Here is a 72,089-nt window from a genome sequence, read left to right as displayed (position 1 = left end):
TATTTTAAAAGGAATAGAGGAATCTAAAGAGCAGGAAGAACCCAAAATGAACAGCTCACTCTTCTGCAAATTCAATTTATGTCCTGAAAATTGCCTGATTTGTTAAAGAAGTGGCAAAATAGATGGAATGGATCGGTCAGGATTTGATATATACAAAATATCATCTGCACATTGAGACACCTTATAAACATTTCCTGCTCTTGTGATTCTTGCGATATCAGCCAATTGCCAAAAAGCCACTATGAGAGGTTCTAAACCCAAATTAAATAATAATGGTCTTAAAGGACATCCCTGTCTGGTTCCACAATACCATTTAAAAGGTCTGGATTTGATTGAGTTAGAAAAGATTTAAGCTGTAAGAGATAAATATATCAGTTTAATCCAATTTATAAATTTGAGGCCAAAATTAAATTTCTCTAACATTCTGAATAAGTATTCCCATTCTACTCTATCAAAGGCTTTTTTGGCATCTAAAGAAATAATACATTTAGAGGATGAAACTGTAGGACAATAAAGAATGTCTAACAACCAATGGATATGAAATTATAAATAACATTCCATAATAAACCCAGTATGATCCTCAGAAATGAGTAAAGGCATAGCATTCCCTAACCCATGAGTTAAAATCTTAGACAGTAACTTAGTGTCAATATTTAAAAGGGAAGTTGGTTGGTAGGAGGAAGATTTTCATGGGTCCTTATTCTTTGAGGCAATAAGAATACTTGAGGCTTCATAAGAAATTTCTGGCAACTTCCAACTAACTAAGGATTAAGTAAAGACAGAATCCAAATGGGGTATCAGTAAATGGGAAAATTATTTATAAAACTCTGCCGAGAAGCCATCATGACCAGGGACATTGCCAGACTGCAAAGAGTTAATAGCTGCTGCAATCTCTGTTCAGAGATAGGCTTTAATTTATTCTCTGAAGAAACTGTAGGAATGGTAAAACTATCCAGGAATTACTATAAAGAATTTTGATCTTTGATCCAATCAGAGCTGTACCACTCAGAACAGAACTGAGAGAAAGTGTCATTTATTTAAATATGATGATGACATCGTCTCTATGAATCTCAGTAATAAGCTATTTAGTTGTACATTTTAAAAATTTAACTAGCTAAAGGTTTTCCTGCATTTTCACCATACACATAAAACAGATTTACTCTTTAAAAGTTGTGTTTGTATAGGGTAAGTAAGAAGCAAGTCGTATTTAGTTTTAAGTTTAGCCCTTCTTTTAAAAAGCTCAGGTTTTGGAGTTAAAGCTTATTGCTGGTCAATACACTTCAGCTGATTGGCCAAATCATCTCTCCCAGAATTAGCCTTCTTTTTATTGTTAGCCATAAAAATAAATTATTTGACCTCTGATATAAGCCTTAAAAGCATCCCAATTACTAAAACAGAAAACTGATGAGGAGTTTTCACTAAAAAAAGGTAATTTGATCTTTTATGAATTTCAAAAAAATCAAGGTCCAAGAATAAAAGGGTATTCAACCCCGACTGTTTAATAATTCTAGATAAATTGGAACATTACTAGACAAAAATCACTGGAGAGTGGTTAGAAATTAGTATGCATTCATAAGAACAATAGTCAACAGAAGAAATTAATTGTTGGTCCATATGAAATTAATCAATGCAAGAATATGCATGGTGGACCTTTGGAAATAAAAAGGAGAATTCTTTGTCAACAGGATGAAGAAATTTCCATACATCAATAACCCACAATTGTAACATAAAAGAATTATGAGTATAGCTGACTTATTTAAATTAGTGATTTTATGAGATACGCAGTCAAGTATTGGATCAAGCCAACAGTTTAAGTCACCGCCTACTATCAAAGAATACGTATTCAATTTCGGCAAAAGAGAAAGAGGCATTCAAAAAAATTCCAGTCATCAGTATTAGGACCATAAATGTTAACAAAAACCTAAAGTTTACCAGTCAATATAAGTAAATGACCATTAGTATCAACGATAACCTCATGTTTAATAAATGGCATTGATTGATTGATCAAGATTAAAACACCCCTAGATTTAGCCAAAGAGTGGAATTGCTCTCCCTTCCAAAAATTCAAAAATCGCAAGGTGTCAGTAGATGAAAATATGTTTCTTGTAAGAAAATAATCTCAGGTTTGAAGTTCCTAATATGAGAAATGACCTCACGACATTTAACCAGATGGTTCAACCCTACAATATTCCACAACAAAATACCTTTGGCCATCTGAAAAATTAGAAATCAATAAAGCATTTTTTTTTAAACTGATGGTGTGCCCAATAAAGAATAGCCAATATAGCCTTTCAAAAAATCCCTTACGAAATTAACAAACCTTCTCCGCATCCTGTGAATCCCAACAGCACGTAGCAGCAACTCACAATCGAAACAATGTCCCCAAAACTTGCTGCTCACAGATATCCCAGAAATATAAAAGATAAGGAAGCTCACAGAACTGCAAAACTATTATGTCTATTTAAAATAAAATATCAAATTCCCATGGATTCAGTAATTATTAACCAAAAACATTAATCACCATTTAAGGGAAAAGAAATGAGAGGTAAACCTCTCTTTCTTTATAAGAAATATACACCAAGACACAAGAGAAACTTGTCCGTGAACTACTCTTTGCAGATGATGCCGCTTTAGTTGCCCATTCAGAGCCAGCTCTTCAGCGCTTGACGTCCTGCTTTGCGGAAACTGCCAAAATGTTTGGCCTGGAAGTCAGCCTGAAGAAAACTGAGGTCCTCCATCAGCCAGCTCCTCACCATGACTACCAGCCCCCCCACATCTCCATCGGGCATACAAAACTCAAAACGGTCAACCAGTTTACCTATCTCGGCTGCACCATTTCATCAGATGCAAGGATCGACAATGAGATAGACAACAGACTCGCCAAGGCAAATAGCGCCTTTGGAAGACTACACAAAAGAGTCTGGAAAAACAACCAACTGAAAAACCTCACAAAGATAAGCGTATACAGAGCCGTTGTCATACCCACACTCCTGTTCGGCTCCGAATCATGGGTCCTCTACTGGCACCACCTACGGCTCCTAGAACGCTTCCACCAGCATTGTCTCCGCTCCATCCTCAACATCCATTGGAGCGCTTACACCCCTAACGTCGAAGTACTTGAGATGGCAGAGGTCGACAGCATCGAGTCCACGCTGCTGAAGATCCAGCTGCGCTGGATGGGTCACGTCTCCAGAATGGAGGACCATCGCCTTCCCAAGATCGTGTTATATGGCGAGCTCTCCACTGGCCACCGTGACAGAGGTGCACCAAAGAAAAGGTACAAGGACTGCCTAAAGAAATCTCTTGGTGCCTGCCACATTGACCACCGCCAGTGGGCTGATAACGCCTCAAACCGTGCATCTTGGCGCCTCACAGTTTGGCGGGCAGCAACCTCCTTTGAAGAGACCGCAGAGCCCACCTCACTGACAAAAGGCAAAGGAGGAAAAACCCAACACCCAACCCCAACCAACCAATTTTCCCTTGCAACCGCTGCAATCGTGTCTGCCTGTCCCGCATCGGACTTGTCAGCCACAAACGAGCCTGCAGCTGACGTGGACTTTTTACCCCCTCCATAAATCTTCGTCTGCGAAGCCAAGCCAAAGAAGAAGAAAAGAGGTTTTTTTTTTAAAGGAAAATTTAACAGGACATATATACTTTATATAAAAAGAAAGACATTTCCCTAAGAAATTAAGGAAAAACATCAGTTTAAATTTACCATAAAGTAAGCAAAAAGAAAAAGAAAAGCCCAGTACTCATACCAAAAAGAGACAAAAAAAGGAATAGAAAAAAGAATCAGTAAATACACATTTTATTCATCCACTGAAACTGGATTATAATATTTCAAAAAGTCAGCCACTGCCTTAGGAAAAAGTAACCAATTCTTGGTATTGTCTAGTAAGGTGATTCCCAATCTAGCAGGGAAGAGCAACAAAGATTAGAAGCTAGCATTATAGAGCTGGAACATGGCAGCTGGCCTGATTTGGTTCCCTCTTCCAAATTAATGATTTTCAAGTTGTTTCTTCTGATTCTTGCTTCCAAGTCTGTGATATTCTTCAATAATAAATGAGATTTTTTAAAATTCCAGATTATCAGTTTGTACATCAACCAGCAGGGAATCATGAGCGTCAACTGTTTTTTTCAGTTCCTTAATTTTCTTGATCTTTGATGAAACCTTGTATTTCGCCCAAATTTTCAGTAACTTGAGCAAGAGGCTTGCTTATCTTTAGAATCCTTTTTAAACTCTAACATTTTTACTCAAGTCCTTGATGTATTTCATCAAACAGGCAAAGTCTTCTGACGTTGAGGCTTCTTCTTCCTTTATCCCAACTTTAGCTCCATAAGTAGATGTTGTGTTGTAAAATAAACTGGGAAAGGAGAAGAACTAAAACCAAGGAAGAATTCGCATTAAAAAAGTAAGGCGTGGGAGCTGAAAATGTTCAGAGCAGCTAAAAAAAAAAGTGTGTTACTCCATGGACTACCAGCAGGAAACTCTTCACCTTCTAACTTAATATTCATTTTTATCACTTTAGGGACCTCACTTTCTTTTTTTTTTAATAAATCAAAATGGGCATGAACATCCATCTGTGATATTGGTCCAGTTTTCTCGCCACATCAGCACATCCTAACCTGCTGGGTATGTCTTGCAACCATGCATTTTGCTACTTTTACACATATTGCCTGGTCTCATTCTCTATCTGGCCTCATTTCATAGCTTTTATTTTTTAAATTTATTTAGGGATACAAGCAGTAACAGGTCCTTCTGGTCCAAATACATCAATTAACCTACAAATGTTGCATTTGGAGGGTGGGAGGAAACTGCAGCAACCAGAGGAAACACATTCAGTCATGGAGAAAACATACAAACTCCTGCCAAATTTAAACCCAGGTCGCTGGGACTGAAATAGCATTGTACCAGCCATTATGTTAACCATGCAGAGGTAAACAAAGGACCACATTCTCTTTCTGTGACACATTGACCAGATAATCTTGCTTAAAGCTGATCCCCATGCCAAACCTGGTCTATTAGAGATAATCCCCTTATCCAATTTATCCATTCCCCATCCTCTCTGCAACTTAGCACAAACTTGTTTCTTTCCTTCCCAAATCTCACCCCTGCTCTGGTTTCCCATCACTCTCCAACTGCTGGATGCTTGCTCTTTCCAGGATGCCCACAGCCATCTCATCCTCAACTACCAATTGCTCTTCCACCAGTTTTAAGTTTCTGCAGCTGGATTACCTGGAGAGAACCTTCCACTATTTGCCTGCAGTTGGCAGAGTGTTGGCCAATGAGTCTTGGTGCAGATTTCCTGGTTATTGGAGTTTTTGGGGCCATCTCACTCCATCACTAAACTTGTGCAATGACCCTGGACTTCCGGGTCTTGTAGTCCTTCATCATTTCCATTTGTCACTCAAATGGTTCTTGCTTAAATTTTCATGGCTTAACTTTCCAAAAAAAGCACTCATAAACACACTCTCCTGCTTCTCCTGTCACTTTGGGCTCCCATATTCAGCTGTTGGCAGCTTGACCTCTCCATAAGCAAGACTTTCCCTTCCTCTTATGGTCAACTTTAACACTGACTAGTTCTCTTTGCAACCACAAGCAATGCTTCTTCCTGTCCCAGGGCCTGGTTCCTTTTTTTGAGATCAGAAACTGTTTCCTTTTGTTGATTCTCCAAACATTGCTGACTTTGAGGCCTCGAGCATATTGTATAAACCATTTGAATTGTTGATCTTTCCTAATTCTAATAATCATCAGTTCAAAGAACCTCCAGTCTTTATCTTTGATCTATGTTGTAATCTTCCTGTTCTGTTGTTTAACTCTGCAGTAACTCTTTCTCTGAAACCTGTCACTATCATTCTTGCACCCTCCCCTCCCACTGCCAGAAATCTTTCCCGAACTGCTTCTGCTTCCCCAGCCTTTGCACACTTCCCTTGTATTCAACAGTCTATCCTCCATTAACCCCACCATTCCTCTGCCTCTTACCTCAAGGTGCCTTCTCAGTATAAAAACTGCTCTTCTCTGGCTCCAAAATCATTTAATTACCTCCTCCTCCCCTAACTCACTCTGGCTACTATTATCTACTATCTCTCCTTTTCTCCTCCTAGTGAGCAATGCCATGAGATTAATGAATAATTTACACGTTAGAACATAAGTAATTAGGAGCAGGTGTAGGCAATCAGGCCCATTGAGCTTGTTCTGCCATGAACTCAGCTCCACCTACTGGCCTTTCCCCATATCCCTTAATTTCTGCACTTGGGAAAAATCTAACAAAAAAATATTCAATGAGTAGCTTCAACTGTTTCCTTACTAAAATGTCATACACTTTTAAAATCTACTGAAAACTACTTTCTGCAGTGTAGCACATGTGGATTCATTAGGCCCAAGTGATGATGTGCTTACCTTAGCCCCTTTCACACTGGCACTTTGCCCCAGTAATTGACGGCCAATCTACCTGTTAAGGGTCCAGTGTGAAAGCTCTTTAATCGGCATGCGGGCAAGGTAGTATCATCCCCGGCGTCTGATGATGCCTGCATGCTGATTAGTCCAGTGTGAAAGGGACATAGGATATCCTGGGATAAAGTCGTGACATGTTGATTATGTTTTTGCATGTGTAGGAATGTGAAGGAAAGAAAAGGTTAAAAACTTTGCTGATCTATATAAACTTTTATAAATATCTAAAGGACAGTGGCAAAATTGCATCAGGAGAGTGAGATGGCGGATCTGCCCTCACAGAATTCCATGCGGCAGAGACACCCCTCCATGAGTTGGTCAGCAATGATTAGTGCCAAGAGGGTTTGCTCAGTGAACAAGATTCTCAGCACATTTTGTTATGAATTAATTTGATAAGTTTTATGTATAGTTTTTAGATATGGGACAGAAATAGGTAGATTTTTGAAGTCTGCTGATGCACAAGCCTCTAATATTGTTGTAGTATTGTTTATGCACAGGATGACTTGAACATGCAAAATAAATAATTGTTTGAATTCTATTAACATATTAATTGGAAAGGCTATGGTTTCAAATGGATTCTAACTTGTTAACTAACTTGCTGGATTAATGGCTAAATGATATTCATTATCTCAGTGCTGGCTGTTCTAACTTCAAAGTTCAAAATTCAGATTTATTGTCAGAGTACATATTGTATATGACATCACATACAACCCTGAGATTCTTTTTCTACCTGCAGGCCAGGCATAATTTCTACTTATCTCTTCTTCTTTGGCTTGGCTTCGCGGACGAAGATTTATGGAGGGGGTAAAAGTCCACGTCAGCTGCAGGCTCGTTTGTGGCTGAAAAGTCCGATGCGGGACAGGCAGACACGGTTGCAGCGGCTGCAGGGGAAAATTGGTGGGTTGGGGTTGGGTGTTGGGTTTTTCCTCCTTTGCCTTTTGTCAGTGAGGTGGGCTCTGCGGTCTTCTTCAAAGGAGGTTGCTGCCCGCCAAACTGTGAGGCGCCAAGATGCACGGTTTGAGGCGATGTACTCAATAAAAAGATACATATACAAAAGAGAGAAATGTAAACAAAAATAGGAATGTAAACACACTGACTGTCTAATAAAGAAAAACTGTAATAATAATGTGCAAATAATCCACCAGCATACTCCTATGCTTTACCTCAGGGGCCAATACCAGCTGACACCCTACATCGATCACATCCTAAGAAATCTTTTGCATTAAATGTGGTGTCAGAACTATCATTAGATTTTGTAAAATTAAAGTTTGAAGAATTTAAGTCTCCAACATATCAATCAGCATTGCCTGGGTCACCAATACTGAAGGAGAAACTACTTCCTGTTTATCAGAAAGCAAATTTGAAGATTGACAATTGGGCTTTGGTACTCATTTGCCTTTCTCAGGAAATGCTCATGAATCAGCAATTATGGAAGTCACCACTGGCCTTCAATGGAACATAAACAGTGAAAGATTTTGCTTTACTCTAGTCAGCCTTGGCCACTGGGTGGGGCTATGGGTTGTAGGCAGCTCATTGACAATGACTGACTGCAGATGCAGAACCACTTGTCCTCCATACCAGTGTCCAAAGTTGTCTGGAAGTCTTCTTTACTGGTGACTTCTACATATTGTAGATCCCACATCACTAACACATGCTTCACATCACATGCCCAGACTTTGCTTGCACTGATAATGCTCTCTTAATATTGATTTCTGTTCTGATTTGTGTTTAATTTTACTTGGCAAGGATTTTAAATATTAAAACAATTCTTAGGACTGATGGAAGTAAAAATACAATTCTGGAGAAGCCCAGCAGGTCAAAAAGTGTACTTTATAGTGCAAAGATAAAGGATTCACCTTGGTGAAGGGCTCAGGCCTGAAATGTTGGCTACTCTATAAAATTCACTGTTAGATCTACTGTCTTTTTGCCATTCCAAGCTGGTGAAGAGAGCAACCGCAGTACTGTGGCCCAAATTTAATTTCAACCTTTGTCATATGTTAGGCTTGCTCTCATATACAAAAACAGCATATTCTGACCAAGGTCCACCATTTTCATTAAAATCAAATTTTATTTCCAGTTCAAGGTTGTGTCAAGGTTCTATTGGTAAAAAAGCGTTAATAAAAGAGGGTGAAATTGTGAAACAAATGGCCATGGGGAGTGGCAGAGTGGTAGAATCTTGGGGGTGGGGGGCAGGGGAGGGGGAAGATATGAGAATATAGGGAGAATAAAAACAATGGAATTAATGTACTCTTGGTTTATAAATTAACTAATCATCTTGTACTGGGATTGCTGTACTGCCACTTGGAATTCAATACTCTGCCTTCAATACTCTGATACTGTTTGGCTACGCAATGCTTGGGTCTGTTTGTAGCTGGAGCCTGTGTATTTATGTCATCTCCCGTTGTCATGGTGCCACTTCCAACTGGATCAAGACCTTGCTCAGTGAAACATGAAGGGGGATAATCAATCACAAATGCAAAGTATTCCTGGATTAGAAGCTGCAAATTTTCTCAGGGAAAAAGAAAGTGTGATGCCATGTATGTACTCTAACAATAAATCTGAAATCTGAATCTGAAAAAAAAAGAAGCCCTGCAGGCACCTGAAGGGAGAGGAAAGAAGGCGTGATGGAAAAACAGGTAATGGCTCTTCCAAAATCTTGGGAGCCCTCTCTGATTGATGGCAGACTTCAGAAACAGAATTTACAACTGCCTTAGGTTCACAAGCAGAGCCTTTAGTCAATTCAGTGAAAGGAAAAGGTAAATGAAAACTGTGATATCAGAACCAGCACAAAATTCATGATCAGCAGGTCTTTGAATGTCTGACACCAAAGTGACAAACTATACTCCATTATCACCACTGTGTAACAGGAGAGAAAAAGATCCAAGGATGGCGCAAATTTTTCTTGAACAAATGTTCGGGAATCCCTGGCCCAAGAATGATGAAAGTCAGGAGTAGCATTCAGAATAGTATTAAGGAGGAGGAGTCACGTGATGGAGTAGTGGCCGGTAGGAGAATACCAGCCCGCTCCAGAAAAGAAGGAAAAAAGTGAAGGAAAAACAAAGCCCCAGACACACAAATCACAACAAATAAAAAATAAAGGTGTGGAGAAAATGGCACCTAAGAAAGAAAAGCCAAAAAGCAACAGGAAGAAAAGAAAGAAAGATGCCGGAAGAGAAAGGTGAAGGCCTTAACTGCACGAAAAAGCAGGGATTCCCCATGGAAAGAGGAGCCCACTCCCTGAGGTTAGTGGAGACCCCGCAGGGTCACGACCCACCGATCGCAGGATTGCAAAGATGGCTCACGGAGCCAAACAGAGGTGCACAATTGCACATGCGCGATGCGCACGACAAAGACAACACCGACGGGAGGGGGGGACCAGCTGTGGCGTGAAACGCCACAGCACGAACAGCTGAGAGACACCCGACAGCAGGGCTCCCAGCTGGAAGATAAAGAAAACAACGGGAACGAGAGGGGTGAGAATGAAAAAAGAAAACTAGAAACACAACAGATAACCAACCCAGAAGAAGAGGACCAACATCAAGACACCATGGGGAAAAAAAACCCAACAAACTGAGACAAGCAGTTCAACAAGAAAGTCAGAAGAGACACAAGGAAGAGAAATACAAGACACAAATCCAAGAGCAGACACAGAAGGAGAAGAAGAACACAAAGCTCTGCTCAAAGGAATAGGAAGTAAAATGAATGGACAGTACATAGATTTTAAAAAATTTCAAGAACATATGAAAGCATTAAGAGAATGGCTGACACTAGAATTTAGTGAAATAAAAAGAAAAATGAAAAGTACAGAAGAAAAAGTGAGAAGAATAGAGCTGGTCATAACAGATGTAGGGAAAAGATTAGAAAATGTGGAAGAATGTGTAATGGCGGGAGATATAGAAGTGAACGACTTAAAAAGAAAATTGGAAGAAAATGATAAAAAAGTTAAAGAACCACGGGAGTTGTTAGCTTAGAAGATGGATATAATGGAAAACTATAGTAGGAGAAGCAATATAAAGATAGTGGGCCTTAAGGAAGAAGAAGAAGGCAAAGATATGAAAGAATTTATAAAAGAATGGATCCCAAAGGTCCTGGGAATTCCAGAAATGCAGGAAGGAATGGAAATAGAAAGGGCACACAGAACATTAGCCCTGAAACCACAGTCACAACATAAACCAAGATCCATTTTAGTAAAATTCCTGAAATACATGACAAGAGAAAATATATTGGAGAAGGCAATGAATAAAATGAGAGAAGACAAAAAAACCACTGGAATACAAAGGTCAAAAAAAAATTTCTACCCAGACATAAGTTTTGAGCTCCTGAAGAAGAGGAAGGAGTTTAACGCAGCAATATTGATCCTATGGAAGAAAGGCTATAAATTTATGTTAAGATATCCAGCGGTGCTTAAAATAGTTATCCCGGGGCAGCAAAACAGAATGATATTAAGAATCTTGAACCTAACCATTGGGAAGTTGAATATAAATGATGCAGGGTACCACCGACACTCAGTCCACCACCATCAGTCACCTTTTATGCACCCTGTAGAATTTCAAGCACATCCATTCTCATGTGTACCTAGAGAAAGAGCATGCTGCAACTCAAATTTGTTCACATCTTTCCTAGAATTTGTGTGAATCCCTCCTATCTGTTTTTCACACCTGTGTGTTAAAGAAATAGCTCCAATCACTGCCACAAATGACATTCTATGTGATTGTGGCAAAGATTATCTAACCTTCCTTGTCCTTCGAGTGGAAGTTTATTTGTCACATTATACCAGTTCTTAAGTAGTTTAACAGGTTAATCCTAGCATTCATCCAGCTTTACAAAGTAGAAGGGCAAAAGCATAGTTACAGAGCATAGAATGACAATTTTAAAATGCAGTTAAAACAAAGCAAGGGTGGCATGAGAGCATTGTTATGGGGTTTATTCAGGAACCTGATGGCTGAAGGAAATAAACTGCCTTTTAGCCTGTTGGTGCACAATTTGACACTCTTCAACATTCTCCCTGATGGGATAAAGAAGAAAATGTGTCAAGAGTGTGATGGATCTTTCAGTACGTTGACTGTATTTCCTCGCAGTGGGAGATGTAGATTGAGTCCAGGGAGGGGAAGGAATTTTTTTGATATGCTTCATTGTATTCACTCCCTTTTGCAGGTTCTGGTCTTTGCACAGAGCAATTCAATCTACTTTTTTAAAAATTTCATTTCATCATTATTTGATAATTAGCCTACAACAGTGGAGTCCTTGGTGAATTTGAAGATAGAGTTGCAAAGGTATTTGGCAAAGCAGTTTTGTGTGTGTGTGGGTGTGTGTGGGCGGGGGGGTATTGTGAAGGATTCTGTATGCATCCTCGTGGAGTGATGTTGAGTGTGATTGTGCAGATGTTATCTGATCTTGGTGATAGTGGTCTATTGGATAGAAATCCTATCGCAGAGGAGAGCATTGAGGACAGATTTGCTAGGAAATGTGGCATTCAAGACGGAGTTGTAGGCTATGAACTGTAGCTGATATGGGTGTTCTTGGTATCCAGGTATTCCAGAGACAAGTGGTAGGTCAAGGAGATGATGTCTGCCATGGATCTGTTAGGACACAGGCAAATTGAAGTGCTTCAAGGCTGGCTGAGAGGCTAGAGTTCACATGAGTCAATGACCAGCCCCTCAAAACACCATGATGGTAGATGTCAGTGCCACTGGTAGTTATTTAGGCCAAATATTGTGCCTTTCATTAATACTGATAGGATGGTAGTCTTCATGAAACTAGTGGGAGCTATGGCTTGTTGCAGGGCTTAAGGTATCTGTAAATGTGCCTGCCTATTGGTTTGCACAGATTCTCAGGACAAGTCCTGGAACTCCATCTGGGAGACTCACTTTCCATAGGTTCATTGTCCAGATGGCTAACTGGCTTCAGTGGCAGAGACCATGGGACCAAGCACATCTGATGTTGTTGAAATAAATGTTGCCTCCCTATTCAAAGCATCAAACACATTGAGCTAACTGGGTAGTGTTGTACAGTTCCATGCTATTCTGCATACTTTTTCCTTCTACTCTGTGAGAGCATGGTTGGCCTTCCAATAGCCGCTGGTGTCAGGGATGTTCCCATGGGACCTGAGCATGGTGAGGTACTGTCCCTTGGCTTTCCTGATGGCCTTGCGAAGATTGTACTTGGGTTTCTTATAAAGCACTGTGTCTACTGACTTGAATGCTCTCACTTGGCCTTCTTAACTATCTTTAGTCTTTGATCCCTTCAAATGCCTTGCTACCTTTGTCCAGTTAAGTGGAACTGCACTTGGTAGGTTCCAGTCTTACCTATCCAGTCAAAGACAGAGACTGCACCATTGCAGAGGATTTCTTCTCCTTTGGACCACATTAATATTGTGGTAGCAGTTGTGTTGTTAAACAGATCAAAGCTGTAACATAAAGCAGGAAGTGGGCAAGAGTTAATTCTGCTTTTGAACAATGATATGGAAGATGTCAAATCTTGTATAAATACTTAACAACAAGCTAAGTTTGGATAGTGCTGAATGTTAAAGTTCAATACACTATATGGCAGGGATAAATTAGGTTCCAGATCTTTGCACCTAGACACATTTTGCTGGATGTAAATAAATGAAAATGCTTTACTTTTAACTAAATGTTCCACACATCTTTGAGAAGTAGGTAATCAAAATTGAACTATTAAGAATTCATTTGAAGTGTCCTTAGAAATAATACAAATTAAAACTCAATTTACAGATAATTTTATTTAATTTGTTTTAGAAACCATCAATTAAATATGCTAAACATGATATAATTTGACACATAATAATTTCCTCACCATTGCCACATTTGTAATCTTATTTCTGAGCTATGTACAAAAAAGTCAAGGATCACATCAAATCATAAGATTTAACAAGGAATGTTACAAGATCATTAAGATTTGACATGGCACAATTGTACAAATCTTGCTGTACAAATTCAAATGAAGTTGACATTTCAAGTTTGTTCATGTCTGGATTTATATTTTGATAATTTCCGATTCATTATTTTATTAGATTTCTATTCCCTGGGGAATGGCAAGCTAATTGATAAGTGGTGGAGGCATGTATCTCCAGGATGCATCATTTCCATAACAAGCTTTGCCCTTTCCAGATTAAGATGAATTTACTTTCCCAAAGGGTTATCAATCTTTGCAATTTTCTACGCAAGTTGTGGAGGTGGAGAAATTAAATACATTCAAATGTGAGAATGAGACATTTAATCTACAAATGAGTCAAAAGGTGGGGGGGATGGGAAGGGAAATAAAAATAAAGTTTGGGATGGAGACATGGAGCAATGATCTTCCTGCTTCCTCCAACTTCAATTAATTTAACGTATTTATATTCAATGACCCTACCTCCACTATTCTCTGGGGTAGAGGATTTTAAAAGATTTACAACCCTCTGGGAAAGGAATTCAACTCTCTCTGAAATGGGCAAACGTTTCTTCTGAAAATACTTCCACCATCTAGCTTGTACCATAAGGATCGTCTTTCAATTGGTCCACTAGAATTAAAGGAATAATGCTCTTGTAGAACTTTGAAATTGTCAGAAAAGACACAAAGCAAAAGGAAATAAAACTAAATAGTGTTCTGAGAAACAATCTTATTCTTACATCAACATAAAATGAGGCTTTCATGGCACATTGGATTCATGCTAGCTCTCAGGGGAACAATCCCACTGGTCCCACTTCATTTCTCCCTATTTGCCTACAATATATTGACACACATGCTAATCAACCCCCCTTTGATTACCCTTTTATCATTAACTATACAAAGGGATAATTTACAGAGGTCAATTAACCCACCATCAAGGACTTTGGGATGTGGGAGGGAACTAGAGGACCAGGAAGAAAATCAGTCACTGACTGAACATGCAAAATCTGCATAGAGAGCACATGACCACAATTAAACCCTGGTCTCTGAAGCTGTGTAGAAAAAAAAAGTCAGCTAGCTGGTGGCATAATGTACAACAGAATGGAGGAAAATGTTGGGCAAAATAGACTGATGGATGCAGTAACTCTACAGTTAGGATGGCAGCCAGGTGTTTCTATGCTCACAGATACAATTCTCAGATGGTATGTTGCCTCCCTACTCAAGGATATCATAGAGAAGCTGCAGAACATTGTTGAGCGAAGGGTGGATAGGCAGAGGACTGGTTATTATCAGAACCAACAACATTGATTAGGGTCAGTTTAAGAATTAAGAAATGAACACCAAAAGACGGTGATCTCTGAATTATACTCAGAGCCATTTGTTCGTGAGAACAGAGGGGGGAGATGGTGAAGATGAATAACTGGAGAGATGATGGAGGTGGGGTGGGTGAAACACAGATTAGGCCATGTCTGAGCAAGGATAAACAATAGCTTTTACATCAAAATAGTTGATATCCTTGGAGCCAGGTTTGATAGTGCTTTGGTGTGTGTGGGTGGGGGGAGGGGGGGAATGAGAATAAACTAGCTTGGGAAGAAGATCAAACCTTACTAAAAGAAATGTGTTGGGAAAAATCACTTCAAACCACAATTATGATAAAGAATAATGTTTGCACGATTATCCAACAAGGGCACTTAGATTAATCTAAAAAGCAATGTTGCCACCAGGAATGCATTGGATTCCATCAAAGAGTCAGAGGATATGGAAGGAAAATTAGTTGGGGTGAGTGTGATTTCAATTGTTCTCATATAATTGGGATACGATCAATGTTAAAGACAAGGAGAAGGCAGAATTCCTGATGTATATTTTGAGTATTTTCTTAGCCTGTCTGTAACAAGATTAAAATCAGGGTCCAATTCTAGATTTTGCTTTAGTAAATGAAGGTGGAAGGAGTGTCAGTGAGAAAACAGGTGTTTTCGTAGCAATCATATTTCAATTAGATTTAGTGTATTATGAAAAGGGGGGAAAAAAGGAGTAAACTCGGAAAGATGATTTTACCAACTAATGAGTAATTTAATATTAGGCTTGGAAATAAATCAGTCTCAACACCGTAGAAGGCATTCATTTAGATTTAAAAGGTTCTGGATAAACATTTCCACAAGAACAGTTAGACTGTCATATTGAGAGTGCCCAGATAAGACAAAGATAATATAAAATGGAAGCATAAAACAGCACAAAGCCTGTTGGAAATTAGAAAGAGAAATTAGGAAAGTAGTGTTAACTTATTCATTTTTGGGATATGGCTGTTTTAGGATCATAGCCATCCTTAACTGCTCACATTCTATCTTGTGAAGGAACTTTGAAAATGCTGGTGCAGAGAATGTTTAGAGAATTGGACCTAATGCTAATGAAGAAATGACAATATACTTCCAATCCCTTTTTGATAATAAATGTCATGGGTTTATGAAATACTGCAGTTACTCATCAAAGCTGCACCAGTAGTGTGCAGCCCTGGCAGGGACCAAAATGTGGCATCGGTGAGGAAGTTAAGTGCTACTCAACAGTACAGTTGACAACACCTTCCATTACTATGATTGAAAGTACCGTATAATTGGCAGGGTGGTAATTAGCCAGATTTAACTTGCTGTTAATGAACTGGTACTATCTGGCCAATTTTCCACATTGTCAGGTTGATGCTGAAACTGTAAAGATACAAGAATATTAAGCCTGTCACAGTGTTGCGGTTAGCGATCATGGTTCAAATCCCTTGCTCTCTATAAGGAGATTGTACATTCTCCGTGTCTGCATGGGCTTCCTCCCACCCTCAAAACATACCAGGGGTTATAAGTCAATTGGGTGTAAATTGGGCAGCACAGACTTGTGGGCTGAAATGACCTGTAACTGTGCAGTATGTATAATTTAAAAAAAATTAAAACATCTTAGCCAGAAGTTTGACTGATTCTGGAAGGGTCAGGTCTTTTGTACCACAGCGGGAATGTTGTCATCTTTAAAGACAAAGTGCTTGTCCTTTTGGAGGGTCAAAAATGTAATTTGGGTAGGGAAGATTTGTCAACATTATGTACCACATATCCTGCGTTGGAAAAAGACAGTTATATCATAGCTTAAGTACTGGATAGAATTTTGGTGCAATTATTAAAAATAATGTGATTGCACAGGAGAGAGTGGAGCAGTAATTTATTTCTGTAGCAAAAGGTTCACAGGCTAGTGCAATAAAATACCAAGGATAACAGTTGAAGTGTAAAAGATTATGAGGAGACTAAACAAGTCATTCCTGTAGAAGGCTCAAAGAGTGAAGAGATATTGATTTAATACAATTGGTGGACGCATTAGGAGACAAGATGCAGAAAAGTGTTGTTCACCCAGAGAGAGACAGGGATTGTAAACTTGCTGCATGAAAAAGGTTGGCACAGGCAGAAAAAAATATCACATTTAAAATGCACTTGCATGTGTACATGAGGCATCATGAATTGCAGGGCTACAGATATGGCACTAGGCAAGGATAAGTAATTTTGCCTCCCTATTGACTGGCACAGACACGGGCCAAATGGGCTCCTATTAAAAAAAAATAGAAAATTACGTGTTCTGAAAAGGTGCAGCAACATTTTTCAGGGTATCAATGTAAAACTAAAATCGTCACTTAGAAATTTACAACCAGGGTTTAAATTCCAGAAGTGAATGAAAGGTAAAATTATTAATAAGTTTATGAACATTTTTGTGAATCTACCAAAAATGCATACCAATATAAAATATTTTTACACCTCCAAAAGGTTATGTTGCATAATTAAAATGTCATAATCACAATAGAAGGAATATTAGATCTTTTGGGCCTCACCATGGACAAAAAAAAATAACCAAGCTAGATCATGGCAGAAAAAAAAATACTATTTTGTTTTGTCCAATTTTGAAATAGTTTTCTATGGTTAAAATAGATAAGCATTTCGAAAGCATAATACGCAATTTGTCAGTTCTTCACTTTAAATATACATAATTTTTTTTTCATCATTATAAATTCAACTTTGTAGAAGACAAGAAAAAAAAAAGGTTTTTTTTGTTTAAATATAACAAAATGGTCCTAATGAGACTATATTTGTTATGAAAGAATTACATTTTCAACCACTATAAGGGTTTCATCAAAATCAATTTCATTATCTAATAGAAACTAAACAGTTGATCTTAGTTTCATAATCTGCAGTATCACCAAGATGTTCAGGAGTGCTCATCTTATCAATTTATGCCATCCCTTTTCAATGCGTTCATTGGACAAGTGATCAGAACAATGGATCCAAATAATTACTTCTGCTGTCAAAACTTCTTCAAATTAAAACACACCAGACTGATCATATTGCTTTTCAATAATCCATATGGTTTGCTCAGACTTACAATTTCCTATTGGGGCCACACACTAAAGTCAACAACTTAAGAGTTCATTTTAAAACAAAAATATTCTATGTGACAGGAAAACAAATACAGCAGTAATGTAATTATTCATATTGTTCTTGTCTTGCTATAACAGGTCTTAAATGACAATTTTCCATATTGTAAAGTCGATGCTCATATTGCTACTGTACTGATTTGGTTAATTTTGTGCTAATCTTCTGTTCAACCTCTGAAATGTCATCTCTCATGAAATTACCAAAAAATGACGTCAACTAATAAAATTTAGAGATGAATCTGCAATTCTCTAAATCACTGGATGATGATTTACAAGTCATTCACTGCTGCAGTACACTGATTTTTTTTTAATTTTAAACTTGAGGGATGTTTTTGTTCATATTAAATTCTAGAGGGAATAAATACAGCTTAAAAATGTTATTTAAAGAAACTGGTTAAAAAATATTTTTTATTTTTTAAAACATTTAAATGAACAGTTTAACAACTTTCATTGTTTTTTAAAAAATTTTTTATATAAACTAATAATATTATTTTAAACTGTTTAAAGTGTTACAAACCTGGGAGCTATGCTAAGGGAGTGGACTTCTTTAGAGAATCGTTCTTGGCCCTGTAACAATTCACAGGGCTACTTTTCTGGACTCTTAGATATTCAGGATCAAATTAAGCCAGTTTGGAAAAGGGGTGATTTGCTTACAAATTCAGAGCTTTTTTTTTTAAAAAGTGTTGCGTTCTACCTCATTTCGTTTTTCATAAGTTGTATTGTTAGCTATTTAGTAAATGAGCTAAACCAGGAATTTATCTGAACATCCCCAGAAATTTTTGGGAATATCAAACATCTGTTCCCCAACCATCCCTCAGCTTTACTTGTACACAACTCAGATGTCAGAGCAGGGCACCATCATTGATAATTAGGCATTTAGCTACAAAGTAGCAGAAAATTGTGGATCATTTTAGGTTTGTAATCCCGCATTTACTGATTATAATAAAGACTGATCATCATTAAACCAATTATTCCACCCTTAAAATAAATGTAAGGATAATAAGAAAGTTAAGAGGTAAAATATAAATGCAAGTTCTGATTGTATTTAGCCAAAAAGACAGTTCAGGAAAATAGAGGTGTATTTTGATGAAACAGCTTAAATACCTACTTCTCTATTTAACGTCCTACAGAGAAAATGTATAAAAATATTTAATTTCTGAGATTGTGTTTAACAGCCAAGAGCATCTTTCATCAAAAGGGACATCCAAATTAATGATTAGAAATGTAAACATGCATATAAAAGCATTCTATGAATGCATGTAAAATTATTTCACAATTTCTCAAGCTAATGTTGTGGTTTTCTTATATCAATCACAAGTAAACATCAACATGGAGTATTTACTTCAAAGTCACCATTTTTTTGGTGTACATTTAAAGCAAACTTGACAGCATCATGAACACTATAAAATAGCAACCCATTGACACAACCATGATCAAAATAGTTACCACTGCAAAGGCTATCAATGACAGAGGCATTACAATTAGAGAGGAGAACTGAGATTCCAATATTTTTGTAATCTTTATAGACTTCCTTTATTGTACCTAAACCTGCAATGTCCAAGAATTGAATAACTGAACAATCAATGATAATTGTATGGATGTCATACTGCTGGTAGGATAGCTGCAGTGTAACTTCAGACTTTGCCCCAGTAGGAGAATGTGTTGCAGATTTTTGTTTCAGTTCCCGAATATTTTTCTTCTCCGCTTTTTTCCTGGCTAGTACTTCCAGAATAGGATCGATTCCTGTCTGTTTATAAAGGGACTTTTTGAACAATTCCTTGTTTGCATAGTATAATGGAGCCTCAAATCTAAAAATCTTGATACCTGGTAAATCTTGCAGATTTTTATACTTCCGCAAGTCTTCGTAAATTTCTGTCCCTTTCAGTTGCCCAAGTACAGTGGCTCTTGGCACTTGTGTTCTTCCAATTACACAAATCGCAGAGAAACAAACCCCAATCAACAATCCCAGCTCTGTGGTGACAAGGGCTGTCGCTAACATTGTAACAAACCACACAACAGTATCTACCTTGCTCACCTTCCACATTTTAGGTAATTCAATAAACTTTCTTAAAGCACCCCTGAGATTTACAATGATTATGACAGCCAGAACACATTTCTGAAGTGAGTAGAAAAGAGGAGCGATCACAAGCAGCACAAGGAGAAGTACCAATGCAGTGATTACACTTGAAAACTGTGTCTTGCAACCAGTGGACTCTTTAACAAGAGATTTTGCAAGGGCTGCACTGGATGTAAAGCAATGAAAGAATGCTGGGATCACATTACAGGCACCGATAGCAAACATTTCCTGATTTGCTTTCACCGTGTAACCATGCTTCTTGGCAAACATTTCCGACAGAGTAACTGTGATTGCAAAGCCAATGATGGCAATTGGAACGGCATCTACGGCAATTCGAGGTATAAGGCTCCAGTCTGGAAGGATGGGAGCCATGAATCCAGTGGGTATGTCTCCAGCAATAGTAGAATTAAACTTTGCATTCAATTGCGCATAATGTGAGACCAAGGTAGCAACAACTACTATCAGGAGTTCGCCTGGAATGGGTGCTTTCAACTTTGATTTGTAGCATTCATTTATTTCTTTCATAGGCACCAAAACTAGAAGGCACAATATACTGGTTACAAGATCACAGATATTAGTCTCATGGATGTTTTTAAAAATGGATATCCAGGTTTTCACAAGTGAACCAGGACCATTTGCACGTGGAATATGGATACCAATGAGGTACTTCATTTGAGAGGTAATTATGGTGAATGAAGCTCCAGTGGCAAATCCACTAAGCAAGGAATCAGACAGATACACCGATATAAAGCCGACTTGGAAGATTCCCATGGCCACCTGCAAAAAGTGTAAAAAAAATGTAAATAACAAGAGTCAGAAAAGGTGTGAGCTTTGGCTGAATGATGATTAATGTTTAAATCCTTTTATGTATACATTCCATTCTCCAAGTCTAGACTTAAAACGTTAATGCGATCATTTGTTAAAATTCAGTTTTCTTGCTTTTCAGATAGAGAGCAAATTACAAAAAAAATTACTGTGAATGAAATAAAGAGAGAAAATGCTGCTAACATGCAACGAGTGAATATTTCAGGTAATGGCCCATTATTAGAATTTAATGAAGTGTCACCGCCTTCTTATTATGGCTTAATACAGCTTTCATTCATTATAAACTTCTCCAGAAGCGTGGAAATAACCAAGTCATGCATTAAACCTTCATCGAAGGTTTCCTCTGTCCAGCAATAAAGTAGCAATTTAACAAACATCATCTCTATAAAAAATACAAAATAGCGAAATATTTGGATGCTGGAAAAGTAAAATCTGGAAATCAGGCAGCAAATGTTGAAAGAGAAAGAGATTTAAGTGTTGTTTTGAGGCTAATGACTTTTTATCCAAAAAGTGGAAACAGATATGCATATTTCAAGTTGCAGATAAAGTGGGGAAGAGAGGAAAGAACAAAAGATAAAGTCCATCATAGGGTTTCTGATAGGAAAAGTTTTTTAAAAAAAGAACATGGCAGCAGATGCAAATGCAGAACAACTACCTTAAGCTACCAAAGTGAAGAGAGTGTTGGCAATCTGGCGCAAAAGGTAATAATTATCTGATATTGTTAAATTCACAAATAGAGCCATCCAAACATCATTTGATTCTATCCAATGTAGAGGAAACCAAGCCTGAACAAAAAGCACCATTCACTACACTGGAAACAATGTAAGCAAATTATAACTTTGGGGCAAAAGAATTAAGGACCATGGTTAACAAGAGGAAGTGAAATGACTAGTATCGCATAGGAAGCTGTCATGTTAGGGAGAATGAGTATAGTTAGAAATGGTAATAAAATCAAATGTCCCACAAGGGACTATCCCCTCACAATACCAAAAAGAAAATGGTATACAGAATTCAAGCAACTGGCAGCCTTAAGCAACTGGCACAAAACTTAAAATAATAGGTAAAAAAATAAACAAGTTTATAATTGTAAATGTTCTCTGAAGCAACATATAAACTTTTGGCAAAGATGGGAGCAAATATTCTGACAGCAGAATGCCTTGGTAGGACTTAGCTTGTCACAGCTGTTTTAATAAAAGGTTGCGTGAATAAAATGGCGTCGTCCAGGATGAAGAGTTGGTTGATGCCGCACATCGCTGGGGTGTCTCCTTATCCGTGCTTTGCAAGAGTCACCCCAGTCAGAGGCTTTATCTATAAGCATGGGATTAATTATCTACATTATTGTTCATCTTTCAGCCAGATCCATGGAGGGGGGATAGATGCAGCGATGGTTAAATGTTTTCAAGAAAATGTGACTGAAAATAAGGTAAAATGCTTTAAGGTTTATAAATTCATGCAAGTTTGTTCAGTAGTCTTTTGAACTGTTTATTCCTAATGCAGGTGTATTAGTTAGGCATTGTAGTATCAGGCAACTGATACAGTTCTCCGGCATCTACCAATCTGCATAGGTGCCAGATACCAAGGGTTTTTACAGTATGCTTAAAAGTGAGAGCACACTGGTGATGTGGATATTGTTCAGTGAATGTAAAGATTTGAGTAAATGGATTCCTCAAATCACTGCTCATTAAGCATTTATCTGATAACCCATTAGATTGAATCACTCAAACAATGACAGTGCCAAGCAGCACAAAATTGAATTTTAATGAAGTTCAGCCTTCAATATTTGAGATTTGTTTTCCCTCTGAAGTGTCAACTATCCAACATGTATTTCTATTAACATTTTCAATAGTGTTTCAATTTTTCTCTTCAAAAATAGCTCTGGAAATTACATTTGAATGGAATGATCATTAAATCCTGTAATTTTTGTTGCAATGTTCTTTTTGGCGTGTTCTTGGTGAATTAGTATGAGTATTATTGGTCACCCCGGTTTAAAAAAAATGAGACATGGATCCAAAGTATGTCCTGTGCTTAGTTTCGTATCGATTGGCTGTGCACCACATTCCCTGAACCCCTGTGGTACCTAAATATAAACCACTCAAACTTCTGCTACTGGATTGGCTACCGGATCCCACCCACAGGATCTTCCACTAATCTCCCAATCCATCAATTTCTCCCATCCCCTCAAAGCTCCTGAAACATTTCCCCCCCCATAGAAATCCCAATTTCTCAGTAAGCCTTAGCTTCACAGCCTCCCAGCTGCTTACTGACCCAATTTGACCTACTCTCACTGATCCAATGCTTTATCAGACCTCACCCTCCCCACTAAGAATCTTGATGGAGGTCTCCATCAAGCTACCAAACCCATTTCCAATCAGGACTATGGGCACCCTTTTTTCTACACTACTCACCATCTTAAAACTCAGTCCAGGCTGATATACATTTTCTGTGGTAATAAAGTCAAACACCCATTAGGATGCAAAAGACTGTGTACAATAGATAAGTTTTCTGTAATAAATGGACCTCAGACAAAGGAGACAAGGATGTTTTGATGTAAAAGATTTATTTAAAAACCTTTTCAAAGAACACAAAGGGTGTTGTGCAACGTTGACTTGCATGACTAAATTTAATATTTACCAACTTTAATAAGTTAGAGGTCTTATTAAATTCATTCTTAGGATGAACAGGGTGATTCTGCAGGGGTCATTTACTGCATCTAATGCAGTCTCCTCTACATTGGTAACATTGGACATAAACTGGGAGAGCATGATGTTGAGCATCTTTGTTCTGCCTGCTGCAACACTAAGGATCGCCCAGTGGCCAACCATTTCAATTCCACACATTTTTCCCCTACTAGGACATGACAGACTTGAAATAAATACTTTACAAATGTTGCAATTTTCAGCCAGGTCCTGACAAAGTCAAGGGCATCAGAAGTGCACGTTGGTCAGCGAGGACTCACTGACAAGAACTCATAGCGAGGTCTGCTTCCGTGCTTACATCTCCCAAGGGGTGGCAGAGGTTGAGGTACCACAGCCTGGGGTCAATTATCAGTCTCATCAAATGGTAAGATCCAATCACATCTAAACACTACCTCCCCTCTTACCAGCATTAAATACATTGAAATGATTCTGTCTGTTTTATATACAACATAAGGAATACATTTTAAATAGATACATGAAAAAGATCTTACAAAATGCTTTAAAAAAAATCAAAGGATAATCATAGATCTTTCTATGATATGGATTATAAACTGGCATTAAGCTATTCTAAAGTAATGATCTTACATAATTGACTATATGGCAATTATAAAACCCTCACTGTTGTAAAATTGTACATCTGCTGACTCCAAGAAGATAACTTCATGGAAAAACAATAAAATTGCCTCTTTGACCTTGTGGCAGGACAGCTCATTCAGGTCTGTAACTTATTTATTTTAAAATGTTAATTGATGATTTTATGGGGTCACAAGAAGGGAGATGAAAAATAAATTTCACATTTATTTTACAGCCATTAATATTTCTAAACAGTGCTGAAGTTGAAAGAGTAGATAGCTTCAAGTTATTTGAAATTAATATCTCCAATGATCTGACCTCAGGTAAACAGATTCACCAGTGCCTCTACTTTCTTGACACACAGAAGGAAGTTCAGCAGGTACACAAATGAAGGCATCATAGTGTGGCATGAAAGCTGATCTGCTCATGATCAGAAGCTGCAGAAAGTAGTGAATTCAGCCCAGAATATAATGAACTTCTGAGCCCAGCATGGATTTCAGCTATATCTTCCACTGCCTTGGAAAAGCAGCCAACATACTGAAAGACCCATCACACTCTGGGCACATCTTCTTCTCTCTCCTCTCATTGGGGAGAAGGCTGAAGTATGAAAGCACTCAAGCCTTAAAATGTTTCTTCCCTGTAGGATCCTGAATGAACCAAAATCAGTGCTATCCTTCGCCCTTCCTTGGTGCTAATTGATCTTTCTTTTCATTGTTATACTCTGTTAATTGTGCTCTTTATACAGTTGTATGAAATGTTAGAGATAACCTGCAGAGAAATGCTAATGTACAGACTAATATTGTGAATGCACAACTTAGCAAAATAGGCTTTTGGATTTTTCCAAAGCTGCTTAACAAAGTGAATATCACAGGGATATATGTGACTCCATAAGGTTACCAATCTAATTCCTCCAATTGCACTTAACCAGGGGCTCTCAGCTTCCCTAATTATGTGCTGAAATGATGGTTAAATAATTAGAATTTTATATTTTGTTTCTTGATGTGCTTATGGGATATGTTGCTCAAGTTATTTGGTCCAGTTTGTCCTAATTTATATTGAAGCTTATCCTAATACAGTACATTTCCCCATATTCAAAATGCTTGGGACCAGACATTGTTCAGTTTTGGGTTTTTTTTCAGTTATTGGAACAAAACTAAAAAAAAACTGGAAACAACACAGTAGCATCAGCTGTCGCCAGTCCCCAACACCTCTCCACCACCACTGCCGGTCCCCAACACCTCCCCATCAATGTTCCTGACTACGGTCTCCACTCCTGCCCAGGAGCCTGAGGTCCCCATTCCAGCCTGGGAGGTCACTCTCCTTGATGAAGCCAGGTCAAAGGATTTTTCCAACTGCTTGCAGCTGTGAGACAGTGGCACGCCATTTGTAAACCAAGTACAGTGAAGGGTAAAGAAGAAATGGAAAGAGAGAGGGGAGGAACTTATCTAAGATGAGGACAATTAGCATTCATGCCCTTTGGTTTAAGGGCTGACTCTTTCACTCAATTTCTCTCAATGTGCTGCCTGACCCACCGACTTCCTCCAGTTGCTCACTGATGGCTTGAAATTCCAGCCTGATTCCAACGTCGGTTTTCCCGGTTGGTTCTGAGCTCTGTAGTTACCAAACTGGCACCAACAGGGTATCAGAGCTCCACATGGGCAAGTTGGTGATGATTTTTTTCAACTTGTGATATCATGTCGGTGCTAAAGTTTGATTTTTGGATCTTTTGGGTATTCAGAACTTCGGATACAGGGAAACGTACCATAATATTTACAAGAACTTGAGAACATGAGGAATAAAGTTTTTTAAGCTCCGTTGTTTGATCTGCCATTCAATGGATCTCTTGCATCTGTTACTTTCCTGAACTAATCCCACATTCCTCAATGCCCTCAATATTCTTAGATCAATATATCAATCTTGAATACACTCAGCAATTATACCTCCACAGTCTTCTGTGTAAGAAAATTTCAAAGACTTACTTCCTGAGTAAAGTTTCTTCAAAATCTTTATTTTGACAAGTGAAACAAGTCTGCAGACACTGTGATTGTAGTAAATTTACCAAAGGACAGGAGAAAATTATCAGATCCCACAGCGTCCATAAGAAGCAAAGATATATAAACAACGCTTTGGGCCCGAGCCCTTTGTCAAGGTACGAGGAAAAGACAGGCAGGTGCCTGAATAAAAGGGAGAGGAGAAGGGAAGAAAGGTCAGCAGGGAAAGGGAGCAGCAGGGGTGAGCACAGGACAACAACCAAGAGACCATAGTTGGACATGGATAAGAGGGCAGGAGAGAAAAACTGACAATTTATCAGAGGAGGGAGTAGCTCTGTAAATGCAGAGATGGAGAAAAGGAGACAGAGGGAAAAGAGAGCTAGGGGAAAGGAGATATTAGAACAGGAAAAGGGAGAGACTGGGAGAAGGGGCTAAAAGAAACTGGAGAATCAATGTTAATGCCATTGGGTTGAAGGGTGTTCAGGGAATATGAGCTGTTGTTCCTCAATTTGCAGGTGGTCTAAATCTGGCAGTGTATGAGACTATGGACAAACATGTTGGCATGAGAATGGGCTACCAATTTTACAGCAAACAGATCGAAAGTGCTCAAGGAAGTGATCTCCCAGTTAATATCCCATCTCTCCAATATAGATGAGGCTAAATTGGGAGCACTGGATGCAATAGATCAGCCATTCTCACAGGGTTCCGATGACTTCCCTGAGGGCCACAACACATTTAAGTAAAAATATTGTTTTCTTTCCACCTCAATTTTTTTTTAATTTTTAATGTTTTCGTGTAGACAGTAGGAGAGAAGTAAGGAAGAAACTAACTAAACTTGACTCACCATGAACTTTGAGCAGAGCCCCAAGTGTGACATAGCCGAAAAAAAAACAGATTAGCTGCAGTAGATGACCTCTGCAGATTCACAAGTGAAGTGCTGCTTCAGTTGGAAGAACTATTTGGGGGTCTGAATGATTTTGGTAGAGAAATTTGACAATTCTGTTTTGACACTGCAATCTCCGATTCCAGGCATCCCAGCTAGGGAAATCTCATCCCATCATCTACCCTCCTAGCCCTTTCAGAATTTTACATGTTTCAATTAAATCACCCAGAATTGTTCCAGACTTGAGAATATACAGGTAGGTCTTGCCTACTTCACCGCTCCTCATTAAGGGAAGAGCCCCTCATCCAAGAAATCAGTGAACCTTCAGCGCACTTCACCTATTACAGTGTATCCTCCTTTGGATAGGGAAATTTTCTCCTATAATCAAATGCTTTTGCATTAATACCCAACATCACATTCAGCCTCCTAACTGCTTGCATTGGTTTCAGTGATGTATCCAAAGACGCTCAGATTCTTCAGAAAAATAATACCTTTTGATCTTCCACATTTCTATTTACCAAGTCTTAATCCTCATGCAGTCCATGAACTTAAATTCTACACAACTACTATTAATTTGATTTGCCCAGTCTATTCAGAGTAACACTGTGAACGACTATTGTATTGAATTTGTTATATATACCTCCAGTTTTCCCATTTATAATAGATGCTCTGTTGCCACTATGTTTTGGAAGGCTACAGACCAATATTCATCAATGATTCATGCCCATCGCTCTTTGTTGACCAAAATTATTCAAACTCTTATTAGATTCTATTCCTAATTTTCCAAGTGATAATCCTTTCTCTCTATCAAGATAACTCTGCTTTTCCATTTTGTTTATTTTTTTTTCCAAAAAGCCAGGTATCCTAGGATATTTGCAAATCATCTCTCTGCAAGATTTCTTAGATTGTACCCATTGACTTATATTTGCATTCACGTTTCATCAGAGAATTCAGATAAAAGCCTTCATTTTTTTCCCCTATTTCAATCATGTTTGTATGTTGTTTCTTCCTGGCAAACACTGGTATTATCATTATCCATTTTGCTGCTATCTTGAGTCTAAATGTTTGAACCATAGAACACTTCAGCACAGAAACAGATCATTTGGTTCTTCTAGTCTGTGCCAAAAAAATTATTCCACTAGTCTCATTGACCTGCACCCTGTCTATAACCCTCCAGAAATCTCCCATGTATCTATCTAATTTATTCTTAAAACTTAAGTGAGCCCATATTTTCCTTGTCAGATGGCAGCTCATTCCACACTCCCACCATTCTCTGAGAAAAGTTCCCCTAAACCTTTCCCCTTTCATCCTAAAGCCATGTCCTCTCATATTTATCTCTCCTAATTTGAGCAGAGTCTACTCACATTTACTCTGTCTATACCCCTCATAATTTTGTATCAAATCTCCCCTCATTCTTTTAAGCTCCAAGGAATAAAGTTCTAACTTGCAACTTAACTCCTGAAGACCTGGCAACATCCTACAAAATGTTCTCTGCACTCTTTCAATCTTACTGATATCCTTCCTGTAGTTTGGCTACCAGAACTGTACATACTCCAAATTTGGCCTCACCAATGTCTTAAACAACCTCAACATAACATCCCAACTCCTAGACTCAATATTTGGATTTATGAAGCCCAAGATGCCAAAAGCTTTCTTTACAACCTTGTGACAACACTTTCAAGGAATTATGTATCTGTAAGGCTGTGGAAAGTTAATCTCCCACCCTCCATCCTTACTACATTCTGGAAGTTGTATCGAGAGCACACTGTGAAACTGAATCACCGCCTGGTTTGGAAGCTGTACCTCCTCATACTGAAAGACCCTGCAGAGGATAATGGTCAATAGAAAAGATCATGGGGGCTCTCTTCCTACCATGAAAGACATCTACAGCACTCAATGCAGGTGAAAGGTAACAAACATTGTGTAGGACTCCACACACCCCTCATGTAAACAGTTCTCTCTTCTGCCATCTGGTAGGAGGTACTGCAACACTCGGGCCCTTATGTCCAGATTGGCCAACAGTTTTTTTTTTCCCCCAAAGCCATCAGGGTCTTAAATTTCCAGAACATATGTGGATAGGGTACTGTGGACTTTTACTAAATACATCTTAAAATTTTAATGTGTTTAACTTCTATTCTAACTTGTATTTGTGTAAATATGCTCCACGGCCCTGGAGAAACGCTATCTTGTCTTTACCATACGAGCATAGTATGAATGATAAATAAACGTGACTTGACTATTCTCAGATCCCTTTGTTCCTCCACATTTACTGTGTACATTGTACCTTGATATGTCCTTCAAAAATGCAACACCTCATATTTGTCTGCATTAAATAACACCTGCCATATTCTGGTTCATTTTTCCAGTTGGTCCAGATCCCTCTGAAAGCTTTCCTTGCTCTCATAATGCCACCAATGTTAGTGTCATCAGGCAAACTTGCTGATCCAATTTACCACATTATCATGTAAAATTTTCTTTTCTCAAGATCCCTCCCTAACCTCTATTTATTTTTGTCTAATCTCTTGTACAAGTGAAACTCAATGAAATGAATGAGTACACTTGGGTCTAATTTCCTGTTTTTTTTTTACCCCAGAGGACTTTCAAGTACATTACTTTACATATCATTTATTTCAAGATAATAAGTGACTGAAGCATCAGCTTACCTGGTACACTCCAGCCATGAAAGTCAAAGTTGAGCCAATGCGAATGGCATAACAGCTTCTACCACAAACATAAGCAGACTGGTTGGACAGAAAGGTGCTATTAGTGTCATCAAAGTCAAATCCAGCAATCTGCAGCTCTCGTTCCACTACCTGGCCAATCATTAAGCAAAGCACACCAAAGATACCAACTGAGATGTGTCTTGATGTCCCCATAAAAAAGTAGATAATGCAGGCAAAGAAGGAAGTGTAAAGCCCATATACTGGTTCTTGCCCAGCAAGCAATGAATAGGCTATTGACTGAGGAACCAGCAGGATTCCTACAATCAGCCCAGAAATAACATCCCCCAGAATCCATTTCTTCCATTTATACTTTGGAAACCATCGAACTACAGGAAACAAGTCAATAAAGAAGTCTTTTGCTTTTGTTGGTGTGCAACAGAAAGATTTCTTCAGCTTTTTCACAGTAAACGTCTTCACATCTAATGGTTCCTTTTCTTGTTCTTCTAAAACAATGGGAGAATATGTATTGCTCATCATGTCACACAAGGCTGTGTTATTGAGTACTAACATGCTTTCTGCATGACTAGAATTTGTTGAAGTCATCTTGTAAATACCCTAAATTTAAAAAAAACAAATTAGTTTTAGTTGCAGTGCTTGAAGTGTTTAGATATTTTAAATAATTGTCAAAATGACATTGTAAGTAGCGATATAACTAAGCATCTTGGAGTCTTGAATTCTTTGCATCATGTTCATCCTTAGATTTGTTTTTCTTCTATGCAAATTGTTATGAAAATATTTTACATATCCTGTTGTTATTTCTGCAACCAGAAAAAGTGAACAGATACAAGATTGTGAGACAGAACAAATTTATAACTCTTGCCAGAATCCATTCCCTTTCTCTATTCTGTAAAATGTTCTTAAGAGCAAACAAATAAATAAATAATAGCCTTTTTTTTTTAATTATTTTAAACGACAGCTTCAAAATAATCCTCGGAGAAGATGCTTGTAAATATTTAACAATCATAAAAATACCAAGCTACACAAGGAATGAAGAAGTTTGGTGCTTTCCACCAGCAATTCATAACATTCACTCAAATGTTGTTAAGTATACCATGCACAATTAAATAATTGCATAGAACAGTAAATCGTAACATATAAAATTGCTACTTTAATCACATATATGAATTTCCCTTTAACAAAGATGCATCAGGTACAAAGTTTATAACCACTTACCAGTATCTAAAGTTCATGGTAATGGTCATTATTTCTGCACAGTTTACAAACCAAACCTTGGTTTTAAAACATTAATTTGTGATAACCTATCAATAAGTGCTTGAAATGATCAGAAAATGTAAAGTAAAATGAATAAGTAAAAATCTGGCATGTGGCAGTAACCAAACAAATGAAGGCAACTCGATACACTTTCTTTGCCTAAAGTCATCTCAACTATTTTTCTTCCAGAAAAATCATGCTTTACAATTTTGTGACTTTTGCAAGATACACTGCAAAATCTTTATTTAATCTAGCAGATTTTGACAATGATAATACAATCCTATTTCCTGTCACTGAATGCTTAAGAGGTCTGCAAATATTGCACCACTCCATCCCTGGAGATAAAGTTGCTTTTGCAATAAAATGCAATTCATTTAAAAAGTACAAATTACAGCTAAGTGCTCAAGATGCCAAGCACGAGAGGCTGGCAATCCAAACTAAGCCCAAAGGGACTAAACCATATTTTGGGGTATCAAAAAATATTCTTTTTGGATAATAGTTATCATTTTAGGTCTTCAAACATCAACTAGCTCTTCACGCTGGGCCATGGAAAACGCTGTTTCACACAACTTTATTCAAACAACTGTTGCAAGCAAAGCACAACTAAGACACTCTGCTGGCTGAATATTTGCTTCCATCTTCACCAAAAGTTTATATATTAATTCAGAGAATATTTACTTTTACAACTTTAAACTTACGCATTTTACTTATTATTTTTCATTTAAATTTTTTTTAATGTAATTATATTCATTTTTTTTCTGGTTGCTCGAGGCTGCCAGTTGGTCAAATTCCGGATACCAGGGGTTTTACTTAACACTGTAATGCTCTGAGAGAAGAACATTTGGCACCATTGACCAAATTTGGACGTCTGCCAACATATTAGTTATTATATTCTGACCCTGTTTAAAGGAGCAGTGATTTCCTTGCATACTTCCTTTCCATACAAGCTTTATGATATCGGTGTCAAATTCATTTTATACATATTTGTTTAATGGGCTTCACCTAATTAGCAAGACAAATTTCCAGGCAGATTTATCAAACTGTGGCATCAGAGATCATGAAAAATAATATAGGAACCCATTATTCACAAAACATACATTGTTCCGAATATCGCGATGGGATACTTTCAGCAAGAATAGCGTTAACATAAAGCAGACAAATATCATGGCTAATGTGATTTATGGTGTGAAAAATAAAAAATTTAAAAAAAAAACAAAAAAAAACATAAAGCAGACAGAAAACCAGAATTACTGCAGGCAATCAGCAGTATGTGCTTGTCACTGACCTTAAGTATACATTTACCCCACCAGTGTGATTCTACATACAAGATTGAGACCTGCATATGTAAAGGGTACCACATTGGCAGAAGTGGGTGGATCTGGAAGATGCCTCACCAGTCTAACAGGTGAAAAAGAAACTTTCCTGACAGCTGATACACAAAAGTTTGCTCACTTGCCAAACCAGCCAAAAACATTTTTTTTTTTCTAAATGTAATTCTGAATAACATCCAAAATCTTTTCAGAGAAGTGAAATAAAATGTTTAAAACAATTCATCATCTTTGAAAGCATGTAATCAAATTCAAAGATCTAAATCTCGATCTCGGTTTTGATTGTACCTGCACACACCTTGGGGAAAAGAATTCCAAAGATTCACTCCTTTGACTGAAGAAATTTATTTGCTTCTCAGTTCTGACACTTTGACCTCATTCAGGTAGATTCAGATATGTCAATATTTTGTACATTTCAATGAGATCACCTCTCATTCTTCTAAACTCTAGAGAATATGGTTTTACTATGGCAACCCACTATCCCAAAAACTAAACTGGCACTTCCTTCGTACTAAGATTCTTTTCTTTTAAAGAAAGGAAACCAAACTCTACACAATTGTCAATGTTTGTTTTTAACCAAGCCTCCAAATGGTATCAGTACGATATCTTTTTTTCTGTATTCAAATCCTCTCGCAACATCAAATTCTATATTATTTTCCTTAACTGTTTGGCATTCATTGAATTGTGCAAGGACAACTACATCTCTGAACAGCAACAAGTTATAATCTACTACCATTATTTTTTTTTAAATCAGCTTTTTGTACTGGTGGATCTTCTCATTGTTCCACTTTATATTCTACCATGCTCTTGACTTATTTCATACTTCCAACCCCTTTGATCTACTTTTTACAACTAATCATCTTGTCATTTAGCCAATTTTCTATCAGTATCGATAATGCCATTTATAATTCTCTGACCTTCACTTTTGACTATTTGGCAATTGCATTGTTATTGAATTGGATTGTCCTTGTTTGACTTTAAAGTTATTGGCCATTTTTCCACGCATGCTTGGATTTTGTCTCAGTGTTGCCCTTATGCTAATGCACATTTACCTTCACTCAAACTAATTAATTTTAATCCACAGAACAGAGTTTATGGGTAATCAATGATCCCAAGTTTTTAGTACTGAGGTTCTTCTTTCTTTGGCTTGGCTCGCGGACGAAGATTTATGGAGGGGGTAAAATGTCCACGTCAGCTGCAGGCTCGTTGGTGGCTGACAAGTCCGATGCGGGACAGGCAGACATGGTAGTAGCTCTATAAATGGCACCACTGTGCTGCCCAATAATTATTTGAATAGGTCTCCAGGTTTCTCATCTGTAAATTACCAACCAAATTCCTTACAAAGTTCATCCCAATATCCATAATTATTATGTTTTTTAGTTGTCTTCAGCATAAAATTTCAGAATTTACAGAGTCACAGAGTAAAGATGTGTGATGACGCCCTACAAATTGCACTATAGTAACAAGATTAGTAAACCATGACCAGTTTTTCAAATACAAAAAAGAATCTTATGTTGGAGAATGCACTAAAAGCATGAAAATCAAGGACTTTGGCAGAGCCAGAGTTGCAGATTTTGCTGGACTTCTGTAAACTTCAATTAATAAATCATATTTAAATTATTTTTGTTTAAAGATAGTAGTAGAAAGGATCCATTTTACAATGGATTTAGTGAGTTTAAAGGGAAAGCAAGTGAGTTTTTTTGTATATGTGAAAATATGACATATATAAACAAATATATACACACACATTTTATAAATGTTAATGTATATTTGTGATTATGATCATGTATGCTGTTATCTGGAGAAATGCTCTTTCATTGGGTTGTACATGCACAGATTATAATAAATTAAAACCTGGAAAAAAAAGTGAGCAAGATGCCAAACCCAGAGGAGCTGGTTGTACATTTTTAGAGGGATGGAGCTCACTCCCTTGCCTGCATCAACAGTGCTGAAGTGGAAAGAGTAGACAGCTACAAATTCCGAGGAGCAAACACCCCCAACAACCTGTCCACGTACATCAACATGAAGGTCAAGTGTACCAACATATCCAATTCTGAAGAAATTTGAGAAAGTCTGAGGAAATTTGGCTTCCTTTAACAACTTCTATTGATGCATTATTGAAAGAATCTTGTTAGAAGGCATCACTGTGTGGTACACGAACTGCACTGATCAAGAATGAAGGAAACTGCAGAGAGTTGAGAACACAGCCCAGACCTTCACACAAACCGCACCCGTCCCCCCAAACCAGACTCACCTCCATTGACTCCATCTACAATTTTCACTGCCTTGGAATATGAGCTAACATATTAATACTCATCTCAGCCTGGCCACACTCTCTTTACCCTTCTCCTGTTGAGAAAAAGATTCACAAGTGAGAGATCATGCACCACCAGATTCAATTGACATTGAGATTGGTGAAGTTGTGGACTGTGTAGAGTGCTAGGATCAGTTACAGATTCGGGCAGCGAAATGGCAGATGGAGTTTAATCCAGACAATTGTGATGTGTTGCATATTGGGAGGTCAAACACAAGGCAAATGAATACAATTAACAGCAGGGAGCTTAAAAGCATTGATTAGCAAAAACTCTCTGGTTGACAGATCCATAGATCATTTAAAGTGGCCACACAAGCAAATAGGGTAGTGAAGAATACGTAAGAAATACTTCCTTCATTAGGTGGGGCATGAATATAAAAAGAAGTCATATACAAATCTGATCAAGCTGCACGGAATGTTACATGCAATTCTGGTCACCAATGACAGGAAGGACGTGGAGGCTTTGAAAAGGATGCAGAGATTTACCAGGATGTTGCTAATTTAAAGAATACGAATTATGTGTAAAGATTAGACAAATTTGGATGGTTTTCTCTGGAACGTTGATGGTTGAGGGGTATCATAGTATTGTAGAAGTTTATAAAATCATGGGAGGCACTGATAGGGTGGATAGAATATTTTTCAAGGGTAAAATGTTACACACCAACGTGTTTAAGGCGAGGAGAGGAAGTTTAAGGGAGAAGTATGGGCAATTTATTTTAAAAATGCAAAAAGTGGTGGGTGCCTGAAATGGGCTACCAGGAGTACTGATCCAAACAGATACAATAGTAGCACTCGAGGTTTTTAGATTGACACATGTTTATGAAAGGTGCATCTATCATGTGCAGGTGGTACTGTTTTACGTGCAGAGGACAATTTCTCTCTCTCTCTTCCTTCCTTCCTCCCCCCCCCCCCCACCCCACCAAAACAAAAACCATCAAGGCAGACCATTTTAGATTTTCAACCCTTGGAACTAAAAATCCTATAACAATTCTAATGTCAGCATCCCAAGACTACAATCTTCTAATAGTTATGTTGTCTACAAGCAGTTATTCCATCACCCAGCCCCAAGAAGAAATGTATACTTGTGGATTAATCACATTTCCAAACAATGAGGCAGAAATTTTGATCTACAAGCTCTAAATCTCAAGCAATAGAATTACCAATCAGTTGACTTAATTAAAACCAAAGTTATGACAGATGCATGGACAATGCACAATATAAAATGCCATTTTAATCATAAAATACTCTGCATCGAATCCCATGCAATCATTGTTGTGTTTCTCAGTTCCAACTGAAGAACAAAGAATCAAAAACTGCAGATGCTCAAATCTGAAGTGAAAAAGAAGCTTGAGGGAGTCAGCAGGTCAGGCAACATCCATTTTGGGTTGGGAACATAAAGGCGTCAAAGGTCCATATTACTAGTCTTGCTCTTATTTCTTGCATTTTAAACATAAAGTATGTGTTTAACTTCCTTGCCATTTCCTTCTCCAACAAAGATTTGCTCCCTGAACAATTTTGGGTGTAATTTATGGATTTTGAGCTGCAGATCCAAAAAAAAATTCACCTTAACATTTTCCTATCTTTTTTTTAAGATATAACATTTTGGTGATTTCCTGTTTTATTTCAAGTCTACTCATATATTGCCCACAAAGCAAGCTGTTTTTGGTCAGTCCAAATATGCATTCAGTGTAGATACTGTGCACAAGTTGTCTTCGGCTTGGGTATACCTAGTCAGGTTAGATGCAGACAGGCTAATAAAAGCAGCTCACATATACAGATGCTGTGCATTACATGGATTATAGATTGAATGCATGTTGATGTACACGTTCTTCAGGCAACAGCATGGCGAGTGTACTTAGCAATAGCATTTATTGTCTTCAGGAAGATTCAATGCAGCAGAAATGTCTTATCAATATCACAATAGATACAATTCATTCTGTTACATTTGTGGTGAGTCTATGTTTAAGGGTCAAGGAGGCAGCATGACTGCACTACTTTGGTTGTAAAGTTGGTGACCAAGACTCCTCACATTTGCAGTCAACCTGAGAGATTGGCTCAGGAGGTACAAAATGCGATTAAACATGCCAAATTCAATAAATGCTCATTTAATGTTTATCCAACATTCATACGTGATGAGGGGAAAAACAAAAATCAGAAATTATCTTCGTGCTCATCTTGAAATTGTCTATCAAAATCCCCAATTTTTTTTTAAAGGAAGCAAACATTTTGAAAAATATTTGTTGCCCAGCATTATCAATCATTCCAAGTCTGAATACAAGATGCACATTTGCCCGAGCTGATCTTTTCTTTTTAAATATTGATAGAAGATTTTACTGTTTTTTTTAAAATATTTCATTGGTCTTCCTTTGTCAAGTTCCAAAATGCTCTCAATCATCAGATTCCTGATATTTCTGGAAATGTTCTCACACCTTCTTTTGATTTTAACTTTATTTGCCAACCTTGGCCCAACCATTTTCCAAGTTGGCATTTTGTGTCTGAAAGAATTATGCTTTTCTTGAGCTTTTTAAAATGTGAATCATTGAAAGTGAACTCTGACAGACTTTAAACCGCATAACAATGTGTAGAATACCATTCTCGCCTCAACAGTTGATAGTGTTTATCTGAATTATTTCAAAATTATTAGAACTTGAGTTCAAGTGTTCCAGGGTTTTGTTCTCAGACTGCAAAATGTCATAACTATCACTGACAATCAAAGATTGCAGCTTGCTCTAGAATTTAATTCGCATCAGAAAAGAGGGAAAAGACACCACAGTCATGTTATATCTTTTTCGATATCTCAAGCATTCTGTCTGGTTGCATCACTGTCTGATATGGAGGTGCCAATGCACAGGACAGGGGGGAAAAAAACTCCAGAGTTGTTAATGGCCAGTGACATCATGGGCATCAGTCTTTGCTCCATTAAGGACATATACAAGAGATGATGTCTTAAAGCAGCCTCTATCCTCAAGAACCTCCAACACTCAGGCCATTCCCTCTTCATACTGCTACCATCAGGAAGGGAGGTGCAGGAGCTTGAAGATGACCACCCAACAGCACAAGGACAGCTCTTGCCCTCTGCCATTAGATTTCTGAATGGACAATGAGCCACAGACATGCCCTCACTTTTTTCTAAATTTTTGCACTATTTTGAAATGTAATTTGTAGCAATATTTGCACTGTAATGCTGCCACAAAACAACAAATTTTGTGACATGTGTGTGACAATATATATTCTGATGTCTTATTTGACTCAAATAGGGAGTGCAATCATTTTGATCTTGGTAGCACCATCCTGGCCAGTGTATGGAACAGTGCCAACATCCCAATCAGCATGCCTTACAAGCAAGCCATTTCCATCCCACGTCAAACAGATCCTCGCTCTGCCATTTCCATCCCACGTCAAACGGATCCTCGCTCTGCCATTTCCATCCCACGTCAAACGGATCCTCGCTCTGCCATTTCCATCCCACGTCAAACGGATCCTCGCTCTGCCATTTCCATCCCACGTCAAACGGATCCTCGCTCTGCCATTTCCATCCCACGTCAAACGGATCCTCGCTCTGCCATTTCCATCCCACGTCAAACGGATCCTCGCTCTGCCATTTCCATCCCACGTCAAACGGATCCTCGCTCTGCCATTTCCATCTCACGTCAAACGGATCCTCGCTCTGCCATTTCCATCCCACGTCAAACGGATCCTCGCTCTGCCATTTCCATCTCACGTCAAACGGATCCTCGCTCTGCCATTTCCATCTCACGTCAAACGGATCCTCGCTCTGCCATTTCCATCCCACGTCAAACGGATCCTCGCTCTGCCATTTCCATCCCACGTCAAACGGATCCTCGCTCTGCCATTTCCATCCCACGTCAAACGGATCCTCGCTCTGCCATTTCCATCCTACGTCAAACGGATCCTCGCTCTGCCATTTCCATCCCACGTCAAACGGATCCTCGCTCTGCCATTTCCATCCCACGTCAAACGGATCCTCGCTCTGCCATTTCCATCCCACGTCAAACGGATCCTCGCTCTGCCATTTCCTCCCACGTCAAATGGATCCTCGCTCTGCCATTTCCGTCCCACGTCAAATGGATCCTCGCTCTGCCATTTCCATCCCACGTCAAATGGATCCTCGCTCTGGCATTTCCATCCCACGTCAAATGGATCCTCGCTCTGCCATTTCCATCCCACATCAATCTTCCTCGTCGTAAAATTTTTTAAAATTTAAATTCTTTGGCTTGGCTTCTTGGACGAAGATTTATGGAGGGGTAATGTCCACGTCAGCTGCAGGCTCGTTTGTGGCTGACAAGTCCGATGCGGGTCTGGCAGACACAGTTGCAAGGGAAAATTGGTGGGTTGGGGTTGGGTTTTTCCTCCTTTGTCTTTTGTCAGTGAGGTGGGCTCTGCGGTCTGCTTCAAAGGAGGTTGCTGCCCGCCGAACTGTGAGGCGCCAAGATGCACGGTTTGAGGTGATATCAGCCCACCGGCAGTGGTCAATGTGGCAGGCACCAAGGCAGTCCTTATACCTCTTCTTTGGTGCACCTCTGTCTCAGTGGCCAGTGGAGAGCTCGCCATATAACACAAATATTTTTTTTAAATTTAAATACACAGCACAATAGCATCGTCTTAAAAGTATTCACACAAAACTCGATTCTCTAATGAACAGATCGAATGGGAGGGCAATTTACTGTCCTAGGGTTTGCTACTAGAGAGCATTGACAGATCAATGAGACTACTAACCTTACCACATGCACCTTAGAATAAATAAAATCATTAACTATTCACGTTCGTGGCAACCATGCTGCACTAAAGATACTATAAATAAATTCATTGCTGTGCAGACAGGTCTCTCCCCTGCCATCATCATTCGAGACCTCCCGTTTCCAACACAAAGGAATCGCCCTCCACTCCACACCGATGAAAGTCCATCTCCTCCTCTCCCCCCCCCCCCCCCCCCCCCCCCACTCCCCACGCTGCCTGTCATGGTTTTTTAAAAACTTCAACGACGAAAAAAAGTTTCCAAAAGTAAGTGTTAATGTTCCACAAACATTTCCTGGATCCTTTTTTAACCTGTACCCCCCAGAATGAGCTGCCTGTACTGTCAAATGTCATTTTACCAACGTAGCAAAAAGACAACCCTTCTGCGATGTTGTACAAACTCTATTAGGTAGGTTGGAAGAAGTTAGAAACGATTAAAACTTTCCCACCCCCCCCCACTCCCCCCCCCACCCCCCTCCACTCCCCCCCACTCCCCCCACCCCCCCCCACTCCCCCCACCCCCCCCCACTCCCCCCCACCCCCCTCCACTCCCCCCCACTCCCCCCACCCCCCACCCCCCCCCCACTCCCCCCCACTCCCCCCACCCCCCACCCCCCCCCCACTCCCCCCCCCCACTCCCCACCCCCCCAGTAATAACCCCTCATGCAGTTTCAAGTCCACATAGTGAAACCCCTCTGGGTTGCAGAACACTCACCTGCTGATATGATTTCTGTTGCGTGGCTGCACGGGAACTGACCTCGGCAGCCCGCTCACAGCGGGGCAGTGAAGTGGGAAGGGAAACCGTGCCAACGCTTCAGGGCGTCATTGGCCACGTCCCCGGCCAGAGCGAGCGTGGCCGCGTCACGTGCGACGAGCGCTCACGGGTCCGCCCACAGCGGCCGCCAATCTCGCCGAGGAGCGCCCTGAATGGTCGGAGCCCGGCCATGTGCTGGTGCCTGAAGGGGCTGTGGCTTGCCACGTGATGCGAGGGCAGCTCCACGGAGCGCCCCGATTGGTCGGGGCGGCGGCGCTAGCCGGTGATGAGGGAGCCCGGCTGGCTGGGCAGCATCTGTCGAGGCGGGTTGCGAGGCTGCATCACCATTACTTGATGCTTAAAAGTACGCGTGGGAAAGAGGCCTGTGTGCATTCATGGGCTTGCATCAGAATAAAACCTATTTATGGTTGTTTTGAACACAAAGATTGACCTCCTTTATCCAGAATTGGGCCTAAAATTTTACCGGCAAAATAATGAGGAAAATGAACCAATGCAAATCACATTTGAGGAATAGTGTCATAACAATAGAGAAGTGGACCACATGAGTCTGTAGAGCTGCATTTCATCTGACTGCACATTGCCGGACATGTCCGCCATGTATGACGTGATCCCACCACCAGACATAGAGTCCCCTCAACGCCTTCGGGACCACTCTCTCTCTGTGACTCCCTTGTCCAATCCTCCATCCCCCACCAATCGCCCCTGGGCACCTACCCCTGTAACCACAGGAGATGCTCCACTTACTCCCACGCCTCCTCCCTTACCTCTATTCAGGCCCCCAAACGGTCCTTCCAAGTGAAGCAACACTTCATTTGTGAATCTGCAGGGGTCATCTACTGCATCTGGTGCTCCCGTTGTGGTTTCCTCTCCATCGAAGAGACTGGGTGCAGACTGGGAGATTGTTTCGTTGGGCATCTCAGCTCTGTCGCAGTAGCTTCCGTCACAAAGTTTCCGCTTTCCAGTGTGATTTTGAATTTAAAAATTCACAGAAAACAATGTCAAGGTAAAGTTTCAAGATTAATATTACAAAGGGCAATCTGGATTTCCAGCATTTTAATTTAACAGAAGAGGTACTTCATAAATTGAAACGTTCTATCTTTAATATTAGATCTGATTTTCTCTTAAATAGGACATTACATCATATAACCACTGTGTATGAGCAGAGGATGAATCTCCTTTCCATTTCAAAATATCAATGTAATAAAAGCTAAGACTTTTTCTTGAGATGCCAATAGATGTTCTTCTGAGTCATGAGAAAAACCAAACACAGCAATTAACAGACATGGTTCCAAATCAATCTTGAAAGTTGTTAGAATTTGAAAAATCTCTTTCCAAAATCTCTCTAAATTTGGGCATTCCCAGAACATATGAATCAAAGAGACTTCAAAAGTTTCAATTTATGAAATTATGGGGCCCATTCTTAATTTTTTAAAATATAATTGGAAGAGTCAATAAGTATTATATGTTCCGGTAATTCTTTTTCTGTTCTCCAGGGGCCACAAGTGATTTCACATCATTATTGATTTCTTTTTTTCTTCTCAAAAAAGGTAGCCTTGATTACAGGGAGGGGATTAGATTTGTCCTTTAGGCTTTCTTTAAAATCCTTACTATTTTAATATCACAGTTCAATAATGGGTCTGACATGGTTGCATTTATTATGCTTATTTCTAAATGGAGTTATTACAAGTAACTATTGATGTAGAGATGCACATTTTATTACTTACTCATTTTTTCCTTCCCGTTTAGAATGTACTTGCTTGTATACAATTGATTCATTATGTAATCGTCATTTATTATGTATGCTTATTATGTTAAACTCAATAAAAGTGTATTACAAAGAAAAGATACTGTAATTTCTGTCAGTATATGTTAGGTGATGCCCATTTATGCCTCCTCCCTTCTGTGACTTCCTCTGATGTTCCTGATGATTTTGTTCTTTCTCTATCCCTTCCTGCAAAGGAAGTGTTAGATCGGGACAGTTTCCATTGAAAGTCATTAATTTTGCAGAAAAATGTTCAGTGTGGGGAGGGTTCAGTTCCAAATGTGATCTGGTTTATGGACTAAGGTGTATTTTGTAGTGTGATACTCAACTGCTTGGCAATAAATGCAGTAATAAGACAGTTAGCATTATGTTTAGCACAGCACTGTTACAGTCCTGGTTTGAATCGAGAGCTGTCTGTCAGGAGTCTGTAATATTCTCCCCAAGTCTGCGTATGTTCCCTTTGGGTTCACCGGTTTCCTCTCACCCTTCAAAAACACAAGGGGGCTGTAGGTTACTGAATGTATTTGGAGCTCATGGGCCGCAAGGGCTTGTTACTGTGCTGTATTGTGCAACAACCTCACTATCCTCGCTGCCCATCCAAATATCCCCATACCCTGACCACATGTCAGCATCATTTTCCCCCACAGCATCATGGCTTGGACCTTGACTGGATCTGGCTGCCAGCTGACTAGCCTGCACGATAGTTCAGTCACAAGTTCTTGTTCTTGGGCCCAGTTTTGCATGATCTGAACTGCTTCTCCCGTGTTAGAGAAACATTACTGCAGTGTCTCCACCTCATTTTTCCACTGGGCGTTCTCCTGATTCTCTTTCCCCAGGGCTTTGCGCTGGTGCCTCAGGACAACTGCCAGTAGCCACAATGCACCTCTCTGGCTCCCTTTACTTCCCAGGAACCACGGTCCTCTGAGGAATGACAAGATGGTGCCTCATTTCCTCCCCTTATGGATCTAGACTAGTGGATTTCAAACTGCCCCCCTAAACTCCCATTCCACCTTAAGCAATCCCTATGCCATAGGTACTCTATGGTTATTAAAGGATTGCTTAAGGTGGTATGCAAGTGGAAAGGAAAAGGTTTGAAAATCACTGTTTTACGAGTATAAAATTAACTTATTTGCAGATGACATTATAGTATACTTAACAGAACAAGAGATATCAATAAAAGAATTACATAAGAAATTGAAGGAATATGGAGAAATATTGGGGTACAAGATCAACTCAAATAAAAGTGAAGTGATGCCAATAAGTAACGCAGATTATACAGAATTTAAAAAAGAATTGTAGCGGCGGCTACACTGCTCACACACAACCAAACGGGTTGAGCTCATTGAGCAGACTAGTTTATTGCAGGCTGCTGGGCTGCATTTATACTTCCACCTCGGACCTGGCTGAGAACCATGCTGGAGGGCACTGACATAATCCAGGCATCACGTGGTCCCAAAGCACGGGTTTCTGAGCCCCGACCTAGAAGGAAGAGAAAACCCCGACGGCACCATTTTGGCCGGCTGCCCCGCCGCATGGCTTACAAGTGGGGCCGGTTCACCTGCCATGTGGTAAGCCGCCACAGAATCACCATTTAAATGGCAAGCACAAGCAATCCGATCAGGTTAGATAATAACTTAAGCCATTTGTACAAATGAAATTATCAGCCACTAATAAAGAAATTGCAGGAAGACTTAGAACATTGGAAAGAACTGCCGTTAACGTTGAGAGGGAGGATAAACTGCATTAAAATGAATGTGTTCCCAAGGATATGATACTTATTTCAAACGTTACCAATTCCCTTAACAGAAAAATTTTTCAATGAACTAAAGAGAACAATAAGGAAATTCTTGTGGAAATGGAAGAAACCAAGGATAGTGTTAGATAAATTAACAGAGAGGTATAATCAAGGTGGTTTGCAGTTACCAAATTTTAGAAATTATTATAGAGCCGCACAATTAAGGTATTTATCAGATTTTTACCAGACAAGGGAAAAACCAGACTGGACTAAGATAGAACTAGATAAAATACACGAGAAGGTACCAGAACATATACTTTATAAGTGGGATGAAAAACTGGTGCAATATAAAAACTCACCAGTATTGCATCATTTATTTAATACATGGAAGAAGATCGACTTAGAAAGAAAAAAAACGAATTACCAAATACCAAAATTATTATTGATGCAAAAATCCATTAATTCCTTTTACAATAGATAACCTTTCCCTTAGAGAATGGGAGGAAAAAGGAATCAAAAGAATAGAAAGTTGTTTTTTTAGAAATAATTTATTAACATTTGAACAGTTGAAGTATAAATATGGAATAACTTATGGTATAATGTTTGCATATCATCAATTGAAAGCTTAATTAAAGGATAAATTGGGAAACAACTTGAGATTACCTGAAGGAAGCAGCTTCGAATATATGATTACAGACACAATGACATTAAAAGATTTATAACGAACATGTACATTAAGAATGATGAAATAAGCTGAAGTGGGAAAAAGATTTAAACATAAAGATAAAAAATGAAGTATGGGAAAAGTTATGTTCTGGAACTATGAAGAATACAATAAACACAAGGTTACATATGATACAGTATAATTGGTTACACAGGGTATATATTATTCCTCAAAAAAAATTTTTAAATGGGACTCATTATCAGATAGATGTTTTTGCTGTAGGAAAAAAATGGGAACAACATTATATGCAACTTGGACATGTGTGAAGGTGAAAACGTTTTGGGAAGAACCAAATCAGATACTAAATAAAATTACAAATAATAGCATACCAAAAAAACCAGAGATATTTCTTTTAAATAACATAAGAAGTAAAGAATTAGGCCTCAAATTGGATAAAGCACAAAAATAATTCATTATGATAGCAGTAGCAAAAAAATGTATAATGTCAACTTGGAAAATGGAAGAGAGCCTGAGAATACATGGAAATGAATAAATGTATTCCATTGGAAAAAATAGCATATAATTTAAAAAATAAAGTCACAATCTTTGAACAAATTTGGGAACCATATATGGAACATATCAGAGAGAGCATGCCTAGGACCTCCATCCCCTAAAATGAAAATGATAAGAAGACAAAATGACTAGATTCAGTGTTTAATAAATAGACCATGTATTTTTCTTGTTTATTTTCCTTTATGTGAAGATATTGTTTTATGGTTTTATTGTATTGTATATGTTGAATACGGGGGGAAAAGGGTGTAAAGGTCACTATAAATTTAATGAGAAATGTTTGTACATATTTTGGTTGACATGATTCACAGTGTGAAAAATTTTTAAAATTAAAAAAAAACACTGTTTTATTTGTACCTAATTGACTCATTATGTGCACAGTTTCATAACTTCAAAGGAAATGGACCAATGACAATTTTTCTCAAGCAAAATATTTCACTAACAATTGGATCTAGAGCAGTGGTTCTCAACCTTCCCTTTCCACTCACATACCACCTTAAGCACACACATATGCTAACTGTATTGTTCAAAACATCGGGAGCATGACTGTATTTGGTTGAAACTTTGAATCCTGTTCTCAGTACCACTTGTAATAGTAAAAATATTTTCAAAGGGTTCAAGAAGCAACAAGTCCTTGATATGTTAATAGTAAACTATAGCCTTGATTTACACATGGGAGAATTCACAATGGGTAACACAATCACACACAAAGCAATAACACAAATCATACACATCAAACACTAGTTAATCACTGATAATTCCACCTCCTGATTGTGAAGTGAGAGTTAACCAAACAATACCTGCTACCCCCTCTATAACAAGGCAGCACAGCACACCAATTAGTAAAGGAACAGAAGTCTAGTTACAATTTACAATAGGTGAGACACCACAGTCTCTCCTGAGTGTATGCCACAATAGTCCCACCCTTTACTGGCATACACCATACAATTTGTTCTCTAATGTTGCCATGTCTCACAACTTGGATCAGAACCCTCACAATTGGTCTTCTGATATCGCCTGGGCTCACAACATGGAGGGATTCAGGAATAGTTTCAAGGGGGGAAAAAAAAGGAAATAGAGTTGGTCCACAGGGTGGGTTTTACACTGCAGTTGGCTGGGGAGCCAGTTCAGATATGCCCAAGTGAACCAATTGTGTGGCAGTCTCACCTGTGCATGGATCTAATCTTGATTGGCAGGTGAGGTGACTTCTGACCTGTTTCTTGCCAGCCATGTCACCTTCCATATAACAGTGTATCATTCTCCTCCATAGAATTTCCTATTTGTTCCCTTATCAATGAATCCCCTTTCACCATAGTTCTCTTCTTCCTCCTACCATTCAGAGTCGCAAAAATGAGAGACCTTCCAGCTGTGGAATTCCCCTAGACAGCCATTTCTCGAATGGTATCCAAAATAGTATGAATATTATTGAGAGGAAACAACTGTAGGTTTACCTTGTATTGAATGCGTATTCCCTTTCCTGACTGTCATCCACTTCCTTCTTCTTGCATCCTAAGAGTGATTACCTCCCTGTAACTCCAATCACTCCTTCAGCTTTCCAAACAATACAGAGATCATCCAGGTCCCATTCCCTTATGCAGGTTATAAGGAGCTGAAACCAGATTCACCAGTGTCATCAGGGACACCAGATTAACCATATCCTGCAAACTGAGCAAAGCACAGTCCTGACTGCTTGAAGCATGTAACAAGGGAGAGAAAAAAAAGACCTCACCTGACCTCAGCTTAGCCTCCACTTGCCATTGCCTCCCAAACCAAAGCCTCAACACATATCCTCACATTCACACTTCCTCTCAGAACACATGCACCTAAAAATTTTACCTGTTATTTTTCTTTAAAATATTTTATTAGTATTTCAGTATAAACAACACAATTATACAATGTGCAACATAATTAAAATAAAATGAAAAAAAAATGAACACATGTGGTGGCGCACATCTTTGTAAGCGAACCGGCCCCATTTGTACCACCGCGTTGGCGGGGCAGCTGCAGAAGATGGTGCCGTCAGGGCTTACTCACTGCCTCATGGCTTAGGCTACTGCTCGCGCCCCGGGCCATGTGATGACTTCACCGCTACGCAGGGCGAAACTCCCGTTGGCCTTAAAGGGCCACACATGAAATTCAAATAAACAGTTCTACTGGAAACCCCACCCAATCTAATAGTATATCAAACCATAACATCAAAAAACCTACAACCCAAAGGAGAAATAAAGGAAAGAAAATATGAAATTATAAATTCTTGAAAAGTTATAAAATTTCTTTATTAACAATTCTCTTTCCTCCTATAATAATTTTGTCAATGTTTACATTATTCCCAGTTGAACAAAACAGTTATCTCCTATGTTATCAAAATCAAAAGAAAGGAAAAAATAAAATACCTGCACCTTCTTACTGAGCTTTTTTTTCCTAAAGAAGCTGCTGTCACTCCAAATATTTGTACCACTTACTTTACCTCTTTATACCAGCCTCTGGCACCAGCTCCCCACTCTAACACTAATCCACTTTTTTTTAAAAACTGCTCCTCTTGATCCTTAAGTCTTTTTTATTGCCTATTGCTAATTTGCCTAATTGACTAAAAATTTGCAGATGCACCACCTCTGGGGTACCAATATCCAAATTACTCCAGAAAATGTGCTATCAGTGTCACAAATATTCACCAAACTTGATATAAAATGTCTGCTCATTTCCATTCTATTCTGAAATGGCATAATAAATCTTAATTACCTTCATCTCTCTACCACTGCAATTAGTTTATACAAATACAATTTAATTATTTATTATGTGAATTACCAAAAGGGATTAAGAGATGTAAAATCATTAAAATAATAAGTGCTGCCAAGAAATTTAGCACCCTAATCTTATCTCTTTCAAACTTACCTGATTAATTATTGATATTAGCTGGACTAAAATTCCATTTGCTTGTCATTTTATATACCTGGAAACTTGACTAAGCACTTCTAGGACAAGGTTATCTTTAATTCCTGATATGAGTTTTGCATCAGTTACGCGGAGGATGTTGCAAAAACAGAAAAAATGTTGGATGAACTCAGCAGGTTTTGCAGTGTCCACAGGATGTTAAAAGTTATTGTACCAAAAATCAACTTTGTTCACAGTAAATTATTTACAAACAGAAAACTGTTAATTCAAAGTCTCTTCCTATCCTTTGTTTCACTGTATATTGTTAAATCCATTAGCAGCTTTGCCACCACCGTGGCCCCTTGTCGTTGTTCCCATCTGTTATTTGAGGAGCTTCACCTCAGTTTTGCGCCTCAATGCCTGGTGATGGAAGGACTCTAGACCATGGTCCTTCCCCACAGCACCCTCACGTTGGCTGTGCCAAGCGTCAGTACGTCGCTTGGCATCTACTACTGCAGCCTGGAATGTGCCCGTCGGAGACATTCCTGTACTGACATCTCCCTGTGCTGAAAGACCAACAGGTTTCAGGCAGACCAAAGTGTGTCTTTCACCGAGTTGATGGTCTTCCAGCAGTTCTGGATGTTTGACTTTGTGTGCGTTCCTGGGAACTGCCCATAAATCAGTGAGCCTTCTGTCTCACTGCTACTGGGCATGAACCATGACAAGAACCCTTGCATCCTTCACTACACATTCTTTGGAATCTGCATTCTTTAAAGAGGTAGACAGCTGTCTCAAATCCTCCAAAGTCATCTCAGAGACAATGTTTATTGTGGGTGATATTCGGGTTGTACAATGCAGGCTTGTTCATGATCACAGGCTATGAGGCGTTCCATCAGATGACTTGGACGATCTGCACATGGCCTAATGGTTAAAGGTGTTCATCTGGAAAACTTTTCCTCAGCACAAAGCAGCACTTTGTTCCCTCAAGATCTCAAGATGGAGCACAGACCAACAGGCTAAAGGTGATAATTGGACATGGATAGATGGACAGAAGAAGAAAGGTGAAAATTAATCGGGGATGGGGGAGAAAGGGGTGTTGCTCTGTGAATACAGAGCCTGAGAAAAGGAGACAGAGGAAAGTGGGGGGGGGGGGGGGGAGAGATAGAGAGAGAGAGAGAAATAGAGGAAAGAAGACATCATCCAGCAAATCCTTTTGGGTGAAGTTGAATATCTTTATCTCATTTTCATTCCTGATCTTTAGCTTGGTTTTATATCTAATTTGGCATTGATACAAAGAGAGAGCTTGAGTAAAAACATAATAACAGATGCCATCTACAAATCTGATGATATCACAGTAGTGCATAATGAGGGGTGATGAGTCAGCATACAAGACAGAGATAGAAAAATTGGCTGAATCATGTGTTAGCAACAACCTCGCTCACAATATCTCTATAACCAGGAAGTGGTTGTTGACTTTAGGAATGAAAAACTAGGGGTGTATCATCTGGTGAACAATGAGGATCAGAGAGGGTGAGCAAATTAAATTCCTGGATTCACTAGCTTGGAGGATCTTTTCCAGAACCCAACATACTAAAGTCATGAAGAAAGCATGTCAGCACTTCTATTTCCTCAGGAGTTTGCTGAGGTATGGTATGACAGCAAAAAGCTTGGCAAACATCTACATTTGTGTAGTGATGTAGCTGAGTGGCTACATCACAGCCTTGTATGGTGCCACCAAATCCTCTAAGGAGAAAGCCCTGGAAAAGGTAGTGGACACAGCCCAGATTAACACTGGCAAAACTCTCCCCACAATAAAAAAAAATCTATATGGAATGCTGCTGTCAGAGAGCAACAGCAATCAGTTAGGATTCACATCATCCAGGATATGCTCCGTTCTTGCTGTGGTCATCAGAAAAGAGGTATATGTGTCATAAGACTCATACCTCCAAGTACAGAAACTGTTGCTACCCCTCTACCATTAGACTCCTAAACAACAGACTCATTCAGAGACTCGTTTATGGACTGTGCACATTATTTATAGCTAAATATTTATTTTTTCTGTACTGTACAGTCAGTTTGTTGACATTTCTTTCTTTGTTTTAATTTCTCTCCTGAACAGTTATCATTTTCTTTTATAGTTACCAATAAGTATAAATTCTGGTAACCTGCAGGAAAAAGAATCCCAGGGTTGCATGTCTTATATGTACTCTGACAATAAATTTGACCGCTTAATCTTTTTTTTATTCAAATTAGTTCCATAATTCAACCGTATTAGCGTTGGAATAACCTGGTCTCTATGTAATTGCATCCTACTTTTGGCCTCTTTATATTTCAGTGGCTATGAGATTAACTTAGTCTGTCATTTACATTTTGAATATGCTTTTATCTGTCTCCAATTTTTCAGTGATTACTTTATTTGAAAAACTAAATCCCTCAGATTTTCTGATCTTAATGTCTAAGAAAATACTGTGATTTGCTGTGATTTCTATTTTGTAGAAAGTTAATAATCTCACAGTGATATCCAGTACCGTTAGTTTTTCTAGCTCACCAATAAATACCTCTTTATCACTTGCCCTTGACACAATTTAACAATGAACTTAGTTTTATTTATAAATATATGAGAGTCGTATAGATATCTCATATAGATTGTTGGAAAATACTTGCTAATATGTTATCCCTACATTTAAAAAAAAATCTGACAATTCTCTACTCAAGTTAGTTAGTTGACTCCAACTCCATACACTTTCACTTTTGCTAAGCCATTTGAAACCTGATTCAGTGTCTTCCAGGTGTCTATATATAACTAACATACATAGTCAGTCCTTTCCCTACAGCACTATATTGCTTTTTCATGTTTTTTTGAATATTTTATTTAGGTTTTTAAAGCCAAACATGCAATCAACAAGAAAAAAATATTTCAAATACAGAAAAGAACTAATGACCTATGATCCATGATGACTATAATCCTGCATCCCACCCACTCCCCCACCCTCACAAATCAAGGAAAAAAAGAGAATTAGTAAAGAAAGAAGAAATTCCAAGGAAAAAAATGTAAGAAGAAAAGAAAGAGAAAGAAAGAAGAAAGAGGAATTGCTGGGGGATCCATTGTCTACTTCACAGGCCTCAAATTTCCATAACTAATCTAGATCTCAAGGGGACATTGACGCATGACTCAAGGGCAATTGGGGGGGGGGGGGTGGGGGGTGGCACAGCTAAAGATTTTCATCCACATGTTGTAAATATGGTTTCCATATATTTAAAGACATGCCATACTTATTTCTTATGTTATAGGTAATCTTCTCAAGGGTTTTAGATGTTTCCAAGGGTTGAATGACATTTTATAGTTCATTTCAGCTGTTACCAATCAGCTTATATTTATCCAAATTTTCCGTCACTCTGTTCTAATAATAGATGGTGCTTAGTTGTAAATCTATAATTTACTTGTTTTTCTTTCCTAAGCTTCTTAAAGTTATGTGTCATTGGTATTTTTTCAATACGGTAAATAAACCTGAATTTTAAGCTCTGGGAAATTATGAAAAATGTATCAAAGATTTCATAATAATATTATTATTACTCAGGATGTAAACCATTGGACCTTGGAGATTTGCCCATCTGTAATATTAGTTTTGATGTTAACTTTTCTTTATTTATATTGAACTCAATTCTGGTTCTTAATTTTCCTTCATCTCTGGTATCTTCCCTTCCACCTCCATGATGACGTCAAAAGCAAAATATGCCATTCTTTGATGTGCAATTGCAATGTTTATTGTTCTTAGCCCCCTCTTTATCTCAATACATTTGAAAAAAAAGTATTCTTAATATCCCTTTAAAACCTGAGAAACACTGCAGATGTTAGAATCTTGAGTAAACAATGAGAATCTGGAGGGATTCAATAGGTTTGGAAGCATCCATGGAGAGACCTCCAACGAGGGAGCCAACCTGAAGCATAGACTGACTATTCCTCTCCATGGATGCTGCCTGACCCACTGAGCCCCTCATTGTTTCCTCTGCAGACTTGTTCTTCTGTTTCTCTCTAATTTTTACTAAATTCTTTGCAAACCTCACGCTTCTTTCTTCCAGTCACTGGGATTTCTAACCCTTTTTTTAATTGATTTTACTCCATCTTTTGCTTCTCTTGTGGCTGAGATGGTTTAAATGTACAAAAAGAAATCTCATGGGCTTCTTATAGGTTTTTGTGCCCAATGTCTATTTGGTTTTGCTTTTATATCATCTCCAAAAATTGTTTTTCATTCTGTTATTGGCTTGAAATCATATTTTTCCAGAAAAATATCATGAATGAACAAAAAGAAATTGCTGCCTTTAGTGGAAATTGGTCTCTTGCCTTTGACAAAATTAAAATCTCACCATTTAAATATATCACTTTTGCTCCAAGTCTTCCACACTTATAGGTATATATCCTGCTACTTTATTGATGCTGTCTCGAGAATAGGTAACTCCCACCAAAATAATGTATTATGTATACCCCAACTTTGTTGTTTTCTTGGACTTAATGCTATTTCTGTTATTCTTCCTCCTTTCATATTTATTTCCTACCCATAAATTTTCTAATCTGGAACATGACTCTCCCAATTGAACTCTTCTTATAAATGGTGATCAATGAATGATAACCACTACCTCATACATCTTCAACTGATTTTAATTTCATTTATTGTGATGTGGTCAGTAATTTGTAGTTTGTAGACATCATTGTTTGTTTGAAAGCCATCTTTTAAATTTCAACGCTGATTACATCTTGCAGCAGTTTTTTTTTGTGTAGACTGGTTCTCGTTCTATCCTCATAATTCCATAAGTCCTGAGGAATCACCAACAGGATTTTTTTTCTATCCCTTCAACTCCTTCCTGCCCGCCTTTGTCCTGTGTTATGGTTTTATGTTATGAGAGGCAGTGTCATACTATAGTGAAACCTCGCTAGAACGCGATTCGTTAATCCGCGGAATCGCTTATAGCGCGGGTGTCTGTGGACCACAAACATTGATTTTAGGAGGCCAGGCTAACAATGGCTAACAGCCACAAACTCAAAAATGGGCTCTTGTGACTCATTTACAAGATGTGTATGTTAATATGTGGAGTTTAAAGGTCTTATTATAGGGTTTGAGTCACAGTATTCTGTTTCCCTGCTTCCTGAATCATGACATGTATGCATCTGTTCCGCGACTCGGCTGTAACGCGTTGTGAAATCTTGGTCCCCAACTACCGCGTTTTAACGAGGTTTTACTGTATTTAAGATGGGAAAAATACAAACAGGAATGTTGACCACTGAAAGACCTGCAACGAATAAATACATACTCTCCACATTGAATAACTACATGCCATTTAGTGTTAGCGTAGGTCTTAATATTTCTTCTCTCACCACTCCCAACTCCTACTCCTTTTATTCTTTGAGTTATTTTTATTTCAAATTAATTTATGAGTCATCCTCCTATTTTATTTGTTTACAGGCATTTTGATGCTCAGTCAGTTTGGAATGTCTTTTCAGGTAAAGCCTATCCTAATACTATATCATCTCAATATCTATGACAGAAGCCCACAAAATGAAAGTCCTTCTTCCCACACCACACTTTTAAACTGACTTGCACTTCCCTAATATGATCAAGCAATTGCTAATTTGCAAATGGTTTGAGTGTTATTTCGAAGATGAATATTTTTAATGCTGAGGTATTCCCCAGCAAAACTTTCTCCTTTTTTAGCCAGTATCATTGGTTTCAACACGCATTGTGGTGCGCTGTTAGACAGAATCAGACACACACAAGGTAAAGACTGTACAACAGGCTTTAATCCACAAAGACTTCCACAGAGCCAGTCTGGCTGTGGCTGCAGCAACTCTTGTGTGAGGCCTCAGCAGGCCGGCGCAGGCTTATATCCCGGGGGGGTGATTGACACCCGACCATTCAGCCTGACTGATTGACAGCCGGCCAGGTGTTGTCCTGTCCCCTTACACTCCTGCAGGTACAGAGGTTGCCCCCTGCAGTAGGCCGGTGGTGTACCACCACACACATTATCACTCATACAAATTGTTTCCTGTCACTTGTTGTTATCTCTTACTATGACACCAGAAAAATAAGAGAAAAAAAACTTCCATTGATTCACTTAGCTTGATCCCTGATCCTGTCATTTCCAACATTTAAGAATCATTTGCAAACACTTGCACCTCTTCAATTCTCCTAACGGTAAATGTATATAGTTTAGTTAAAAGAAAAGTGCAGAGAACAAAACAAAGGACTCTACATCACCTTTGTTGACCTCACCAAAGCCTTCGACACCGTGAGCAGGAAAGGGCTTTGGCAAATACTAGAGCGCATCGGATGTCCCCCAAAGTTCCTCAACATGATTATCCAACTGCACGAAAACCAACAAGGTCGGGTCAGATACAGCAATGAGCTCTCTGAACCCTTCTCCATTAACAATGGCGTGAAGCAAGGCTGTGTTCTCGCACCAACCCTCTTTTCAATCTTCTTCAGCATGATGCTGAACCAAGCCATGAAAGACCCCAACAATGAAGACGCTGTTTACATCCGGTACCGCACGGATGGCAGTCTCTTCAATCTGAGGCGCCTGCAAGCTCACACCAAGACACAAGAGAAACTTGTCCGTGAACTACTCTTTGCAGATGATGCCGCTTTAGTTGCCCATTCAGAGCCAGCTCTTCAGCGCTTGACGTCCTGCTTTGCGGAAACTGCCAAAATGTTTGGCCTGGAAGTCAGCCTGAAGAAAACTGAGGTCCTCCATCAGCCAGCTCCCCACCATGACTACCAGCCCCCCCACATCTCCATCGGGCACACAAAACTCAAAACGGTCAACCAGTTTACCTATCTCGGCTGCACCATTTCATCAGATGCAAGGATCGACAATGAGATAGACAACAGACTCGCCAAGGCAAATAGCGCCTTTGGAAGACTACACAAAAGAGTCTGGAAAAACAACCAACTGAAAAACCTCACAAAGATAAGCGTATACAGAGCCGTTGTCATACCCACACTCCTGTTCGGCTCCGAATCATGGGTCCTCTACCGGCACCACCTACGGCTCCTAGAACGCTTCCACCAGCGTTGTCTCCGCTCCATCCTCAACATCCATTGGAGCGCTCACACCCCTAACGTCGAGGTACTCGAGATGGCAGAGGTCGACAGCATCGAGTCCACGCTGCTGAAGATCCAGCTGCGCTGGATGGGTCACGTCTCCAGAATGGAGGACCATCGCCTTCCCAAGATCGTATTATATGGCGAGCTCTCCACTGGCCACCGTGACAGAGGTGCACCAAAGAAAAGGTACAAGGACTGCCTAAAGAAATCTCTTGGTGCCTGCCACATTGACCACCGCCAGTGGGCTGATAACGCCTCAAACCGTGCATCTTGGCGCCTCACAGTTTGGCGGGCAGCAGCCTCCTTTGAAGAAGACCGCAGAGCCTACCTCACTGACAAAAGGCAAAGGAGGAAAAACCCAACACCCAACCCCAACCAACCAATTTTCCCTTGCAACCGCTGCAATCGTGTCTGCCTGTCCCGCATCGGACTGGTCAGCCACAAACGAGCCTGCAGCTGACGTGGACTTTTTACCCCTTCCATAAATCTTCGTCCGCGAAGCCAAGCCAAAGAAGAGTTAAAAGAAAACATTGTTTTCCTGTGGTGTGTTCTGAGTGGCATAAGTTGCATTTTGGAAGTTCTGATGGTCCCTTAGGCTTCAACTGCCTTAGAAAAATACAGAAATATAAATATAAAAGCTGGTGCTCCCAGACTTGTTTTCTAATTCAGAAATACTTTCTCCTGCGTTTTGGTAAATGGTGTTTTCTTTGTCCCTTCATTGATATTCTCATTAGCCTCTGCGTCCCATGACTTTTGGCAGGAAAGGGTAAACATTCCTCTTTTAAAATCTTCTCAGCATCATAAAAATCACCTCACTGCTAAGTGTGGTGATATGTATATACTGTTGGTGCTCTGTGTAGAAGTAGTGGCTGGCCCGCCCACTGATGATGGGATCCCCAGAAACCCCTCCCTCTGTGACCTGGCCATAAAGGTCGACCTCCCTGCCCCCTTCCATTCATTCGAGCACATGGAGTTGGGCCAACTGAAATCGAATGTGTATTAAAGCCTATAATTCCTCACTCAGTCTTTGGATGCGTATCAGAGAGCACTGCACCTTTTCAAGAAAGTTAATTACTGCCTACTAGAATATTGTGTTTGCTTGGCATCACATAAAATTGAACAATAAATTAGTACCATGGTTCAACAATGTTCTTATGTTTTTAGTCTTCCATGTTAACATCTTGTTGCTCGTTAAATACCCTGACCATTGATTTAAACTTATTTAGTCCATCTATTTAGTCAAGCTGCATCTGGTTCATATGTTCTACCCAAAGTGAGATGCAGTCAGTTTAATTTACACTGCAGTTTTGTGCATGATGATATATTAAAGGAAGAGGTAGAAGAGGTAAATCAGCCTGATTGGAGAGATGATGCAGGTTGAACTTTAAATTCTTGGTTCTGGTTTGAAATTTCCTCTCAGACTGGGATGCATGCATGCTCTGCTCCTCGGCCCAGGCAGCGTTCATGGAGTGCCCTGATCAACACGCAATGATCAGGGTAATCAAGGCGCTGTCTGGTAAGTGAGGGGCTCAGGGAGGGCAATGGGATAGTAGCTCCCCAAGTGAGGGGGAGCTGGGGCAGGATTGCAAGTGCCCTCGGTCACCCCTGGCCACACTGGTGCTGGGTCATTAGAGCCCAGCGCATCCCTCCCTCTCTCCCCACTTCCCACCCTCCTCGGTCTCTTCTTTCCCACACCCCCCCCATCTCTGCTTCCCCCCCACACCTGGTCCACGCTCCTCCCCTTCCCGGTCCCCGCTTCTCCCTCCTCGGACTCTGTTTCCCCTGGACCCCATTCCCTCTCCTCCCTGGTCCCCATTCCCCCCTCCCCAATTCCCATTCCTCCTCCCTCCCTGGTCCCTGGTCTCCCTTCCTCGCTCCCCCCTCCCCCGCAGTTCTTGTTGAGCACTAAATTTCCCCCCCACCCCCCTCCCCGCAGCTCTTGTTGAATGCTAAATCCTGGGTGGATGATTCTATAAGTTATTATTCTCACTGTCTCAACTACTCTCTAACTCATAACATAGCATCTGTTATCAGTGTAAAAGATAGGCCAGGGTTCTGGATCTAGGCTCAGTGGTAATCTAGCTTTATTGAATTGCATTGAAGTTACAGCAAAGATAGGAGGTATTCAGCCCAAATGCTTGGCCGCAAAGTTTCTGCTCAAATCAGGTCCCTTCCCTTCCCACTCACTTCATTTCATTTTAACAGCATCGCCTTCCTTCTTCATTTCTTTTCCTGTTAATATGTTTTGCTAATTGATTCAACTAACCCATCTGGGAGCAAGTTCTCCATTTTCAGCACTGGAAAGGTGTGTGAAGTAAAAGGTTTTAATGCTGTGTTTTCCTTGGCAGAGGTATGCAATCTACCGAGTTCCCTTTAGTTCAAAATTATTTGTGCGCCAAAGTATTTACTTCTGTATCTGGGAAAGATAATCAAAGACTAATCTATTACTTATTCTTGCAATTTAAAATACATTTAGCAGTTTCAAGTTTTGTGCTTTTCATTTTTTTCTACAAATCAAAGTTAGCAATTTTTTTGGAGGGCGGGTGGATGTAAGTAGTTGATCTTGCCATGGGCACAAAATAGTCTGGCACCGGCTCTGAGTATATTTGAGTTATTATAAAAGACCTTAAAGAAGGACAGGGATTGGCATCTTAATGCTTTAGATTACAGAGTTTTTAGACAAAACAGAGAGTAATTAAAAAAAAAGCAGGTGACGATATTGCTTAAAGAAGCAATCACAGTTTTTTAAAGGGATGTGTGAAAAGTATCGCCAAATTAGGCTAACGGGATTGAATTTAAGAACAGGAAACAGGTGAACACACATCAAATAATCCAAAGGAAATAGCAGAGCACATTCAGGCAGCAGTTAGATGCCAACGACCCAGGTTCATATCTGCCAGCATCTGTATGGAGTTTGTACGTTCTCCCCATGCTCCAGTTTCCTCCCACTCTTCAAAGTCATAGAGGAATTTTAGATTAATAGACATTTGTGCCAGCACCACCATTGATTTAGATCATGGCTGATCTTCTACTATCAGTACCCTGTCGCTGCCTCCTTCCCATAACCCTATCTCCCCCGTCCACAAGAACCTCAGCTAATTCCCTCTTGAACTTATCCAGACAACCCACCTCTACCCCCCTCTACGGCAAAGCATTCCACAGACCAACAACTCCCTGGGTAAAAAAAATTCTAATCTCTGTCCTAAAGGGCCTTTTCTGTATTCTTAAACTAAATGTTCAGGGGTGGAGGAGGGGATGGGTGGTGGCATGCCCTCGTGGGCCAGAAGGGCCTGTTTCTGTGAAGTATGTCTAATTATAAATTTTAAAATATAGATAGATTCATAATTATACACCATGGAAACAAGCCTTCTGACATAATTTGTTTTATCTATGCTAATCCCACTTTTCAGTGTACAGGGACTGTAGGGTTAACTGTTAGTTCCAGAGAAAAATATATTCTATCTCTACTAATTGACAACCAGGTTTGTGCAACAGAAACTAAGATAAGTGTTTACAGCCGGCATCTGTGAAAAATGTGATAATTGGAGATAAAAACACAACACTGGAGAATCTCAGCAGGTCAAACATTGCACTTTATGTGACTTGAGCCCTTCATCAAGAAACGTTGGTTATGTATTTTTATCTTTGCTACATAACATACATTGTTTGTCCTGCCGAGTTTCTCCAGCATTGTGTTTTTACTTCAACTATGGTGTTTGCTGACTTTCGTGTTTTACTTCTGACAATTGGAGATAGTGGGTTTGATGCTGGTGCCTTCACCATGCCTGACCAAACTGTCTGCCTCCACAGAATATGCATGACCTCTTCAATTCCTCTAGCACTTTGATTTTTTTTCTCCCCAGATTCCAGGATATGTGGTCTTCTGTGTCTCTGAACAAAGAGGCATGCAGTCACCACACCCTGAACAAAGGCCCTAAGGCAGGACACTACATAAGACACAAATTGAGAATGCAAAGAAGGTGAAGTCAGCAAGAAATAATCACACATTCTTGTCAGAGACAGACAGCACATCAAGCCTCATCTACACTAGTTCCATACTAATAACATTTTATCTCTTCAGTTCCCCCAGGTTCTACCACTCATGGGGAAAATTTGATGTGGCCAATTAACTTAACATTAGTTAACATTAGCTCTCCACTGGCCACCATGACAGAGGCACACCAATGAAGAGGTACAAGGACTGCCTAAAGAAATCTCTTGGTGCCTACCACATTGACCACCGACAGTGGGCTGATATCGCCTCAAACTGTGCATCTTGGTGCCTCACAGTTCGACGGGCAGCAACCTCCTTTGAAGAAGACCGCAGAGCCCACCTCACTGACAAAAGACAAAGGAGGAAAAACCCAACACCCAACCCCAACCAACCAATTTTCCCCTGCAACCGCTGCAACCGTGACTGCCTGTCCCGCATCGGACTTGCCAGCCACAAACGAGCCTGCAGCTGACGTGGACTTTACCCCTCCATAAATCTTCGTCCGCGAAACCAAGCCAAAGAAAGAAAATTTTTGAGAGGAACCCCACATGGTCACATGGAGAATGTGCAAACAACAGGGAGGTCAGGATAGAACCAATATGTTGAATGGGCTCCTCTCTCCCTGCTCAAGTTAAAAAGGATCGATCAAATTCCTTTCCCTATAACCTCAGAACAGTCCAATAGATATTATTTTCTTGTTCCACTACAGGTTACAGTTTTTTCTTTATTGATGGGCCCAGAAAATTCATGCTCATCAGCACTGAAGGAGTATCCTTATTCAAATTACTGCCTACAACTCGTGGAGGTTGTGGCTGAATGGCTGTTTGGCATGAGCAATAGATCCTGCCAGTACCATTGGCACCTCAGCCTTAAAATGAGATTGATTAGGTGCATACTTTCCACATGCCAGCAAACTATAAATCAATCAGTTAGTGTGATGGTTTTTTTTTGGGCCACATCTTAAGTCATTTTGCAAAAAGAAGTGTTTCTTTCCCAGCTTATCAGGAATAATTGAAACATTTTTGGCCCAAAACTGTGTAAACAGGAAATGTGCTGTGATTGAGAGTCTAACTTCAGCATGTGAAGGCATTGCCTTTTCAAATATAAAACAGCAGACTACTTATTTAAGCTACAATATACTGCATTCTTTTCCAAACTTGTGAGATTGGTAAACATCTTAAGCATAGTAGGTTCTATGTAGACGTTTCTATTTAATTTGCAAAGCAAATTGGGAGATGAATATTTGTTTTATTCACATTTCACATGCTAGAATTGTGAATGCTATGCATCTCTAAAGAGTAGAACTGGGCAGCCGTGGTATACTTTTTATAGAGCCAAACGTGTTAAATGTTAAAATGAATTAGAACTATGAATGTATTGTACTTAGTATCGTTCAATCAGAACTGTACTTCCTGTGAGTTATTTAGAAAGAAAATCTGAAAAGTTAAAGAAAGTGGAAAATTAATTTTTAAGGGTTATATACATTTGGAGTTGCTTCAAGTCTTGATTTCCCTGATGAATCCAGGGCATGTGTGAGTGAGGGCAGATGTGGACAGCCTGCATGCTTCTTCCCACTGCCTCACAGAATCAATTCATGAAAGGAGCTTTGTGTATGAACCAGACTTTCCAATAAATGTTAATCTTAGACCTGGTGAAAAGTCAGCGGGAGTCTACAAGACAAACTTTGTAGACATAGAAGTACTGGTTGTACATGACATAGAAGCTATAAATCATAAAATGGAAAAATTTACTGATATCATGTGGGTATCCCAAAGCAGGAAAATAACCTGGGCCTGAAAATTGCTGGTTGGCCTATCATGTGCAAAAATAGCACGAAGGAGAAAAATCTGCTTGGTGTTCTTTTTGAGTAGCAGCTGATCATGTTGGCATCACAAACTTTAGCCTGACCTTTACAGTTCACTGCCACTGCAGTCACATAAAGTGAGTGTCCTAACTGCCAGCACTTTTTGACAGAGTAAATTCACAGCAGGAGAGCAAATAGCTTCAAACTTCACAGCTAAAAATCTCAGAGTGAAGCATGAAACTCTGCAGATACTGTGATTATATTAAAAACACAAAAATTCTAGAGACACAGCATCAATCAGAGGTAAAGATATATACCCAAAGTTTCAGGCCTAAGCCCTTCATCAAGGCATGAGCAAACCGCAGGCAGGTGTCTGAGTTGAAAGGTCGGGGGAGGAGGAGCACAGGCCAACCTGCAAAAGGCAATAATTGGACGTAGGTAGGAGGTTAGGAGAGGAAAGGTGAGAAATGATCGGGGAGGGGTGTGGCTCTGTGAATGTAGAGCTCAAGGAAAGGGAACAGAAGGAATGTGGGAGGGTGAGAGAGAGAGAGAGAGAGAGAGAGAGAGAGAGATGATTTTTACACAGCATGCGCGAGACTTTTCCATTATGAATTGCTTCCCCAATGCCGACATTGGTCCATTTCAGCCTGTCATTTTAGACAGCATACCTGCATTGCAGTATGTAAAGAGGCAGATGTGCAATGCCACTGCGTCGACATTGACTGTGATGTATGACATACGCATCCGACATATCATTCCAAACAGAACAAAATGGCTGAGGATCTGCACACAAAAAACTGTAATCTTCCAGGAATCATGCAGTTTCTCCCCATGACTAGACGACCTCGAAATTTGGTGGTTTTGCACAGAGAAAAAGTAATCACATAAACTACAGTCAGGCTTCAAACGCATTAATTTGATACTCAGGAAGATGAGGAGGCTGTGTGTGGGTCTGTGGTTGAGTGAGGGAAATGTATGTACTGATCTGCTTGATACAAGATTAGGCAATAGAAATAATGCAAAGAGATGAATACAATGTCACATAATGCCATTTGATATCAGGCCTCCGCCTGGAGACCGGCTACAAGAGCAGATCTAAAACTTAAAACTTACCTTTCAGACAGCAGCCCTAAAAGGCTGATCCAGCATTCCATTCATACCCAGAAGCGTCTTGTTGCGCCCTTCGGAACCGATGGAGGTGGGGCCACTGCTGCCATAGCGCCACCCATCCTAAATACGCAGCAGAGCAATGGCCGTCTTCCCTACCCATAATCCCCTATGCAGCTGAATCTACTCTGTGGATTGCAGAACAGTTCCAGCTGAGTGGGGAATTATGGGTAGGGATGATGGCCATTGCTCTGCCGCGTTTTGAGCTGCAGAAAGCGGCCCAGTGCGGCTTCCCACAAGCACCGGCCACCCCTTGACAGCTCCTACTGGCTCCGACGGCTTCCGTGGCCCTGAAGGCTCCTTCTGCCCCACCGGCCCCCGGTGCCCCGACAGCTCCTACCCACTGCCCCTGCCTTGATGGGGTCATGGAGGGAGAGGGGGTGAGTGAGGAGATGGGTAGCGGGCTGACGGCATCATCAGCCCACCCCTAGCCAGCCGCTTGCAGCAGTTGTACTTTCAGGTCAGGCGGCAGAGTGCAGCGCTCCACCGATTATCCTTACCTCACATACAGCTGTTGGCAAGTGCCTTCCACTTACTTTTCAAGACTTATCCAGAATTATTTATGCACAGTTATTTTGTCAGATCATTGACTTTCATGGTTTCTACGTTGTCTGAATTACAAACAGTACAAAATTTCAACAATTCAATATAATAAAATAAATCAAATGGCACTAATTCTTGACATCTAATGATAAGTGCTATGTTTTTTTTTATTGGAAAACAAGCCTACAATTCTCCAAAACATTCTTTCCCTTGAAATAAACTGCAAGTCAGCATACTTAATCTTGCTTTTAACATCGCATGCTTTGCGTGTCATCAAATGTCATCGAACATTGTATTCATCAGCCGAGTTGGTCCAAGGATGCCTGCATTTCTGAGAAAATGACAAGGAGTTCAGGCGAAAAAAAGGGACTGAAATGGCACCTGCATTCCGGTCTTGTGCTTTTTCCCAGAACACGGTGGCTGTGTAAAAATCATGAGAAAGAGAGAGAGCATGCTGGAGGAAAGGCGACAGGGATGAGGAAAGAGAGAAATGGGGACAGGGCCTAATGGAATCCAGAAAAGTTGATGTTAATGCCATCCAGTCGGAGGGTGCCTAGATGGAATATGAGGTGTTGTTTCTCTGAATTGCATGTAGTCTCACTCTGGAAATGCACAAGGCCATGGACAGGCATGTAGGCATGAGAGTAGGGTGATGAATTTAAATGGGATGCCACTTGGAGATCCATACAATTGTGGTGAATTGCGGTGGGCAGAACAAAGGTGCTCAGCAAAATGATCTCTTAATCTGCATCCACTCTCGCTGATATAGAGGAGACCACAATAGGAGCACCGGATGAAGTAGATGACTCCTGCAGTTTCACAAGTGAAGTGTTGCTTTACTTGGAAGGACTGTTTGAGGCCCAAAATGGTGGTGAGCGAGGAAGTGTGGGTGCGTGTAGCATTTCCTGCAGTCACAGGGCAGGTGCCAAGCGAGTGATTGGTGGAAAGGAAGGAGTGGACGAGGGAGCCATGGAAGGAGTGGTCCCTGTTGAATGGAGAAAAGGGAGGAGAAGGGAATATCTGTCTAGTGGTGGGATCATGTAGAACATGGAAGAAATACCAAAGGATGATATGTTGGAAGTGTAGGCTGATGAGGTGGTAGGTGAGGACAAGGAGAATGTTGCGTATGGTTGGGGGGGGGGTGCGGCAGTGAAAGGGCCAGAAGAGATAGGCATGTAATCGAGAATATCCAGATGAGGATCGAGATGATGATGGTAGAGGGGAAGCCATGTTTGTCTGTAGATGTTCAGGCTGTTGGTTCTGGCCGGTGACTTCATCAGGATCATTGATGTGGTTGGACGATCCGGGAGTGATGGCAGCAGAATGAACAGCTCCTCCAGACGTCTGATGGACTCAGTAAAGGATCCATAGCTGTGTCACACCTTCAACAATCCTGCAAGTGGAGCACAGCTTTAGCCTACCTGGTTGAGCTTGGATGGCTCAATGGAGTCGATGATAAACTTTCTCTTCAGGTCAAACCATCATGGTCAGATCCACAGATGTCACGCCAGTATTCTTCTGAGATCACTGCCTCCTTTGCACCTCCTTTCACCTTCAGGAGGACCAGAATGCAGACAAGAGAATGTGTAAGCTGAAGGTGAAGTTGCTGACCCCAGAGAACATAGAGGAACTAAAGAAGGAGTACGCTAGTTTGAGAACTGTAAAATCTTTTGACTCCCCAGTGACTTGGTGCGAAGCAACCAAGGAGAATATCAAGTGGTTCTTTATCTTTAAAGTTATTCTGAGAGCAAGTCAGAGGCAGAGGGAACTGAGCCAACTAGAATGACTGCAAAAACATCTCCTTATGCAGTCAAGAGGGGTGAATGTCAGAGAGGAACTCCATGAGCTGAAGAGCTGCACTATTCACATCAGAGTCCTGCAAGATCATCTTCCGATTCAGATGAGATGTGCTCATGCTTCTTCCAAAAAGTTCACGGAGCTCTGTGATCCACAGCCTTGAGGAAAAGGATAGTTCAGTTACATCCTCGCAGATGGGCATACAGAAGATCAGTAGATCCTTTTATGCTGATTGGACAATACGAAGGCTACAGGCCCAATGGCCCCCAAAACGTCCTGTCCTCTATCATAGAGGTCTTAGACAACATCAGCTCCCTTAGGGTAATTGGACCAGCCAATTAAGCCGCAGGAGCTGATGGACTGTTCCTCTGAGTCGAATAAAACTCTGGGAAGCAATAACTTACTAGCTGAGTTATTCACAGCTCTGTGGGAGAGGGTAGTCCTGGACCTCTTGGAAGGCAGCATTCATGATGAAGGGTATTATCACCTTTATCTTCAAACAGTAGGGGAGAAGGAGGATATCAGGAATTTGAGACCATATCCTTGTTAAATGTTGTCTACAAAATCCTAACCAAAGCCATCCTAATTGCGTAATAGCTGCCCTGGGGCAGGAAATCCACCCAGACCAAACCTGCACGGTTCTTGGCAGGAACATCTCTGACAGCCTTGTGCTACTCAAAGATACCATTGTCTATGAGAAGGACAGTGGGGTGGATTCTTGCCTCGTCAGCATAGACCAGGAGAAATCTTCCTTTTGATGGCGCACATATACATGATGGACGTGCTCTCCAAAATGGGCTTTGGGGAGGGAATCCAAAATTGGATTAAAATGCTCTACACAGACTTACATAGTGCAGTTCAAATCAGTGGGTGATAAACAGATAACTTCCCATTGTCTGGAGTCAAGCAGGTTTGCCCATTCTCTCCAGTTTTATTTGTATGCTGCATAGAACCCTTTGCTGAATCCATTAGGAAGGAAGAGAGCATAAGATGAGTGACATCACCAGGCAGTGGAGGCAGTTGGGTCAAGACCTCCCTGTACATGGATGACATCACCATCTTCCATTCAGACACACTATCAGTCCACAGACTGATCAGCATCTGTGTCCATTTTCAGTCTGCATCGGGTGCCTGGGTAAACCAAAAAAAGAGCGAGGCAATGCTCTTCTGTAACTGGTCTGACCGGTCCACCATCCCACTCACAAACCACCTTAAGCAATCCCTTACTAATCACAGAGCACTGATGGCATAGGGATTACTTAAAGTGGTATGTGAGTGGAAAGAAAAAAGTTGAAAACCACTGTACTACAGTCTCAAGTCTTTCATCTCTGGGCATTGAGGGGCCGAGACTGAAGGGAAACCCCTCAAACAACAGAGGAGGGGAATTTAAAAAATGTGCCACAGTGCTGCAATAAAATGTAAATAGACATTTATGGTGGGAAGAGGCTTCCTTTTGTAAATAATTTATTGTGAATAAAATCTATTTTTGGTTAAAAAAAGTTAGTTATACATCTTTCGCTTTTATGGATGCTGCAAGACTTCTGAGATACCCCCCAGCACTTTTGTGTTTTCACAGCTAAAATTCTCTATTTCTCCTCTAGACATAAGTGTGTATTTTGCTACTTTTTTTGGCGTCATTTCTACATGCAACTGTCAGCATTTAGCTTTAGAAATCCCTTTGTTTTGGATTCCCACATAAATGCAAAAATCCTTGCTTTGGTGTCTAAGCTCAACTGTTGACTAAGCTGCACCCCACCACAGTTCTCTGCATGGTAAAACATTGGATACATTTGGCATACTGTAACAAGCAGGATCACATGACCCCTTCGGCGGGAGCCTAGTCGGAAGTCACCTCAGCTGCCAATCAAGTCCTAGCCCACCCACAGTTGAGCACACACCTTGCGAATGGCTCTCTTAATCACCTTGCCTTACTTGGGCATTCCTTGGCCAGCCCCTCCAGCCGGCTTCGGTTGAGCAGCCCTTTCTCTTTTCCCCTGGGAATGAACCTTAGCTTCATTCCAGGTGGTGAGTTGCGGGTGATGCTGGAGAGACCATTGTAAGGTGTATGCTGGTGTAATGGGTGGGGGATTCTTATGGTGTATAAAATAAAGGACTGTGGTACTTTATTCTTTGTTTTCAGTGTGATTAGATTCTGTAGTTAAGTGGGATACCATACCTGCTAGTTAGAGAGTGGTGGCAGATACGATTCGTTTTATATGTGTGCATAAGCATGGGAACCGTGATTAGCAGTGATCTGCACGTTTAACCGTGGGAACTGCAAGTAATAGCAATCTGTCAGTGTAGCAAGTGTTGATTCTTTAGCTGATTCTGATCCACATGAACTGTGTGTGATCTCCTTGTTTGTGTGTGTGAGGGCCATCCCTATTGTGCCCCCCCACCCCCCACATCATGTATTACTTCTTGGACCCTCCGAACCTGTTCTCCACATCACACATTCTGGAAAATGTAAACCTCATTGCAAAAGCTGCTCAATAAATCGGTGCAGTTGAGCACTGGCTGATGAATTTGCTCTTAGTCCTGGAGACATGGACAATGAGGAAGAAAGATGAAGACATGGCAAGTCGTCTGATTTTACAGTGTACTCGCTTTATTATTTTCAATTGTTCTTTTTGTTTCAGTTATACTTAAATGTTTGTATTTCAGGAAACTTTAAAAGCATTGAGAGACCATAACAGCCCCAAGATCAAATCTGAAGAAGGTTTTCAGAGAAGGTTTTGAGCAGGGCTTGATCTGGGACATTCATCTGACTTGATTATGCTGCTAATGACTCATGTACCAAACATAGGCTCATCTTGATGAGTGTGGCCCATCCTATTGATTGGTTATTCCCAAATGCAAGATATGGTTAATCCATATGCAGACAATTCTATTGCAATTCCTGCCTGGAATCTTGCTAAACAGCAGAATGGTTATATCTGAGCAAAAAAAGTGGTGGAGGCTGAATTTCATCCTTTAAGAAGTTTATTTTCTTCAGGCTCTCAAAAAGGCCAAGTGTACAAACAAAGACCTTATGAAGATCAACCAAATTGGTGTCTGCAAAGGAATAGATCAGTGACCGAAGATAAACCTCCAAAAACAGCATGGCCTCTTCTGGCTTGGAGTAGAACAGTTACGTATTACAACAAAAATTCTATACATCCTAAAAATGCAAGATGTTTTCTGATATGGTGTGCTGACTGTATTTGCAAATGTTCCATTGCACACATTTCAGCTATTTTTCAGAAAATGTGCTGAGACACATTCTGGTGAGATAAAACCAAGCAAGAGATGACAAGCTCATTTATTTTCAGTCACATATTTGAATAAACAGACATGACAAAGATTGGCTTTGTTCATAGGGAACACCTGTCAAGGGCAACTCAATATGGGTCTAGCTAACAATGTTTTTTCTATGTAGAATTGTTTAAAAGGTACCTTTGTCCAATTACTTATAATGTGAAAATATGACATCATAATCAACAAAGTGTTGAACAAACTTCAAGAGAAATCACTGGCAATTTATGCTGATACTATTAATGCATGACTTTTTGGCATGCATCTTCTGCAAAGATTTGACCACAAAAGAGGCATCAATTGAGATGTTTTGTGCATCAAAACACATTAACATGAACAATCTCATGTCCTCCAATATGAAAACCAACCAACATCTAACTGCACCCAAAATGCGGCATCAATCTCATAACTTATATGTGTTTTCAGTTATTCAACCACAGTAGGTGGTAAGATATACAGTTGTCCTCTCCCTGATCTCTTGTAAGAGAATATGGCATGTAGCTATAGACACCAGTAGCAGAATGGAAGTGGGTCCTACTATGACAGTCACAGCCAAAGTGTGCAGAGACAATTGTGGGCTCACCTGATATCATCAGTGACCAGCAATGGATCAGGAGCCATTGAAGATAATGGAATGCTCATATTTAATCTTCCTTCTCACATCCACCTTTGCTCTTATATTACATTCATGTCTACTTCATAAAGTTCAGATCGTTTCAATTTCTCTTCTCACCGGATGTAGCATATTGTGGATAAAGGTGAGGTTATCCAGTCTGGTGGTAAAGAAAAATAGAAGGCAGATTTTTATCTGAACTGTGGGAGATTGAGAAAGAAACTTGAGCATAAGGACTCCTTGTACAGCAGTTAATGATAGAAAGCCTACAGGCGTAGCAGATGGTTGCAAAGGTGAATGGGATATTGACCTTCTTAGCAAGAGGATTTGAGTGAAGGAGCAGGAATGTCTTAATTTAATGACATATAAACCAATAGTGAGACCGCATCTGGTATATTATGTGCAATTTTGGTCTGAAGAAGGATGTTCCTGCTATAGAGGGAGTACGGTGAAGATTCAACCAAACTGATTCCTGAAATGCAAGGATGGGCATATGAAGAGAGATTTGTACATTTATGCTTATAATTGTTTGTGTTCAAAAGAATGAGAAGATATTTCACTGCAACATAAAAATATAAAGTCTCCATGGGTCTGGACAAAGCAGATGCAGGAAAGAATCTCATGAGGGTGAGGAAGCCTAGAGCCACTGCCTGAGGGTACAGAATAGACCATTGAACTGAGGAGCAGAAATGTCTTTATCTAGAACAGTGGTTCTCAACCTTTTTCTTTCCACCCACATACCACTTTAAGTAATCCCTATGCCATAGGTTCTCTGTGATTAGTAAGGGATTGTTTAAGGTGGTATGTGGGTGGAAAGAAAAAGGTTGAAAACCACTGTTTTAATTGTACCTCATTGACTCGTGATGTGCATGGTTTCATAACTCCAAACAAAATGGGCCAATGACAATTTTTCTCAAGCAAAATTTCAGTAACAATTGGGTCTAGAGCAGTGATTCTAAGCCTTCCCTTCCCACTCACAGACCACCTTAAACAATTCCTTACTAATTACAGAGCACCAGTGGCATAGGGATTACTTAAAGTGGTATGTGAGTGGAAAGAGAAAGGTTGAGAAACACTGATCTAGAGAGTGGTGAAGCTGTAGAATTGTCTACTTCAGAAGGCACTTCAGGCCAAAATATTAAATCTATTCAGGAGAGCGTTAAGACAGAATTACACAGAGATCAAGGGAGGAAGAAGGAAGTTGCACTAAATTGTATTATGTGAATTGTCATGACTGTATTGAATAATGGGGCAGGTCAAAGGACTGAATAACTTGTTCCTGCTCCTATTTTCTTTGTTACTGTCTTTCACCTGCCCATGCAATTGTGCCTTTCTCTTTTCAGGGGGGTGAGATCAACCTGTATAGCTCCCAGCTGATGTGTCTGTGCAGTACCATATTCTTATCTGGAAATTCCCCTCTCCTTGTATGGAGAGCCCCATGATGTTCTGTAGTCAGCCCCTGATTATGAGATGTATCACATGGAATGAATGGATTCTAAGTTCAGGACAGCTATTACATCTGTTGTTAATTCATGAGAATGAGCAAACTACCCAGAGCTTTTCCAGAAAGAGAGACTTCCCCATTCGCCGGACCTTCAGGAGCATGAATATGCAAAGGAAATTGGTCCCTGAAGAGAGCAAATCAAGTGCATTGGGTGGCGAAGAAGGCATGCAGCATGCTTGCATTCATCATTTGGGGCTTTGAGAAGACAAGTTGGGAAAACGTGACAGCCATATAAAACTTTAGTTAAACCACATTTGGAGTAATATGTGCATGCCATTAGAAGGGTGTGGTGGCTTTGTGAAGAGTTCACCTGGATGTTGCCTGGATTGGAGTGCATACAAAAAATTGGATAAACTTGGGTTGTTTTCTCTGGTGCATTGGAGCTGATAGGTATATATAAATTAGAGGGCTATAGATAGGGTTGGAAGATGTAATCTTTTTCACATGACATAGATTGAAGATGACAGGAGAAAATTTAAAGAGAAAATTTACACAGAGATGGTGGAAATATAGATGGAGCTGTCAGTAGAGATGATAGAGTCCAATGCAATTACAACATTTAAAAGACATTTGGACAGGTAAATGGAAGGGAAAGGTTTGAATGGAAATGGGCCAAGTTCAGACAAATCAGATTAGCATAAGTCAGCACTTCAGTCTGCATGGATGAATTGCGCTGAAGATCTGTATGAATTTAGGTGTGTGGAATGTTCTGCCAAAGGAATTGGTGCACCCAGATACAATAGCAACGTTGAAGAGGCATTGAGACAGACATGTTAACAGGAAGGAATTTGAGGGGTGCAAACCATGTGCAGGCAGATTGGATTAGTTTAATTTGGTATCATGGTCAGCACCGACATGTGGGCCAAAGGGTCTGTTCCTGTGCTATAGATTTCTCTGTTTTACGTTCCTCTGGGCTCTGCTGAGGTTGCACTGGCAACTCAGCAGAAAACAATGAAAGCATTCAAGTTTTTGAGCAATTAAAATATGATTTCATTTTCAAAATACTCTAAATTTCCAGAAACTGCCAGACTAAAAATCACCGTGGCTAAGCTCAATGAGCCTTATTCCAATTGACTTCACACAAAGCTACATATTTTTGATGACACCCCCCCCACCCCCACTCCAACCCACCCCACTATCTTTAACTGGAAAATGTACAGATCTTCTCATGATTTCCTGTGCATGGTCAAAGTTATATGGTAGTTGTCTGTATGCAAAATGGTTATACAGTGGAGACACAATTTGTACATCAATTGATGTCACTCCGTTTCCTCTGCATGCTTTGTGCATATGTGTGTTACAAATTTTATTTCAAAGCCTCATTGTTACATGCAATTGATTTCAGTTTACAAATCAAAACTGTGGGACTCATTCAGATTTCTCTGAGTGATGGCTGAACTTACTTTATTGGTCAACATTCTCCACAATAACTAAATTTAAAATCAAGCTTCACACCCACTCTCTTTTGGCTTAAGTCTATCTGTTCCACAATGGGAAGCAAACAAACAAAAGTTGGGCTTTTTAGATCTATGAAGATTAAACAAAAGTTTAGAGATTAGTTCTTTGATACTGTTTGTGGTGGTACACCACTGGCCTACTGCAGGGGGCAACCTCTTTACCTGCAGGAGTGTAAGGGGACAGGACAACACCTGGCCGGCTGTCAATCAGTCGGCCTGAATGGATCAAGCTCCACCCGGTCAGGTGTCAATCACCCTCCGGGATATAAGCCTGCGCTGGCCTCCTGAGGCCTCACTCAGAGTTGCTGCAGCCACAGCCAGCCTGGCTCTGTGAAAGTCTTTGTGGATTAAAGCCTGTTGTACAGTCTTTATCTTTGTGTGTGTCTGATTCTGGTTAACAGTGCACCACACTGTTTACTTCAGCACAATACTGAAAGCACTCTTACAATTGAGTAAAATGAGTGGTTAGGGTCTGGTTGACACAATTTCTTCATCAAACAAGTTGATTTACATTGTAAGTTGATTTACATCGTTCCCCACAAAATGTGGTAGAAAGTCATCCTGAAGGCAACCATTATCCAGTAAACAAATCATATTTTGCAAGGCTACTCTGGACTGCGAATCTACGAAGTTAAGTCTCAAATTGCGTTTTATCTTTTGGGACCAGCTCATGATTAACGACATTTTCACCCACTAATCTCTCACCCCACCCAGCAACTCCTCCCTGTTTCCACTGATAAGCGAGTCCTGATCTCGTCACTGATCTCATTCCCAGCCCTTTGATTGGATCATATCTTGAACCCCCCCCCCCCCACCCAGTCCACTGATCTCCTCTTCACCCCTCCATCATCACTTTAGCTTTGCTTAATCTGAACCAAGGAACTGCCATCCCAACACAAAAGAAGCAGGAATAAACCACCAGGCCCTTCATCTGCCCTGCTATTCAAAATTGCAATCCACCCAAAGCCTCAACTCTTAACCTTCTCAAGGCCTGAACTCCTCCACTGACCCTTCTGACCTATAGTACTTGCAGACCTATAGCTACCTCCACTTCATATATTGCACCAGCCCCCAGCTTCCCCGACCACTTATCCACCTATTCTCATTTTGGATACCCCTTGGATTACCTGGTGGAAGCCACCATCTCCAACCATGACCACTCACATGATCATCAACCCAATTTCTGCCATTAACTGAGCAAACAACAGTTAATTCTTGATCTTACTGGTACCCCTGCAGTATCCAGACTTAATCTCGAGCCACATATTCTTGT

The 72,089-nt window shown here is 40.0% G+C and overlaps 1 protein-coding gene across 2 annotated transcripts; it reads right to left on the bottom strand.

The window, feature by feature from the left end:
- Positions 1-13,216: 13,216 nt before the first annotated feature.
- slc26a2 (solute carrier family 26 member 2) lies at positions 13,217-39,968 on the bottom strand. 2 transcript variants are annotated; one of them, XM_069898776.1, is made up of 4 exons: positions 39,882-39,968; positions 34,352-34,446; positions 29,498-30,112; positions 13,217-20,643 (listed from the first exon to the last, which is right to left on the bottom strand). In XM_069898776.1, the coding sequence occupies exons 2-4, from the start codon at positions 34,364-34,366 to the stop codon at positions 19,114-19,116; spliced, it is 2,160 nt and encodes a 719-aa protein (XP_069754877.1). In that variant the 5' UTR covers positions 34,367-34,446; positions 39,882-39,968; the 3' UTR covers positions 13,217-19,113. The 2 variants fall into 2 exon arrangements, with proteins under 2 accessions (XP_069754877.1, XP_069754878.1); XM_069898777.1 differs by lacking the exon at positions 34,352-34,446 and having other exon boundaries at positions 39,882-39,949.
- Positions 39,969-72,089: the final 32,121 nt, after the last annotated feature.

Source organism: Narcine bancroftii, chromosome 9 (assembly GCF_036971445.1).
Source record: "Narcine bancroftii isolate sNarBan1 chromosome 9, sNarBan1.hap1, whole genome shotgun sequence".
NCBI lineage: Eukaryota > Metazoa > Chordata > Chondrichthyes > Torpediniformes > Narcinidae > Narcine > Narcine bancroftii.
This window is presented reverse-complemented; position numbering and strand designations above follow the sequence as displayed.

Excerpts from the sequence above, each read along its gene's own strand:
- slc26a2 (XM_069898776.1), bottom strand. Across the intron at positions 20,644-29,497 it reads TCATGGCTGGAGTGTACCAG|GTGGCCATGGGAATCTTCCA; the intron begins GTAAGCTGATGC and ends CACTTTTTGCAG.